The following is a 72,089-nucleotide window of genomic DNA, read 5'->3' on the forward strand; positions in this document are numbered from 1 at the left end:
TTATAAATTTTCATGGCTCTTTCATTATTCATATATTAATCACTCATAAAATCTACCTGTTTCATTTTTTCTGTATTTGTGTGTTTCTCTTATTTCCCAATTTAGGCTATAATCTGATGGAAGGCCCAGACTGAGTATTTTTATTTATCTTACAAATCATCTAGTCCAGTGTCCTGGACATAATGAACACTTTGATTATTTTGTATAATCATAAAATATTATAAATAGAAAATGTCAGAGGTAATCATATAATTCAAGAATTCTAATGATAACATTATGGAAGATAAGAAACAAAACTAGCTATATTTTAAAATATCCATAAATATAAAAACTCAATTCAAGTATAATTCTACCTCTTATATAACAGAATCAGTTTCACCCTCCGTTGGAAATTATGTTATTTTGGGTTGAAATGTCTGCACACTTTGTTCTCTTCACTTTTTAATGCTTTCTCCAAAAAGTCTTTCTTTTTCACTTTCACTGTTGACTACAATGATACAGTTAGTATTTCTTATAGAGGCAACTTTCCTTTCCAGGTAGTCTTATCAATAGTTGTGAAAAGAAATTTTAATACACAGGCTTAAGTTTCAGCTTTGAAAGATAATGTTTTTCTCCATATCATGTAGCTCCAACACAAACCAAAAGCATATAAGAAAAATCTGCTTCAAGTCATAATGGAATAACTGAAACCACACTTGCCCCCCTAACATAAACAAATAGAAAACTGACCAAAACGTATGAAACCATTTTTAGAAACTGATCAAACAGCAGCATAGGACTAGGATTCAAGAGACAAGGGAAAAAAAGAGATGATACCTATAATCACTTTGGTTCTACACCAGTGAGGTACTTTCCAGATCAGGATATAGAGAGGGAAAACCCAGGCAGAGCATAGCTGAGATTCACTGATTTGAGGAGACAGAAATCAGGGCGTGGGAGATTGCTGGAGCTAAAAATTACAGAGCTCCATACTGGAAAGGAAGGGTATTCACAGAAAAGAACTATAAATATCTGCATAGGGATCTATGTGTGTTTGTTGCTGAACATTATGCATAGAATGAAACAATATGAGGCGAGGCAAATAATGACTGAGGAGCCATAAGGTGGAGATTATACATTGGAGAGTTGCAATTAAGAGTCATGTCATTCAGTAGAGACCAAGGGAATGTCTTGCTCTAGTAGGGAGGCTAAATTAGCAGTAGAATAAAAGGGTATGCTAGAACCACTCTAGTAAGCTTAAAAGGAAAACTCAAAAGGATCAGGCTGTTGCACTAGTAACATAATTGCCTGCCATAAAATATAAAAGTGTTTTAAGACAACATAACAAAAGCTAGCACTCAACAAAGTAAAATTCCCATGTCCTTGAAAAAGAATAGACATGAAGAAGAAGAAAAATATGACCCATAAGCAGGAGAAAGACCAGTCAATAACGACAGAACCTGAAAACACAGACATGATGGGATACACAATAGAAATTTTAAAATGGCTATTATAAATATGCTAAATGATAAAAGAGAATAATAAACACCATTAAAAGATAAATGGAAGATAGAAAAAGAACCAAATGGGACTTTGTAGATGAAAAACACAATATCTAAAATAAAGGTATATTGAATAGGCTTAAATAAAGACAATATAGGAGAAAAGCTCAATGAATTTGAAGACAAAGCAATAGAAACTTTTCAAATTGAAGCACGGAGAGGAAAAAAAAAACCGAAAAATCTGAACTGAGCCTTAGGGACACATGGAAAAATATTCGGCAACCAAATATACATGTAATTGGAACTTGCTTTGATATTTTTTTAGAAAAGACCTGTCCAGAGGGACAAAGGTAAAAATAATGCCAGATTGTTGTTCAGAATATCTGCAATCCAGAAGACAATGAATAACATCATCACAGTGCTGAAAGATAGAACACTCTCCAACAAGAGTCTATAGTCAGTGAAAAACATGATGATGAAATACTCTGTCAAAGAAAAATACGCTAAAAGAATTTGCAGCTATCAAATCTTTACTACCAAAATGTTAAAAGAAGTTCTTCAAGCAGAAGGAAATGATACCTGGAGGAAATTTGTTTTCTATAGCAAGAAATGAAGAGCTACAGCAATAATAAATGCGTGGGTAAATGTAAAAGACTATTTTCTCATTTAAAATTTCTTTATAAGATAATTAATTATTCAAAGTAAAAATAATATCAAACTATTGTACCATTTATAATGTATGTTGAAGCGGGAAGCATAATCTTATAATAATCTTATGCATTGTTATATAATAGTATTTGAAGGTAGACTATGAAAATGTAAATGTACATATCATATACTCTAGAGTAAAATATATGGGATATATTGAAAAAAACACGGTGGTAGTTTTAAACCCAACTATATCAATAATTGTGTTAAAGGTAGTCTAAACACTCTAATTAAAAGGTAGTCAGAATTGATTTTTAAAAAGACCTAATGATATGACCTGAAACACGTACTTTAAAGATAAAAATATAGTTCCAATGTAAAAAAAAATGAAAAAGATAACATCATCCAAACATTATTCATAAAATGAATACAGTAGCTATATTAATATCAGGCAAAGTAGATTTCAGGAAAAAAAAATTGCCAGGTAAAAGAATAATATTTCCTAATAATTATAAGTTAATTCATTTAGAGTATATAATAATCCTAAATGTATAAGTACCTAGTTATAGAGCTTTAAATACATATAGAAAAACTGATATAACTGCATGGATAAATAGACAAATCCCAAATTGTCATTGGAAATTTCAAAATTCATTTCTTTGTAATCAATAGAACAAGTAAAAAGAAAATAAGGACGACTATAGAAGACTTAAACAATACAACAAATCAACTTGACTGAAGTGAAAATGTATAGAATACCTACCCAACAAGAGAACACACGTTTGTTTCAAGTTCACATGAAAAAGCCATAAATTGAGCCAGAAAACTTCAATTCATTACAAAGTAGTGAAATCATAGAGACAATCTTTTCTGACCATACTAGAATTAAATTATAGATCAACAGCAGAAATATATTCCCAGTCAACCCAACAGGAGACAGCTAAATTTTTATGGGCTTCACGTGTCAGAGGACAGAGCTGGAGACAAGCAGAGTGGCTGGAAATTAGGAGTTAATCTTAAAAACAAGGAAATTGCAGAGAGAAAGAGCTAAAACTCTGCCCAAATCAAGAAATGACTGCAAAATTATCCATGTACAAAAGACAAGTTGGAGGGGCCAAGCTGAAAAGAAGTACTCATGGAAGGCTTTAAGAATACAGCAACAGTGTTTTGTACATATTTTGTTTTGAGAGTGGATATTCTTACCTTCTTTCTCATCTTAGAGGGAAATAATCCGAATATTAGCTGTAGATTTGTCCATAGTTGTCCTTTACAGCTTGAGGAAGTTCCCTTCTTTTTCTATTTTTTCATCACGAGCGGATATTGAGTTGTTGTTGTTTTATTGTATTTGTTTTGCTTTGTTTTTGTTTTGCCTGTTCTCAAATTGCCAACTTTTTCTCACCCACAGTATACAGTGGCTGATATCTCTGCTCCATTATTAAACAAAAAGTTAACTGTAAAATGGCCTCAGGCAGGTCCTTTAGGAGGATTCCAAAAGGAAACATTGTTATCATAGGAGATGACAGACAGCTCCACGTGTGTTATTTTGCCTCTGAAGGTCCTCCAGTGGGACAAGATGTGGAGGTGTAAGTCAGAGATATTGGTGATCCTGACCTGATATAGACCTCAGCTAATATGTGTGTCTGTGTCTTAGTTTTTAACAAGAAAGTTTTAAAACTAAAAATAAAATTAAAACAAAAAAAGCTTATATAATAAAGATATTAAAAGTATTTTGTATAGTACGTTTTTATGTTTTAAGCAAAAGTATTATTACAAAAAAGTCAAACAGTTAAAAATGTATACATTCATAAAGCAAAAGGGTTATAGTAAGCTAATGTTAATTTATTATTGAAGAAAGGATTTTTATAAATTTAGCGTAGCTTAAGAGTACAGTGTTTATGAAGTCTACAGTACTATACAGTAATGTCCTAGGCCTTTACGTTTACTCACCATTCACTCTGACTCACCCAGAACAACTTCTTGTCCTGCAACTGCCATTTCTGGTAAATTTTCCTTATACACATATACTATTTTTAATCTTTTATATTGTATTTTTATTATACCTTTACTATGTTTGCCATACTGAATACTGTAGGCAATTGTAGCAATACAATTGTAGTAGGCTATGCCATCTAGGTTTGTGAGAGCACACTCTATGATGTTCATACAACAGGCAAATCACCTAAAGACACATTTCTCAGAGCATAGTCCCATCATTAAAGGACACATCTGTACATATAGAATAAAAAAATGAATGCTAAATCTTACCTCACACCATACACAAAAATTAACATGAAATGGCTCATAGGGCTAAAGATAAAAGCTAAAGCTATAAATCTTTGGGAACAGGGGTAGATAAAACAAACATGGCCCCTAGACCACATGTGGCCTACTGTTGGTGTTGGCAGGCACTTAAGCTAAGGAATTTTTAAATATTTTTAAAAGAGAAGAGGAGAGGAAAATATGCAACAGAGACCATATGTAAACCTCAAAGCCTAAAATATTTGTTATCTGGTCCTTCACAGAAAAATTTTTCTGACCAAATTACAGAAGGCAACAAAGGAGAACTTCTTTCCAACCTATAGATGGTCAAAGGGTTCATACATAATACACAAAAGGCACAAATCGTAAATGAAAACATCAATAAAGTGTACATCATACAAATTAAAAACTAACTTCAGCTCTTTGAAATACTGTTATTAATATGAAAAAGCAAGTAATTGATTGGAAGAAAAGATTCACAATTCACATACCTGTTGTGGGACTTGTATTCAGAGTATATAAATACTTCTTACAATTCAATAATTTACAAAGCACAACAAACACATTGGGAAGAGTTTTGAGAAGACACTTCATGGTAGAAGATATGAGTGTGGACAATAAGCCCATGAAAAGATGTAAACCATCATTAGTCACTCAGGAAATGAAAATTAAATGTACAATGGTGAAATTTATCATGGCTAAGATTTTTTAAAGATTTAAAATACCAAGTCATGGAGATGATGTGGTACAATCAAAACCCTTGTACCCTGCTGTTGGAGATGTAAAATGGTATATAATTTTGGAAAAATTTTGGTTGCCTGTGGCCAGGTTTAGAGAGAACAGACTAGAAAGGGAGCTTAAGGGAATATTTTGGGTTATGGAAATATTGTACATTTTTATTATTGTGATGGTTACACATGCATACATACATGTCAAAACTCGTTGAACTGTCATTTAAAATGGATATACCTTATTGTATATAAATTGTAACTCAAGAATTCTTTTAACTTAAATGCATATGAGAAAAGCAAGTAAAGTAATATAGGTGAAATAAAGACAAAATTTCAGGGCCTTGTTTTAGGCCTACTTTCGAAGCGAGATATTTCCCTGAAACCTTCGCAGGACTCACAACAAGGGTACCTCATTTACTCAGCCTGCCACTCTAAACTCCTCATAGGAGGGAGCACATGAGTAAAGGAGGTGGGAACTGGAGTGCACAAGCTCTGGAACTGGCAAGCCGCTTCTGCACTGGCAGGCGCGAACTCTGTGTGGGCCCCGCGGCAGCATCCAGATGGTAGTGCCTGCGACCCCCACATCCCCAGAGGGCGTGTTACAGTGCTTTTTTAGCTCTGCCATCCAGGGACAGCATAAGTGTTCACAGCTCAGTGGGCCCTTTGCCTTTTCACGTGAGGTGGCTGTCCGCCAGCAAGGGCAAAGAGCCAGTTTGACAGCCTTTTGTATCCACACTTGTGGCTCACAAGCTCTTGTCCAGCATCCAGGAAAAATGAGGTCACATGAACAAACTGAAGGATGGTAAATGCAGGGGATTTTATTGCCAATGAAAGTGGCTCTCAGTGGGAAGGGGAGCAGAAAAGGGGATAGGGAGGTAGGTAATCTGCCCCTAAAGTCCAACCATCTCCAGCCATCAAGCTGTCCCTCTGAAGTTAAGCCGCTTCTCTCCAACATCCAGCCACAGTCCCTGACGTTCAGCTGCTTTTCCTCTCTTCTGGCTGAGTCTGGAGCTTTTATAGGCACAGGACTAGGGGTGGGACAGGCCATGGGTAGTATAGGAAAAGGCAACATTCGAGTAGGAAAACAAGGATAGAAGTTCTCACTTTGGGCCATGGGCTTCAGGCTTTTTGGCTTGAAGGTGGGGTTTTGTCGGGGACCCACCCTTTTCTGCCTAAACTTTCTTGGCCCCCTGTCTCTATCACCTTCAAAAGTAATATAGGAAATTCTCAAAGGAAACTCCATTAGCAAAAATTAAGTGAAGAAGCTGCCAGGAATATCTTCATAGAAGTTTCTCAGGAAGAAGTCTAGAGGAAGCTGGTTCCTAAATAAAGGAGACACTGTTGACTGTCTAGTAGTTATTAATCCCTTATTACTTGGTGCTTAAACCACAATTTATTCATGAGTCTGATCTCTCTACCATGGACTCACGGGTAATTCCTGAGTATTTTAATGTAATCACGGTGATCTCTTAAATATGGCCAATGCTTGGTTTATAAGTGGGCATGTGATTCATTTCTGGCCAATGAGGCATAAACAGAGGTCTATTGGAGGTTTATGGTAAAGAAATTTTTCTTCTTATACAGACATAAAGAAGAAAAAAATATCCCTCTTTTTCCATTGGGCATTGTCCTTTCTGGGCAGCCATCTTGTGGCCAAGAGGGAAAATAGCCCAAGGCCAATACTGTCACACTGAAGGTATCAGAGCAGAAAAATGGCAAAGAATCTGGATCCTTCATGATATTATTGAGTCAATTAAATGACCTACACAGGATATGCCTATTCTCAATTTCTTATAATGGGGGAAATAAATTTCTTCACTGTTTATACCACTTTTGTCTAGGTTTTTTGGGGATTGAAGAAGATGAAGACATTGCAACTAATAATGACACTGCTACTACGGTTGTAGGAAGGAACGCACTAAGGAATAACCAGGTAGCTTGGCGGCCGGAACTATCCATACAGCAAACAACATTTCAAAAAAAACTTATTGACATCAAGTTAAGAATGGAAGATTAACTACTATAAAGATCTAGAGTAGACTAAACCTAAATAGGCTCCACTTGACAAAAACACAGCTTAAATGAAAAGAAAAACAATACTTTGTGTTAAGTATTTGTGCACCCAGGCTGAGATGGAAAATTGAGATAATTATAAAAACAATTTTCCTTTTCTTGAATTACTTGGGCCTTTCTTGAAAAAACTGTGAGTTGCATATAAGTACATTTTGAGAGCAAAAATAAGCGTACATGTGAAATGCATACATTAATGAAATTATTTTTATGTGAAATGGATTTCTCAATTATAAGTGCTACATTTAACTTCCTAAAGTATTTAAATGAACTTATTCGGTCACTTGATTTTGCATATGTAGACAGAGATATAAAGTTTCAGCTTTAATTATAAGTAATACAAACAACATGGACCTCCTCTAGCACTTGTAAAATTTAGCTGTGCTAAATAATGATAATCCTTACTATGTTTCAAATACTCCCTGAGGTACGTATACAGTAACATTATTCTATCTGCTTTGCAGGGAGAGTAAACAGAGAAGGTCACAAAAAAAGAACAATTAAGTGACTCACCCTAGATTATTTAACAGAAATGACCAGATGGAATTGGGAACAGAATTAGAATCAGAATTCAGTCATGGATTGATCTTCAGCCTTTTAACAAGAATACCAAACTTCATACTTTCCAGAAAAGAAAGAAATGACAACATGCAATACTTTGAAAAGCAGGGTTAGTTTATTTGCAACTGTGAAAAATACATCAGTTTGTTTTCCAACATACATCTCCAAAGCAAAGAAAATGAGGCCAGATAAGCAGGAGGGCATTGTACTTCTTCAGTTGCAGGAAATAAACTGGTTGAATATCAGCCTTTGAACATTGACGTATTCCCTGAACAATACATTAAAAAAGAAGAAAGTAAGGTATTCTAATCAATGGGCTAAGTAAGCAGCTGAGACAAGGAAGAATTACAATTCATAATTAAATAATTGCATTGACTTATTTATGTGGGACATACGGCAAACTAATTTTATTTGCAGAAACGGATGAAGAAGATGATACAGAGCCACGCTGCAGGGCTATTTTGATAAAGAAGGAAAAAAGCGGCCAGACGCGGTAGGTGATGCCTGTAATCCCAGCACTTTGGAGGCCGAGGCGGGCGGATCACGAAGTCAGGAGATCGAGACCATCCTGGCTAACACGGTGAAACGCCGTCTCTACTAAAAATACAAAAAGAAGTTAGCCCGGTGTGGTGGCACTTGCCTGTAGTCCCAGCTACTCGGGAGGCTGAGGCAGGAGAATGGCGTGAACCCGGGAGGCGGAGCTTGCAGTGAGCAGAGAACGCGCCACTGCACTCCAGCCTGGGTGATAGAGCGAGACTCCGCCTCAAAAAAAAAAAAAAAAAAAAAAAAAAGAAAGAAAAAGAAAAAGGAAAAAAGCAAACATAATGAAAAGCAATGTTTTATCAAAAGAAAATCAGAAGTAAAGAATTTAAAGTCCTAAACTCTTTGTTTCCATTGGGCATTGTTCTTGTGGTAAGGACAGGACAGACAAATTTAGAGTTCTACCCAGTAAGACAGCACATGTAAATAAATAGTCTATCCTCTCTGTTTGAAAGATAATTCCAAAAACAAACACACTATCCAAGATACACATGCACATTTACAGAATACATATTTCTGTCATGTCTATACATAACTGAAGTTTATTTAAATGACTGAAACAGACTAAAATAAATGTCTATTTCTAATTAAAAGTTATTTTCTATGCTAGAAAAATATCCTAGGATACTAACTATATTTAATCAACATTTATTCCTTAATGTCTATTTCATACTCTGAGTTAACATTTTTTCTATTATTTGAAACTGTTCCTCAAGCCCTGTTTCCTCACACATAAAAATTTTCATAACTCAGGCCCTTGCTCTGTCCTGTAGTAATTCATCCTATAGTTTTCTGCTACTAATGGGATACTTTGTTACTCTTCCCCTCCTCTCTATTCTCCACATAGGAGTCCAATTTGAATAGAAGTTTCTAGGTGCACTCAACATTTGACAAAGCTTAGAAACCATGGAAAGTGCACTTAATATTAGCCTGTCAAAGCCCCAGCTTGTTCATGACTAATAGGCCCTTAGATGAGTAAATAAACCTCACTGAGCATTCATTTTCTCTAGCTATGAAAGCTGTGTAACAGTACCTCCAGCCTAAGGTTGTTAGAATTCCATGAGAGGAAGTATATAAAAGTATTGTACTTTGAAAATGGTAATGTACTACCATTAGTATAGATGTAGGGCACTATTGTTCCTCTGCAAGTCAGGAAGACTAACTCCAATTAGGGATGAGAATTCAAAGGTCTGAATTGTAGCCAGTGGGACAAACAGGTGTGAGACACCTCTCACATTATACTACACATGGGGCCACCAGGCATTGCATCAGGCCTAATAAATCCTGTCCTACAATGCAGATTGTAGAAGAACATGTTTATGGGAATTTAAAAAAGTGGCTTTTTAGCTCTCTATCCTATTTGTATTGAAAATAACCTCAACTAAATATATCTTGCAGAGAAGTTATTCACATGAGTTTCAGATACCACCTGCATGCATGAAAAATGCATAGGTCTGTGTGGGCGTATGTATGTCGATGTATTAGGACTGGAATTTTGGTGCTGCCATAGTATTTCGGTGATGCCTGAAGTGGCTGTTTAATATCCTAGAAATATGTGATAGAGATGGCATAGAACTATTTTCTATTCTTAGTTAAGTATATTTTTCAGATTGTATTAGTTCTACTCTTTACATTTTAGTGAACAATTGTATTTTTTTGTTAATTATTAACTTTCAATTGAGACCTCAAATTCACGAATTTGACTTCTTTCCTGATAGTGATCCCCTGAAATTATTGCGTTCCATTTTTAAAAAGCTTTGTTGACATATAATTCACATACTTTTAAACTGTACATTTCAGTGGTTTATAATATATTCACAGTTGTGCAATCATCACCACAATCTAATTTTAGAAGATTTTCTTTTCTTTTTTTTTTTTTTGAGACGGAATATCACCCTGTCACTCAGGCCACAGTGCAGTGGCATGATCATGGCTTACCGTAGCCTCAACCTTCCAGGCTCAAGTGATCCTCCACCGCAGCCTCCCAAGTAGCTGGGACTACAGACACACCACCATGCCTAGCTAATTTTTATGTTTTTGGAAAGGACAGGGTCTCATCATGTTGGCCAGGCTGTTCTTAAACTCCTGATCTCAGGTGATCCACCCACCTCGGCCTCCCAAAGTGCTGGGATTACAGGCGTGAGCCACTGTGTCCGGAAGTAGAACATTTTCATCACCCACAAAAAAACTCTGTGCCCATTAGTAGACACTCTACATTCCCTTACGGCATCCCAGCACTCAGTCCTAGGCAACCAATACACAAATATCTGTCTCTATAGCTTTGCCTAATCTGAACATTTAGCGTAAATGGAACCACATAATATATATTCTTTTGTCACTGTCCTCTTTCACTTAGCATACAATTTTCACACATTTTCCATGTTGTTTCATATATCCTTACTTCATTTCATTGCCCAATAAGATTCCATTATAGGGATATACCTCACTTTGCTTATACATTTATCTACTTATCAGTTTACGGACATTTGGATTTTTTCCTATGTTGGGGCCATCATAAATTATGCTGCCATGAATACTCGTGTGCATGTTTTTGTGTAGTCATGTGTTTTCATTTCTCTTGGGTATATATCTGTTAAAAGTAATGGCAAAAACTGCAATTACTTTTGCACCAACCTAATTGAAAACGAATTGCTGAGTCATATGATAATTTTATGTTAACTTTTTGAGGAACCAGCAAACTGATTTCCACAGTGGCTGCACCATTTTACATTCCCAGCAGCAATGTGTGAGGGTTCCAATTCTTTTACATCCTCAGCAACATTTGCTGTTGTCTTTCTTTCTGATTACAGCCATCCTAGTGGGTGTGAAGTGGCATCTCATTGGGATTTGCAATTGGAAACTGGATTTGCAATTGATAGCATTTCCCTGATGGCTTATAGTGTTCAGCATCTTGTGTTTATTGGCCATCTGTTTATCTTCTTTAGAAAAAAATGTCTATTCAGATGCTTTGCCCATTTTTACAATTGGGTTATTTGTCTTGTTATCACTTCATTGTAAGATTTCCTTATATATTCTGGATACTAGACGATTTTAAGATGCATAACTTGTAAATACTTTCTCCCATTCTGTGGATTTTCTTTTCATTTTTTGATCATTTCCATTGCACAAAAGTTTTTAATTTTGATGAAGTCTAAATTATCTATTTTTTGTTCTGTTGCTGTGCTTAAATGTCATATTTAAGAAACCATTCCCTACCTATTGTAACAAACCTGCTCATCCTGCACATGTACACCTGAACTTAAAATAAAAGTTGAAGAAGGAAAAAAAAAAAGATTTTTGATGGAGAATCTCATAGTCACTGGTTCATACACTGCAAAGTTTAGGATTATTGAATGTTACCATCTGCTGTTTGTTTGACAATTTATAAAAAATAAAGTGTTCATTGCAGTTTAAAAAAAAAAGAAAAGAAACCGTTGCCTAACCCAATATCACAGCTCCCACTCATGTCTCTTAAACTTTGCTTTTTTAAAAAACATAACAGCTTTATTGATATAATTCACATACCACATATTTCACAATTTAAAATGTACAATTCAGTGGTTTTAAGTCTATTTAACTTTTTTCCCATTTTTAAAATTGGGTTTTCTTTTTGTTGATGGGTTTTAAGAGTTCACTGTATTGTCTGGATACTAGATCCTTATCAGCTTTGTGATTTATAAATATTTCTCTAATTTTATAGGTTGTCTTTTCACTTTCCTGATAATGAAAAGTTTTTAATTCTGATGAAGTCCAAATTCTCATCTAAATATTTAAATCAATAATAGGTGAGACTCATGGTATGGTCCATCCTGGGGCAAAATTCCTCTCTTCATCTGTGAAACTGTGAAGCCAGAAAACAAGTTATCTTGTTTCAAAATACAATGGTTGGATAGCCATGAGATAGATATTCCTGTTCCAAAAGAACAGGGAGAAAGAGCAAGAAAAGAAATATCCACAGGTCCAAAGCAAGCCCACAACCCAACAGGAATAATTTCATTAGATTTGAAGGCCTGAGAATATTCCTCTGTGGCTTGATGCTCTATTCTCTGCATCTATGGCTCTGCCTTTAGAGTAATTTTTTTCTTCACTTTGTCCTATTTCTTTCTCAATCAGTCCAGGCTGGCAACATTTTTTGTTAGTATAAAATTATTTTAAAATGTATTGGTCTCCTGTCCAACTTATGGTGATTCAAGCCATTAGAAAAGAGGGTTCCCCACAGATACTTCCTGAATAAATACGTCTCTGTTCATGATTTCTACTGAAATTGTTGATTAAATCCATAAGACACCTAATCTCTTAGTAAGTGGTTGTCCAACCACACACCATTTCTAGAGCCACTATCTGGATGGGCTGAGAATTTTCCAAATGATCAGGTGCTAGTGAAGTAGTCTCATTGCCTGGGGTAATACCCGAGGTTTGTTGTCTCACAGCCATGGAGATCAAGGATGTGGACACACAAAGAGTGAGGTTAAGAGTGGAAGTTTAATAGGTGAAAGAAACAGAATAGCTCTTTGCTATAGAGAGGGGTCCAGGAAAAATGGGTTGCCAGATCCCCAGTGAAATGCAGGGTGTTTTATAGATGAACTGGTGGGAAGAGAGTGTCTGATCCTCATAGGGTGCAAAAAACTGGTTAGGACCATGTGTGCCATTTGCATAGGGTGGGAATCTCTGGCATCCCCCACCCTAATCTTCTATTATGCAGGCAGTTTCCCACCTGAGCTGCGCTGTGTTGCCCATTTCTTTCTTACTGTACACATGCTGACAAAAAGGGTAGATGGAACCTCCATGTTGAACATGCCTGGCCCCCAGGTACCCCTTTTCTATTGGCACAGCTGCCAGCATTCCCCTGTGCAAGCTTCCAGCTTGCTTATATATGCTTGCAGCTCAATTTCAAGCTGCTCTTTGTTAGGAAAAGAATAATTTATTGTGCTGGTTTTTTGTTAGAAGGGAAGCTCTGCTGAGGGCTCTTTTGCCCTCACTAACTGCCTAAATAATTTCTTTCTGCCTCCTGTATTACTGGTTCCATCGTGCTTAACAGTTCATCCACCAATTTATATCTTTCCTCTTGCATTTTACTATAAGCAGTGAAAAGAAACTGAGTGGCACCTTCCACATTTTGTTTAGAAATCTTGTTGGCTAAACATCCAAGCTCATTGCTTACAAATTTCACTTTCCTCCCAGTGATAGAATATAAGTCAGTTAAGACTCTGTCACCTTATAATAAGAATCACCTTTCCTCCAGTGTCCAATAACATGGTCATTATTTGAAGTCCTCACCAGAAGTACATTTAATGCTTATATTTCTACCAGTTCTTCAAAGCATTTGATGAATTTTCTGTTAAACACTTCAAACTTCTTCCAGGCTCTACCCATACCCAATTAAAAAGTCAACTCCACATTTTTAGTGTATGTTACAGCAACATCCTACTCTCTAATACCAAAATTTGCATTAGATGCCTATGTCTGTCTTAACAAATTACCACTAACTGTGTGGCTTAGAACAATAGAGATTTATTCTGTCACAGTTCTGGAGTCTAGAAGTCCGAAACTAAGGTGTTGGCAGCGCTATGCTTTCTCCACAGGCCCTAGGGAACAGTTCTTCCTTTTCCCCTCCAGCTTCTGGTAGTTCCTGGCAAAATTTGGCATTCTTTTCCTTATATATACACCTTCAATCTGTGTGTCTGTTGTCATATGACATTCCATTGCATATCTGTATCACTTTACCTCCTTTTAAAGGACATAAGGCATATTGTATTAAAGGCCAACCCTACTCCAGTATGACCTCATATTAACCAATTACATTTGCAATGGTCCTGTTTCAAAAAAAAAAATGTTATGTTCTGAAGTACTGATGGGGGACATAATTCAATCCATAACATATATGGAGCTGTGTGTGTATGGGTGTGTATATATTCCTTGGGACCTTATATATATATATAGGATTATGTTATCTGCAAATGTATATAGTTTAACTTTTTTTCTTCCAATTTGGGTGCCTTTTATTTCTTTTATTGCCTAATTGCTCTAGCTAAAACCTCCACTACAGTGTTGAATAGCAGTGATAAAAGTGGGTATCCACATCTTATTCTTAATTTTCAAAGGAAAACTTTCAGGCTTTCACCATTAAATATTATTTTAGCTATGGGTTTTTCATAATTGCTGTTTATCATGTTGAAGAAGTCCCCTTCTATTCTTAGTGTGTTGAGTGTCCCTACCATGAAAGGGTATTGAATTTTGTAAGATGCTTTTATTGCATCAATTAATTAAGACATTTTTTCTTCCTTCTATTAATGTGGTATATTGCATTGATTGCTTTTCTCATGTTGAACTACCCTTACATTACTGAGATAAGTCTCACTTGGTCATGGTGTATAAGCCTTTCACTATGCTGGGGGATTCTGTTTGAAAGTAGTTTGTTAAGAATTTGGCACCTATATTCATAAGGCACGTTTGCTTATGGTTTTCTTATGGTGTCTGTCTGACCTTGGTATAAGGGTAATTTTGGCTTCAAAAAATAAGTTAGAAAATGTTTCTTACCCTTTTATTTTTTGGAAGTGATTGAAATGATTGGTATTAGTAATAATTTAATTTTTGGTATAAATAAATTAAATTCACCAGTGAAGTCATCTGGTCCCAGGTTTCTCTCTGATGAAAGGTTTTTGGTTGTTGATTCAATCTTTTTATTTTATATAGTTAGGTATGTTAAGTTTTCTATTTCATCTTGGTTCAATTTTGATAAATTATATGTTTCTAAAAAATTTTCTGCTTCATCTAGGCTTTATAATTTTTTCAGGTACAATTGTTCTAGTACTCTCTAATAATCATTTGTAATTCTTTAGGTCAGTGACAATATTTCCATTTCATTTCTAATTTTAGTTATTTGCATCTTTTCTTTTTTCCCTTGTAAGTCTAGCTAATGGCATGACATTTTTTTGGTCTTTTCAAAGAACCAACTTTTGGTCTCACTGAATTTCTCTACTTTTTTTTACTCTCCATTTCATTTATCTCAGCTCTAATTTTTATTGTTTTCTTCCTTCAGCTAGATTTGGGTTTGCATTGCTCTTCCTTTTCTAGTTCATTAAAGTGTAAAGTTAAATTATCGACTTGAGATTTTTTTCTTTTTTAATGTAGACAACTTTAAATTTCCCACTGGTCACTGCTGTTACTGCACTCTTTAAGTTTTGGTATATTTAGGTATATTTTGTTGTTTAGTTCTGTTCCTCAACAAAATACTAGCAAGCTGAATTCAACAGCATATTAAAAGGATCATTCACTGTCACAAAATGGAATTTATTTCTGCAGTGCAAGGATGGTTCAACACACAAAAATCAATAAATGTTATATACCACATTAACAGACTGAAGGATAAAAATCATATGATTGTCTCAATAGATGCAGAAAAGGCATTTGACATAATTAAATATCCTTTCATAATAAAAAAATCTTCAACAAATTAGGTAGGAAAGGAATATACCTCAAGACAGTAAACACCATATATGAGAAGTCCACTGCTCACATTACACTCAATGGTCAAAAGCTGAAAGCTTTTCCTCTAAGATCAAAGAAGACAATTATGCCTACTCTTGCCACTTCTATTCAACATACTACTGGAAGTCCTAGCCAAAGCAATTAGGCAAGAAAAAGAAATGAAAAGCATGTAAATTGGAAAGGAAGAAGTAACAGTCTCTATTTGTGGATGACATAGTCTTGTTTACACAAAACCCTGAAGACTCCACCAAAAACCTGTTAGAACTAATAAGCGAAATCAGTAAAGTTGTATGCAGGATACAAAGGCAACATACAAATATCAGTTGTGTTTCTAGCCAAGAAATAAATTAATAAATAAATCCCATTTACAATAGCATAAAAAATAAACTGCATAAAAATAAATTTAGCTAAGGAGGCAAAACATCTATACATTTTAAACTATAGAACATTGTTAAAAGAAATTGAAGAAAACACAAATAAATGGAATGATATCCTGTGTTCATGGATTGAAAGAATGTTGCTAAAGTGTCCATAACACCCTTAGTGATCTACAGATTCAACACATCTCTATCAAAGTTCCAATGGCATTTTTTTACAGAAATAGAAAAAATAATATTAAAATTTATATGGAGCCACATAAGACCTTAATAGCCAGTGTAATTTTGAGAAAGAAGAACACAGCTCAAGTTATCAATCTTCCTGATTTTAAATTCAATTACAAAGCTATAGTAATTAAAACAGGATGGTACTACCATAAAAACAGACACATGACCAATGGAACAGAATAGAAAGCCCAGAAATAAAACTAAGGAAAAAGCTATCCACTAATCTTTGACAAGGGTACTAAAAATACACAATGGGAAGAGGATAGTTACTTCAATAAATAGTGTTGAGAAAACTGGATATCCACATGCATAAGAATGAAATTGGACCCTTATTTTACACCATACACAAAATTCAACTTAAAATGGATTATAGGCCTAAACGTTAGACCTAAAATCATAAAATTCATAAAAGTAAACATAGGGAAAAAAACTTCTTGTTATTGGTCTTAGCAATGATTTCTTGGCTAAGACACCAAAAGCATGGCATTAAAAGCAAAAATAAGAAGTGAGACTACATCAAACTATAAAGCTTCTGAACAACAATCAACAACAAAAAGGGCAGCCTATGTAATTGGAGAAAGTCTTTACAAATCATTTCTCTGATAAGGGCTCAATATCAAAAATATATAAGGAACTTACACAACTCCATAGCAAAAAAAAAAAATCCAAGCCAATTAAAATGTAGACAAAAGACTTGTATAGACATTTCCACGAAGAAAACGTACAAATAGCCAAGAGGTATAAAAAAAGGTGCATGACCTCATTAGTCATCAGGGAAATGCAAATCAAAACCACAATGAAATATCACCTTACATCTGTTAGGATGGCTATTGTTTAAAAAAAAAATAGATAATAAGTGTTCATGAGGATGTTGAGAAAAGGGAACCCCTGTACACTGTTAGTAAGAATGTAAACTGGTACAACCATTATGGAGAATAGTATGGAGGTTCCTCAAAAAATTAAAAATAGAACTATCATGTGACCCAGAAATCCCTCAGCTGGGCATATACACAAAGAAATTGAAATCAGTATCCTGAGATATCTGCACTCCCTTGTTTATTGTAGCATTATTCACAGTAGCAAACCTATGAAAACAACCTAAATGTCTACTGATGCATTAATAAATAAATGAAATGTAAGATAGAGAGATAGAGACATAGATAGAGATACAGATAAAATGGAATATTACTTAGCCTTAAAAAATGAAATCCTAGGCCTGGTATGGTGGCTCATGCCTATAATCCTAGCACTTTGGGAAGCCAAGGCAGGAGGATTGCTTGAGCCCAGGAGTTTGAGACCAACCTGGGCAACACAGCGAGATTTTATCTCTGTGAAAAACAGAAATTAGCGAGGCCTGGTGGCGTCTGCTTGTGGTCCCAACTACTCCAGATGCTAAGGTGGGAGGGTTGCTTAAGCCTGGAGGTTGAGGTCGCAGTGAACTGTGATTACATCACTGGACTCTAGCCTGGGTGACAAAGTGAGACCCTGTGTCAAAACATAAAGATAAAAAATTGAAATCCTGCCGTTTGTGACAAAATGTATGAAGCTGGGGGGCATTATGCTTAGTAAAATATTCCAGACACAGAAAGATAGCTATGATCTCACTTATATGTTAAATCTAAAATTGTCAAACTCATCGTCGCAGAGAGTAAAATTGTGGTTGCCACAGGCGGGGGAAAGGGAGAAATAGGGAGATGATGATCAAAGGAGAGAAAGTTTCAATTATGCAAGATAAAAAAGTTCTAGAGATCCACTATACAGCGTAGTGCCTATAGCTAACAATACTGTGCTGTATATTTGAAATTTGCTAAGAGCATAGATCTTAATCTTACTACAAAAATAATAATAAAACCAATGGGAGGTGATGGACGTGTTTATGGTCTCAATGGTGGTGACGGTTTCACAGGCATATACTTACCCCAAACTCATCAAGCCGTATGCATTAAATATGTACTGCTATTTATATTTTAATCATACCTCAATAAAAAGATTTTTAAGAATAAAATAAAATATTGAAAAAGAGTAATGCCTGGCACAGAGTAGATATCAATAAATATTCATTGAATAAAAAAGTCATTTTAATGAGTTTTAATTAAATAATGACAAAGCTATCTTTAAAACTCAGTACATTAGCCTTATTTATGATTTATCACTGTCAACAGCAGGAAATACCATGGCCTACCTAGGAGTGTCCTATCTTGGAGGTCAGTAGGTAAACATTTATAATATACTGATTTGCACTTATTTTTATCTCATATCTTTTTGAGAATTAAATAAATGCTAAGATAAAATGTAACAACTTAAAAAGGGTAAAATGTTAAAAGTTATTCATTCAAGAAGAGATGTATTAACAAAGAACAGATAAGCCATAAACTAGATAATGAGATACACAATAAAAGGTAATAGAAAGGATACTATCAAACATTCAGAATAGAAATGGAGCTTATAAGAGGGAAACAGGACAAACTAAGGGGAAAAAGTGATATCTAAAGAAGTCTAGAACTCTCCAAGCATGGGATGGAGATATATGTATATATTATAAAATATAAATATTTTAATTTTGTGAGTACATAGTAGGTGTATATATTTATGGGGTACATAGATATTTTGATACAGACATGCAATAGATAATAATCACATCAGGGTAAACAAGGTATCAATCACCTCAAGCATTTATCCTTTTTGTTTCAAATAATACAATTATACTCATTGAGATTTTTTTCAATGAAAAAATATTAGTTTTTACTATAGTCACCCTGTTGTGCTAGCAAACACTAGGTCTTATTTATTATTCCTATTTTTTGCACTCATTAACCATTGCCCCTTTCCACTCACACTTACCCCCTGACTACCCTTCCCAGCCTCTGGTAACCATCTTTCTACTCTCTGTCTCCATGAATTCAACTGTTTTAATTTTTAGCTCCCACAAATAAGTGGGAACATGCAATGTTTGTCTTTCTGTGCCTAGCTTATTTCACTTAACATACTGACCTCCAGTTCTGTCACTGTTGTTGCAAATGACAAGATCTCATTCTTTTTTATGGCTGAATAGCACTCCATTGTGTATATGTACCACATTTTCTGTATCCATTCATCTGTTGATGGACACTTAGTTCACTTCGAAATCTTGGCTATTGTGAATAGTGCTGCAATAAACATAGGACTGAGAGTTATCCCTTTGATATACATATTTCCTTTCTTTTGGATATATACCTAGGAGTGAGATTGCTAGATCAAATAATATCTCTATTTTTCATTTCTTTTAGGAACCTCCAAACTATTCTCCATAGTGGTTGTACTATTAATAATTTACATTCCCACCAACAGTGTATGAGCATTCCCTTTTCTCCACATCCTCGCCAGCATTTGTTATTGCCTGTTTTTTGGATAAAAGCCATTTTTAACTGGGGTAAGATGGTATCACATTGTAGTTTTGATTTTCATTTCTCTGATGATCCATGATATTGAGCACCTTTTCAAATGTCTTTTTGCCACTTGTATGTCTTCTTTTGATAAATGTCTATTGAAATCTTTAGCCAATTTTTTAAATCAGATTATTAGATTTTTTTTCCAAAGAGTTGTTTTAACTCTTTATATATTCTGGTTATTAATGCCTTGTCAGATTGTTAGTTTTCAAATATTTTCTGCTATTCTGTGGGTTGTCTCTTCACTTTGTTGATTGTTTCCTTTCTTGTGCAGAAGCTTTTTAACTTGCTGTGATCCCATTTGTCCATTTTTGCTTTGGTTACCAGTGCTTGTGTAGTATTATTGCTCAAGAAATCTTTGCCTAGACCAATGTCCTGGAGAGTTTCCCCAATATTTTCTCGTAGTAGTTTCATATTTTGAAGTCTAAGATTTAATCTTTAATCCATTTTTATTTGATTTTTGTTTATGGTGAGAGATAGGGGTCTAGTTTCATTTTTCTGAATATGGATATCCAGTTTTGGGATAGATATCTTGATACTGTACAATAGAGGGAGATTTTGATACAAGTCTGTCTTGGATGAGTTGAGTGAGGGGAATGATCTAGGCATGTATGGGCAGATAATTTGTTTAGATAGCAAATCTGACCTCATTGCTCCAATTGTTTATTTAAGATTAAATCAAAGTGCTTCTTGGAATATATTCTTTCAAACACACCTTATTATGAAAAGGCCTAGTTTTCTAATCTTATATCAGTATAACATTCAGATGAATCATAAAGCAGAAATAGTGGGAGAAATGGTTTACAAAAGTAAAAGAAACTTTTCTGGGCTTCATGTCTATGGTTTATTCTAAGATCATTAAACATTACTTATGAAAACTATTTCATTTTAAAAATAAGTATAGGGATATGCATCCAAATAGAACCTCCTTGACACATAAATCTCACGAGGCCTATAAAACAATAACACAATGTAAAAAACAAAGTATCAAGGTAACAACTAACATGATGAATAGAACAGTACTTCACGTCTCAATAATAATATTGAATGTAAATGGCCTAAATGCTCCATTTAAAAGATACGGAATGACAGAATGGATAAAAAAAATGAACCAAATATCTGCTGCTTCAAGAGACTCACCTAACACATAAGGACTCATATAAACCTAAGGTAAAGGGATAGAAAAAGATACTTCATGCAAATGGAAACCAAAGCAAGCAGGAGTACCTACTGTTATATCAGACAAAACAGAACTTAAAGCAACAAGAGTAAAAAAAGACTAAGTAGGGCATTATATAATGATAAAAACATCATTCCAAAAAGAAGATATTACAATGCTAAATTTATATGCACCTAACACTGGAGCTCACAGATTTATGAAATAATTACTACTAGACCTAAGAAATGAGATAGACAGCAATACCATGATAGTGGGAGACATCGATATTCCACTGACAGCACTAGATGGATCATCAAGACAAAAAGTCAACAGTCAAAAAAAGAAAAATGGGCTTAAACTATACCCTAGAACAAATTGAATTAACAAATATTTACAGAATATTTTCCCCACAACTGCAGAATATACAGTCTTCTCATCAGTCCATGGAACATTCTCCGAGATAGGCCATATCATAAGCCACAAAACAAGTTTCAATAAATTTAAGAAAATCGAAATTATATCAACTATATTCTCAGATCACAGTGGAATAAAACTGCAAATCAACTCCAAAAGGAAACCTCAAACTATACAAACATATGAAAATTAAACAATGTTCTCTTGAATGATTTTGGGGTTAATGATAAAATCAAGATAGACATTTAAAAATTCTTCAAATGAATGATAATAGTGACATAATTTATCAAAACCTCTGGGATACAACAGAAGCAGTACTAAGAGGAAAGTTCATAGTCTTAAATGTCTACATCAAAAAGTCTGAAAGACAATAGGATGTCACACCTCAAGGAACTAGAGAAATAAGAAATGAAACCTAATTCCAGTAGAAGATAATAACAAAGATCAGAGCAGAACTAAATGAAATTGAAAGAAAAAATATAAAAGATAAATGAAACAGAAAGCTGGTTCTTTCAAAAGATAAACAAAATTGTTAAAACATTAGTGAGATTAACCAAGAAAAGAAGAGAGATCTAAATAAACTCAATTACAAATGAAACCAGATATATTATAACCGAGACCACAGAAATACAAAGATCATGAAAGGCCGCTATGAACACCTTTATATGCACAAACTAGAAAATCTAGAGAAAATGGATAAATTCCTGGAAATTTACACCCTCCTAGATTAAATCAGGATGCAATAGAAACCCTAAACTGACCAATAACAGTGTGATTGAAATGGTAATTAAAAAGTTACCAACAACAACAAAAAAAAAGTCCAGGAGCAGACAGATTCACAGGTGAATTATATCAGACATTCAAAGAATTGGTACCAATCCTATTGACACTATTCCAAAAGATAAAGAGGGAATCCTCCCTAAATTATTCTATGAAGCCAGTATCAACTAATACCAAAACCAAGAAAGGTTTTGTTATGACAAAAAAAGGTTGTGACAAACAAAGGTTTTGTTATGAAAAAAAAAGAAAACTACAGACCAATATCCTTGATGAACATAGATGCAAAAATCCTCAAAAAAATACTAGCTAATCGAATGAAATAGTACATGAAAAAGATAATACACCATGATCCAGTGGGTTTCATCCCTGGGATGCGGGGATGGTTTAACATACACAAGTCAATAAATGTGATACATCACAAAAACAGACTTACAAACAAAAATCATATGATCATCTCAATAGATGCAGAAAAAAGCATTTGACAAAATCCAGCATTGCTTTGTGATAAAAACCGTCAACAAAATAAGCATAGAAATGACTTACCTCAAAGTAATAAAAGCCATATATTAGTTTGCTGAGAATGATAGTTTCCAGCTACATCCATGTCCCTGCAAAGGACATGAACTCATCCTTTTTTATGGCTGCATGGTATTCCATGGTGTATATGTGCCACTTTTCTTTATCCAGTCTATCACTGATGGGCATTTGGGTTGGTTCCAAGTATTTGCTATTGTGAACAGTGCTGCAATAAACATACGTGTGCATGTGTCTTTATAGTAGAATGATTTATAATCCTTTGGCTATATACCCAGTAATGGGATTGCTGGGTCAAATGGTATTTCTAGTTCTAGATCCTTGAGGAATCGCCACACTGTCTTCCACAGTGGTTGAACTAAATTACACTCCCACCAACAGGATAAAAGCATTCCTATTTCTCCACAACCTCTCCAGCATCTGTTGTTTCCTGACTTTTTAATGATCACCATTCTAACTGGCGTGAGATGGTATCTCATTGTGGTTTTGATTTGCATTTCTCTAATGACCAGTGATGATGAGCTTTTTTCGTATGTTTGTTGGCCGCATAAATGTTTTCTTTTGAAAAGTGTCTGTTCATATACTTCGCCCACTTTTTGCTGGGGTTGTTTGGTTTTTTCCTGTAAATTTGTTTAAGTTCCTTGTAGATTCTGGATATTTGCCTTTTGTCAGATGGATAGATTGCAAAAATTTTCTCCCATTCTGTAGGTTGCCTGTTCACACTGATGATAGTTTCTTTTGCTGTGCAGAAGCTCTTTAGTTTAATTAGATCCCATTTGTCAATTTTGGCTTTTTCTGCCATTGCTTTTCGTGTTTTAGTCATGAAGTCTCTGCCCAGGCCTATGTCCTGAATGATATTTCCTAGGAAACCATCATTCTTAGCAAACTAACACAGGAACAGAAAACAAAACACCACATGTTCTCACTCTTAAGTGGGAGTTGAACAATGAGAACACATGGACACAGGGAGGGGAACATCACACACTGGGGCCTGTTGCAGGTTAGGGGCCTGGCGGGGGATAGCATTAGGAGAAAGACCTAATGTAGATGACAGGTTGATGGGTGCAGCAAACCACCATGGCACGTGTATACCTATGTAACAAACCTACACATTCTGCACATGTATCCCAGAACTTAAAGTATAATAATAATTTTTTAAAAGCCGTATATAACAAACCCATAGACAACAACATAGTGAATGGGGTAAAGTTGAAAGCATTCCCCCTAAGAAGTGGAACAAAACAAGGATGCCTATCTTCACCACTCCTATTCAACACAGTTCTGCATGTCCTAATCAGAGCAATCAGACAAGAGAAAGAAATAAAGAGCATCCAAATTGGAAAAGAGGAAAACTGTCTCTTTGCCGATATGATTGTATACCTAAAAAAACCCTAAAGTCTCATTCAAAAAAGCTCCTAGATTTAATGAACAAGTTCAGTAATGTCTCAGGATACAAAATCAATGTAAAAAATTAGTAGCACTGCTATACACCAACAATGACCAAACTAAGAATGAAATCAAGAACATAATCCCTTTTAAAACATCTGGAAAAAGTAAAATAAAATAATTAGGAACATGCTTAACCAAGGAGGTGAAAGATCTCTACAAGGAAAACTACAAAACACTGCTGAAAGAAATAATAGATGACAAAAACACATGGAAACATATCCCATAGTCATGGATGGAAAGAATCAATATTGTGAAAAAAAACATACTGCCCAAAGCAATCTACAAATTTAATGCAATTCCCTTCAAAATACCATTATCATTCTTCAAGAAATAGAAAAAACAATCCTAAAATTCATATGGAACAAAAGAAGTGCCCACATATTCAAAGCAATACTAAGCAAAAAGAACAAATCTGGATGTGTCACATTACCTGACTTCAAATTATACTACAAGGCTATACCTACCTAAAGAGCGTAGTACTGTTATAAAAAATAGGCATGTAGACCAATGTAACAGAATAGAGAACCCAGAAATAAAGTTAAATATTTATAGCCAACTACTCTTTGACAAAGCATACAAAAACATAAATTGGGGAAAGAACACCCTATTCGTTAAATAGTGCTGGGAAAACTGGCCAGCCAGATGTAGAAGAATGAAACTGGATCCCCATCTCCACCTTATACTAAAATCAACTCAAGATGGATCAAATAATTAAATCTGAAACCATAACCATTCTATAACAAAACCTAGGAAAACTCCTCTGGACGTTGGCTTAGGCAAAGAATTCATGACTAAGACCCCATAAGCAAATGCGATGAAAACAAAAATAAATAAATAAATGAGACCTAATTTAATTTAAAAGCTTCTGCATAGCAAAAGAAATAATGAGCCAACTAAACAGACAACTTACAGAATGGGAAAGAAAATTTGCATACTATGCGTTCAACAAAGAACTAGTATCGAGAATCTACAAGGAACTCAAATGAATCAGCAAGAAAAAACAAATAATCCCATCAAAAAGTGGGCAAAGAACATGAATAGACATTTCTCAATAGAATATATACAAACAGCCAATAAACATAAGAAAAAATTATTAACATCAGTAATCAATAATGCAAATTAAAACCACAATGAGATACCACCTTACTCCTGCAAGAATGCCTATTGTTAAAAAGTCAAAAAACAATAAATGTTGGCATGGATGTGGGGAAAAGAGAACACTTTTACACTGCTGGTGGGAATGTAAATTCATACAACCACTATGGAAAACAGTATGGAGATTCCTTAAAGAACTAAAAGTTGAACTACCATTCAATCCAGCAATCCCACTACTGGGTATCTACCCAAAGGAAAAGAAGTCATTATATGAAAAAGACACATGCATATGCATGTTTAGAGCAGCACAATTCACAATTGCAAAGATATGTAACCAACCTAAGTGCCCATCAACCAACGAGTGGATAAAGAAAATGTGGTATGTATACACCATGGAATACTACTCAGCCATAAAAAGGAATGAAATAATGGCATTCACAGCAACCTGGATGGAGTTGGAAACAATTATCCTAAGTGAAGTAACTCAGGAATGGAAAACCAAATATTGTATGCTCTCACTTATAAATGGGAGCTAGGCTATTAGTACACAAAGGCGTAAGAATGATGTAATGGACTTTGGGGACTTGGGGAAAAGTTGGGAGTGGGTGAGGAATAAAAGACTACATATTGGGTACAGTCTACACTGCTTGGGCAATGGATTTATTAAAATCTCAGAAATCACCACTAAAGAACATATCCATGTAAACAAAAACCACCTGTACCTCAAAAACTATTGAAATGTTTTTTAAAACATTCAAAAAAATAAAAATGAAAAAATAAGTATAGGCATATGTGTGTCACTCTGACCTTCCTATACTTTGCAATCCTAATTTATAGATAAAAGGGCTTTTAGTTCAGGAATATGTTGTGGAATTTTTAATATAGGCCCCAAAACTCAGGACAAATTTACATATTATCTGACAGGTTTTTTTTCTTTTGTTTTGTTTTGTTAACAAATGAGAATAGCAATGTCTAAAATGCATTAGAGCTTCCATAGAAAGTGTAGTTTGATAAGCCAAAGGGGACAAATTGATTTTTTTCTGAATTATGAATAAGCTATAAAAATCCCCTTTGTGCAGGTAGAGATAGTCTGCGTAGTATACTTAAGTTCTAAAACCCACTGCAAATCAGGATATTCTGGAAATTTCTGACACTAACTGGACATCAATGCTCATTGTTAATATAAATTCCTTTTCTTTCCTTCATCTATAGATGACTCAGTTTCACTGTGCTCTTCCTTTTACCTGTGTCTCTTTGTATCATTTTCATCCAAACTTACATTTAAAAGCAACTCTTCCCCTTTGATCAATTTTGACATTGCATTTATTTCTATGTCATTCTTATTCTGAGAATTCTTTTTCCCTTTCCTTTTTCATTTTGTAGAGCTCCTGGTTTATAGCAATCTGATGAAATAGAGCTCAATCTTTTTTGTTTCAACTATATAAATACTCATGGCTTATCTTATTAAAACACTGCTTTCCACTACAAGGTAAAGTATTTCATGAGAAAATGGTGATAAAAAGCAGCAAGAGCTCAGGCAAAGAAACTACTGTATTATGCTAAATATTCATCAAATTCTGAAGCTTTAACATCCTATTTTTGACATTCAAATGTTTTTAGCATTTCATTGTTAGTACAGTCTATTCATGCAAAAGACATTACACTCAAAATGTTTTTAATTTTGTTGTGCCTAGCCTTACAGTCCTTTAATTGTTTCTTTCATTTCTTATTCATTTCAATCTATATGTATTCAGTGAAAACTTAAAACTCAGCTCCCTTTTTTGTCTCTCCACTCTAGAATAACTCACTTTTATCATAAATTGATCAAAACCAAGATGATTACTTTTCTCACTACTTCCTTATGAAAGACTAGAGTGATTGTTTTTGACCGACATTCTACATTTTAATTCATTCATTATTGTTTGCTTCTTTATACTGATGTTAAGCATTCTTTCAAACTTTTAAGAGTTTTACCACCCCCTCCACTAACTAAATTATTTTTCTGATAATGGGCTTGGTATTCCATGACTTGAAGTGCATATTTCATTTCCTCATTTCATTCATTCATTCATTTATATCTTTGTTATTCTAAAACTGTATTCGATTCACTATTTTCATCACTATTTATCATCTATAGCAATATCTCTTTTTCTGTAGAGCACATGCTGCATTTCCAGGCCTCTGGTGCTTACACTGATTGACTTTAGCAATATTACATTTTAAGCGGAAAATAGAATGAAACCAGATGATATTCATATTAGCATAGATATTAGCACAAATACTAATAATCAGTGTATTAAGTTCAGCTATTAGCACAAATACTAATAACCAGTGTATTAAGTTCAGCTAAATTTGTTTAGGCAGCACCACCTATATTAAATTTTTCTCCAAAAGGACACAAAAGGACCCTGACCTAAATATGATCTAAACTTTTGTGTCCATGTATGCATGGTCTTTTATGCCATATCAATTGTTTAGTACCCACTGAACACAGAAAATGTTATTTGGAATGTCTGTTGCCAAAACTGGCATAGTCTCAAAATTTATTGCCTCTGGCAATATCCAAAGAAAAATAAGCTAATCAATATAAAAAATATGTCAAAAATTCAACTCTTTAGAGAAATCTGTATGCTCAGAACCATAGTAAAAACATCTTATTAATTGATTGCATCCTTCCCTTTCCATTAAATTGCATGATGTGCAGACATACATAGCAGGCTGATGTATAATCAGCTTGACACACTTTTGTGTACAAATGCAGTCTCATACTCATATTTGACTCCAGATCTTTCCTAATAACAAGACAACTCATATATTGACTACCACACACTTTGCCTGTCTGCTGCTGTTATTTATCAGACAACTGTACTCATACTTCACTGTTGCAAGTTGTGATTCAGTTAAATCCAAGCAAAAGTGAATTCCTCTAGTTTCCCTTGCTTTCTGTTGCCAGCTGCATGCTATGCTCTGGAATTCATTCACTGCCACGACTGACTACCCCTTGAGTTTCAAGAAACACATGGCACAGTTTCTGTGCCCATTTCAAAGCCTTTTGAAAATCCTCAGCTGCAAATAAAGTCAAAGTGTAAAATTGTTTTCTGTATTTTTCTACAGTGAAAACTTGCAGTGTGCTGAACTCTTTTGAAGAGACTGCTCTCCCATATTTTGTTTTGTTTTACTTTTACCTTCCTAAAAGATGTAGTATCCTCCCTGTTTGTGCAAATTCAGGTTACATCTAAGTCTTATCCTTTCCTGATTATTCACAAATAAATCATCCTCAAAATAAAGGAAAAAGTCACACAATCCTTCCTACAGCATTAAATTTGTAATCACACAAGACAAGTCATGAAATTCAGGATTATGGTTCCCACGGTAACCCTGCCCTTTTCTTACTGTGGATGCTCTACAACACTTTCTTTACATTTAAAATGCTTTTTTTACACTGTATTCTAACTCTCAGCATCAGAATCTTGCAAGAGGTATCTGATTAAGTATTCACCTTGCAATATGAACAATGATTTATTAATTTTTGAAATCCAACTAAAATTAAATAAATCAAAATAGCTAATAGGCATTCTGGCTAGAAGAGAAAATAAGATTTCACATTATAACCAGTTCTATAAATCTAACTTGTATTTCCTAATTTAGCCACTAGTTGTCATCTACTCTTTGAGGAATCATCTCCTGAGGGAGGTGGAAACTCATATCCCAATTGGAAATGAAATTAGATTATCCTTTATGCTTCAAATATTTTGTGGCATCATAAAATAGATATTAAGTGTTCATAACTTTTCTCTTTTTCCAGAACAGAGTATGTGTATAGCATTTTGCAATTTTTAGTTTTGATTGTAAATTATCATGCTTGATTGTACAATTATCTTAACTGAATTGTTAAATATAAGAAATATTCTTTATTTATATAGGAGTATGATGATACAATGTCAAAAGACTAACAGTTTCTCTTTAGTATGGTATCTCTGGTTGTTAGATATTCAATAGAAAACTAACTGGCCTTGTGATTTCTGTGTAATGACCTAAAATAACATTTAAGGTGTGTTTAATCCCCTAAGCCTTATTTGACATTCAAGACTCAAGTTATTCTCTAGTCTGATTATTTTATGTAACCTGCTTGCTCCAAAAAACGGAACCAAAGTTGCTGAGTTTCTGTCCTTAGTCTTTTATAGTGACTTTTGCTGTGTAACACATAACCTAGGACTTCTATTCAAGAGACACGGGATCTCTTTCAACAACATTGTTCAAAAGCCCCTTCAAAAGCAAGCAATCACCACATTTTGATTCTTCTTCCGTTGTACGCATGGATTTGTCCTTCAGAGCATTTCTCTATAGTGGCCACCTTTCCTTCATGTTTTCATCACCTCATAATTGGATTACTATAATATACTCATAATTAAAATTTTCTTCTGGTCTACAAACAATTAAAATCCACTTTGAGTTTAGATATCTAATAAAATACAAGATGTCCAGTTAAATCTGAATTTAAGAGAAATGAAAAATAAGTTTTATATAAGTATGTCCTAAATATTACATGGGATATATTTATACTAAAAAGTATTTATTCTATGAAATTCAAATTTGCATTGGAGTCATGCATTTATATTTGCTAAACTTGGCATCTCAGTGAGCCAGGAATTAATCTTTATTGTATCACAAATGGTAAGAATCCATCCTTTCCACAGAAATCCAGAGAGCAGTAATAAATTCAGTGTGAATAGAAGAGATAGGAGCCTCTGAAGTAATATGAAAACTATCCAATTTCTTATGACCTTTGCATCTGGTAAGGAAGTGCTGATAGCACCATAAAGCTAGGCTGTCCATAAAGGTAGGGGAAGTATGTAATTATGTACTTTTTGCTATTTGAGAAGCTCTTAGAAATCTTACCTACTCTGTAATATTCTCCCAATCTCCTCTCCATGCATCCCCTTTGAAAAATGCGAATATTTCTGGGAAGGTTAATATTTTATATACCTGAAAAAAAAGACTTCTGAGAGGAATAACATAATATACACCTTAGAGAGAATATATTTCATCAGGTGCTTTTTTATTAGACTAAAAGTACAGGGAAGCAGTAAAGCATGGGATACTGGGCTGGGCAAGTGGGGTGAGAACATCTAGGAAAGGTAAGAAATGGTAGAGCAAGATAAGATAAAACTGAGAAAGGCATAAACTTAGACAAGCCCAAGCTGTGGTCCTGTCATCAAACCAAGTCAAAAAAACACATAGCTTTGTTTTATGAGAGGCAGTACCTCAGTAATAAAGAGTGTAGACTCTGAAACCACACTACCTAGGATTGAATCTCAAATCTGCCTCTATTATAAAACAAGAATAATATTAGTACCCATCATATGGGGTTTTGTGACTGTGAGATAAGATGATAAATGCAAAGTACTTCTAAGAGTGCCTGGCACATAGGACTTACTCTATGAGTTAGTATTTTCATTGCTATTATCATTGCCAAGTAAATTTTAAAAACTCATTGTATCTATTCTTTTTACTTATTTTTTCTAATTATTGATTTCATGAGGGTACACATCTATTCTATTTATTTATTTATTTATTTATTTATTTATTTATTTATTTATTTTTTGATGTGGAGTTTCACTCTTGTTGCCCAGGCCAGAGTGCAATGGCACGATCTTGGCTCACTGCAACCTCCGCCTGCCAGGTTCCACGGATTCTCATGCCTCAGCCTCCAGAGTAGCTAGGATTACAGGCATGCGCCACCACGCCCAGCTAATTTTGTATTTTTAGTAAAGACAGGGTTTCACCATGTTGGTCAGGCTGGTCTCAAACTCCTGACCTTAGGTGATCCGCCTGCCTTTGTCTCCCAAAGTGCTGGGATTATAGGCATGAGCCACTGCCCCCGGCTATTCAGTTAATTTAATGGACTAAAACACCTTATAGTCACTTTGCTGAGAGAAAAGAAGAGTAACAAGGAAAATATTTGCCTCCAGTATCATCTTCAGAGCATTTCATCCCCCAACCTCCAGATCCTCAGAGTTTAGCAGAGATAGTTTGGTGAAGTGAACACTCATACTGGTCACAGTCTCCCAAATTGGTCTCTTTCAATATTCTTAAAAGATACAATGTTGGCATGGCCATTATTAAAACTACAGTGAAAAGCCCTTAGAGCAATCCATTGGGAATAACATCCTTTAGATATATAGCGGAGGTAATCAAAAGAGTTTCTTATCTATGTGCTAGTTTCCTCACCAAACAACAGTGCACACTGGTTTCCTTTGATGACAGAATCCTGCTTCCCGCTCATGCAAAATATTCTGGCCCTGTCCACATTGCCCAGTGTATTCTCTCCTAGTCATCAACATTTCCATCTATAGTTTTCAGTAGTTAAACCTGCATGAGCATCTGCCTCCAGGAGACAAATTCAAAGTCACTGCACAAATATGGATATATATGAAAATTAAATGCAAAGACAATAAAGGAAAGACAAACATATCATTATATGTTCTTTTGAGTTTAGCCTTTCTTGGTAAACTGGTCACGGTTTACATTCCTGGTTGTATGAGATTATGCTTAATGCATTAAAAGAAAAAATAGAGAAAGAGAAATAGGATATCATGGTTTTAAAGCTTAAAAACACTTGACTTATATCCATATCACTTTTTTTCCTTTTGGAGTCATCTTGAAATTTTTATCTTTAGGACAGAAGCTGGGATTCTAAAGCATAGTTAGAATATGTACCACTGCTTTTTTTTTTTTCTTAGAAAAGAAAGATTGTGTCAGAAAACAATAATCTTTTTGACAAATAACAAAGAATTCAGATAAGCACTGCTAACTGCTCTAGGGTGTAGCTGTACTAGACACAGGGTACGTCAAGCAGTCTGTTCTTTAAAATCACCTGCACTTCTGTCTGCATTGTCATTGATATGGCAATAGTCCATGAAGAGTTCCCAGAGAAATAAAAATTTAATATCTTAACCTGCCACTATCTCAGGACGAGGGCCCTGAGAATGACAGCTGTAATATTTCAGGAAAAATGCTCACCAGATTTTACTTCCTAATTCCCTCCTGCTTTCATATAGAACCTCATGTTTGAGATAGAACCGTCTCTGGTTAAATAAAGAGTTGAGAAGCCAGGCTTAAATTTATTTTCTGCTCAATGTGTGTCTTCTTGTACATCTTTGGTCTACTTACATAGCTTCACCGTATTTCATCAGTTTATTGATCTGTAAAAAAGCCATAACGGTGCCTATTCCTCAGTTGTATTTGGAGGTTAATTTCCTGGAGTGCTTACATGGGAAAAAAGTAGTATGATTTCCATCTTCCAAACTATACAGTGACACTTCCTGGTATGCTGTCAACTCTCTGATTCAGTCTTGATAATATGTCTCCCAAGTTGGCACTAGAGAGATATGAAAATTGAAAAGGATTCAAAATCACAACACATACCATGCTCATATAAAACATAATTTCATCCTATTTTATAACCCACCTACCTTTTATCTAAGCCTCATTATCTTTCCATTCCCCCAAAGACTGAATTTTCTACATCCAATCTCCATGCTGCACTAATCATTCTTTGCAACCTACCAAAATACAAAGCATGTTATAATTTGCTATGTAATTCTGCAGTTGATATTTCCTACACAGTTTGTCACCTCTCCCAGGTCTCTGCATCCTCACTCTTTATGTATGGTTTCCATCTGCTGCTCCTCCTTACACCTCATCAATAAAGATCCATGATTTTGGAAGTTATAGGTTCTAGAAATCCCTCATCCCATAAACTCTGCTTTGGTTAAAAAAAAAAGACAATTTGCACACATTGTTCATTGAAGGTCATTATTTTTTATTGAAAATCTACTTTTTGCACACTGTGTTGCCTGAAAGGCACAGAAAAAGCTTATAAGAGAACAGTGATAGATAATCATTTGATATGGCTATCAAATGATTATAAGTTTTGTGCACATTGTAATGAAATTATACGAATATATCTATGTGTCATTTGTTTTTATGGTATCAAAAAACTTTTGAAAAATATATATTATCTACTCCATGACTATGCCCTAAAAGAAGAGAAATGGGTTTTGTAAAGGGATTTGGGGTCTTACTACATATCCAGACTTTCAACCAATCTTCTTGTTTCTATTTACCCCAAACCAGTAAAATCTGCCTTCAGAGTTTCTTAGTCCCTTCAGTTTCTAAACATAAGCCTTCCTAAGCCTTTCTATTGTGTTATAGGAATTTACTTCTCCCTCTGCGGATATTTAAATTTTAACTATTCCTCCTCTGTTACATAAATAACTATACATCCATTTACTTTCTGTCTTCTAAAATGTGTAGATATGTCTAGTCTTCTGAGTTTCCTCTCCCATTCTCTTTGTCCTTGTGGTTTTATACCTTTTTAGTTGCTTGTATTGTCATACTCTTAAGAGCTTCAAGAAGTGGCTTGGATAAACACATGTGTTTACCTAAAAGTCCCATTGAAGTACTTTAGTTAGGGGAGATATATGATCAGATATACATTCCATAAAAGATAACTCAGGCAGTGTTATGGACAGAATGATTTTCAGGAAGGCAAGACTGGAGATAAGAAAAGCTGGAAGAGATGAGTAAAGACTGAACTAAAGTTGTAGCAGTGAGTATACGGAGGAGGCGCCATATATTAAAAATGCTAAGGAGGTAGAATCACTAGGAAGTGATTTTGAAATGAATGTAAAAGTTTATATCTCTATCACAATGGAACTAGCAAAGGGAAAACAAGCTTAGGTATGCAGTTAGAAACACCCAGTAGACAGTGGACTATACATAACAGAAATTCTGTGGAGAGGTATAGGCTGGAAATACAGATTTGGGAGCCATTCAAATAGATATGCTATAACTTGTCAGAAACACACTTCCACCAAATTAATACTAAAAATAGTTATTAACTAGAGATAAGATTTTGTTATAGTTCAGTGACTTTAGATCTTTCTGAAGTGTGACACACACAAACATACACACACACACACACACACACACACACACACATATATATAACGTGCATATCGTCATCATTTTAGGAAAGCATTCTCAAATGCATATAAAATTATTATGCCTATCACACATAATTTTGTATATAAACAACATCATCTAATACTACTCTCAACATATTTTATAATTAGGTGGGTTGGACAGTATCTGACTGTCATGACATTGATCACCAGGTTTGATTCTGGGCATCTAACTTGCTAGGTATAGTTCACGCCTTCCTCATTTCTCTAAATATGTCTCTCCCAAAGATAAGTCCTCACAAAAAATAAATAATCAAGTTGAAATTTAATTATGATTATATGTCAATCTTTTTATGGCAGTAAAATAACTGCATAGTCCTACTGGTCTTTGCTCTAATATTGTTTAAAAAGATTGGGAAAAAGACACATCTTTTATGCTGTATAAATTCCCATTTCTGCCATGCTTATGAAAACATTTTTTTTCCTTCAAGCAGAAACAATAAACAAATTCCATATTTTTCCGACAAGGGGTGGATTCTTCCATTTTACTTATTATTGTTATAAAGCATAAAGCACATTCATGTTCCAAAAAAAAGCTTTTATTTTGTTATAAATAATATGCCATCTTTGAGAGTGAAGAAATATAAATTATACCATTAGAAAATAGTGTAGGCTGGGAGTAGCGGCTCCTGCCTTAATCCCAGCACTTTGGGAGGCTAAGGTGGGAGGATGGCTTGAAACCAAGAGTTCGAGACCAGACTGGGCAAACTGCATTTCTACAAAAAAAATACAAAAATTAGCCAGGTGTGGTGGTGGTGCTCACCTCTAGTCCCAGCTACTCAGGAGGCTGAGGCAGAATGTTCCCTTGAACCCAGGAAGTTGAGGTTGCAGTGAGCCATGATTGCACTCCTGCACTCCAGCCTGGGTGACAGAGCAAAACCTAGTATAGAACCTCCATTAATCTGCAAATTATAAATTTTTATCTCTGAACAGAAATTACCTTCTGGCAAAATTCAGTAACATACATTCATCTCCTATTATTGTCTTTCTTCTCTCAAATAGCCTTTTAAGGAAAAGATCTTTTAATATAAACGGATTCAGTTAAATTATATTAGAATCTGCATAAAGAAAAGTATGCTTATTCACTTTTGATTATAGTCATCGTTAAGTTTTCATGTTGGTGCTTTTGTTTTGGCAAGTTCACTGTCAGGAGCCCCCAGGTTCAGCTGTGCAACAAGCAGCTTCACAACTCACTGTCTCCCATGGAGATTCTATGCAGTAGAGAAAACTAATGGTAATTTGTTATCTTTACAAGCTCAAGAGTAGATGCTTGTGTCAAAGTCTTGGATTCTTGTCTCTGTCAATATTTCATGATAAAAGTAAAGGTGATATTGAGTGTTTCTACAGGGTTAGGATCAAAGTTGTCTCCTGATGATCCTTACTTTCCTGTATATTTTGGCCTCAAAAACATCATTTCCCCAAATTCCAGCATCCTAGCACGTGATAGTAAGTGATTGTTTATACATAAAATACCCAATAAGCATTTTTATCAGGATTATATATTTTTATCCCTTTGGGGGTCTTTTGCTTTTTTCTCCAAGCATGTACTTCAAAGAGACAACTATTCCACCACACTAGGAAACTTTCCTTTTTCCTTCATTTCCTTCCTTCCTCTTTCTTTTCACCTCACGATTTGCCTGTTTGCAATGTTCTATTTGTCCAGCTAACGGAGATTTTAATTACACAAAAGTACCACTTCAACTATGAGTTCCAATTAAAATTATGAATTCCAAACTATCCATGATTCACCAAGTTCATTAACCTGATTGATTTGAAAATAAATGTTTAAAATCATTTCCAAATGGTGCTATGCACGACAAACATAGTCATACTTGGTCGAAACGAATTTGGCAGCATATACAATTCTTGGCACCAACATATTTACTCCCCCAGCCCCCTATTCACTGAAGAACAACAAAATGTTATTTTGCTGCTAAAGGCACAGAATTATTATCTTTCAAGTGTCAAACTGATGTCATAGTTAAGTACTGAGGTATAAATATGAGTATAGTTTACTTACAAGTATGCATAGCTAACAGGTCTTGTTAAGTGCACACTTTACTGTGTTTTCTCTATAAATTTTCTATAAACTCATATATGCAGATCCTAATTAATCCAGAGACTTGTGGATACGTGAATTCATAGTATACTAGCATCACAATTCATAGAAAAGGCACAGGTGAGAAAACATAGCCCAGAAGGCTGAAATTCTTTGGCTAAAGTCCCACTCTCTTGCATGTAAAACTAAATCATTCTCTTTATATATGTTTATTTACTGGGGTGTTATGCTCTAGAGAAAGAAGAAAATAAAATGAAAATCACTTGTTCTGAGTGCAGTGTTGATGATTAAAGTACTAAGATTAAAAGAAGCCTATACCCACAATAGGATCTGCCATTTGTTCATTTTACAAAACCAAATATTATTCCTTTCTTGTTTCTCTAACACCAAACACACAAACACAGGTTGAAAGAGCAGGATTAGTATTTCTGCTGTAAGCACTCATTACAAACCTGAATTTTCATTAAAATGTATGCCTAGGCTGCAATTTAACACCTATAATTATCTTCATCCTTTTGCAGATAAGGCAGGAGGATTTGAAGGGTTTGAAAAAGACCTTTTTTAAAATAGCCAGAAAAAAATTACAGTGAAACACTTCTCTTTCATCAGGGTATAACTGATCAAATATTTTCTAATCCATTTCCTAAAGGAAAGCTACTGCTGCTCATTAGAAAATGTGGTCTTATTTTTTACTCATAGTTGAAAAGTCAAAGACAAGAACTATGAATAGAATTTGAATTAAGACTTACAGATACAAGTAAACAAACTCTGAAAATAATAGCTAGAACTATATACATAGCTGGCCCAAGGCAAAATTGTGAAGTAAGTGAAGCCTAATTTCAGTACTAAAAAAAAATGCGAATGTGTCTGAACCAATGCTTGGCACATAGCAATCACTTGCTAAAATTTCCCCTAGGCTCTTTATTCCTATTCTTTCAGTGTTTTTTGTTTGTTTGTTTGTTTGTTTTTATTCACAGATATCTTTGTACCATCATCCAGGTACCTCCATAGTATCTTTATGCTGAATGCCCTTACCATTCTCCAGCTAATCAAACTCATTCTCACCAGATAATGTCCTGTATTCTTTCTCGGAAAATCTCTTTCCAATAGGTTTTTTGTTGGAAAAGATCTGATCAATTAATTCTCACTTAAGGATTAATAACACTTCATTACTTAATACATTATCCCTCCCAGAGCTATTAGCATCTTTAAGGGTACCATCAAATCTCCACATCAGAAGAGTGATTAATGATTATTGCAAGCACCAGCAGGGAGCTCTTGGGGAGTATAATTGTGTTATTGTAAAGTACATCATTTTAAGTTTCCTCTATCTATGCTCATGGACAGCAATACATTCCAGAGGGCCTTTAAAACATTAAATATGTATCTTAGGATGTACAGATATAGTATCTCTTATCCAAAATACTTGGGACCAGAAGTGTTTCAGATTTCAGATTCTTTTCAAGTTTGGGGATATTCGTATATACGTAATGAGATATCTTGGGGATGGGGCCCAAGTCTAAACACAAAATTTACTTATGTTTTATACTCACCCCATACACATAGACTGAAGGTAATTCTACACAATATTTTAATTAATTTTGTGCACCCATCACATGAGGTCAGGTGTGGAATTTTCCACTTGTGACATCATGTTGGTATTCAAAAACTGTTGGATATGGAACATTTTGGATTTTGGATTGTTGGATTAGAGATGCTCAACCTGTAATAAAAGACTAAACTAACACTGCACAGGTACATTCAAACAGTAAAATATGTCATATATTCCTTCTCCTCATCCTTTGGGGTAAGCAGAGGTAGACTTTAAGTGTTTCTATTCCCTGACTCCTCCCCCACTTCTGAAAGTGCTGTTAACAGTAATCCTGTTAATAGCTGCCTCTGTAGCCAATAAGCTTCCTTATTTAAGATATGTGCAAAAATTTGCTAACTTCATGGTTTGAGGAATGCTCTCAAAGTTGCAGTAACTAAAGTTTCCATTGACCTCACTGAAACATGAGACTCACTAGCTTCACACCACTCTAATTAACACCCACACTATTTCCTGAGAAAACTGATTGTACTTCCAACTTAATCAGGCTTCTGGCAATAGAAATGGTAAACATAAAAAGTAATGTCTAAAAACTGATTTTAAAAGAGCCTCTTTCTTTTTCTCGTGATTTGCCTGCATGAAACAGAAATTATTAGTAACTATTTTTTTTTCCTGGTTCAAGTGACTCCTTTTCATTATATCATTATACCTTTGCTTGGGCTGTTTCTTCCACTGTCAAGGCCTCCTCACTCCCATGACTTAGTCAATTCAGCCTGTCAAAGCACCCAATAACCATGAAGATAACTGCTTACCTGCACCAGCATCTTTCATGCCATACAGATTCTGTGTTCTAAGATAAGCTAAGGTGCCCTTTTAATGCTCACTATATACCATGTTTCTCATTTCTTTGTTACAGCATCCTGTGAGTTACATAATATTATCCTCATTTTACACAGATGGGACTCAAAGAGGTTAAGTCATTGATCAAGGTTATGCAACTAGTAACATGTAGATCCCAGATTAAAACCCTGGATGGTCTAACTCTGTCTGTCTACATGACCTACACAAATGGTCGTTCTCCTACCAGTTGAATCCCCCTAGTCTTTGCTCCATCCTTGTCCACATATTCATCTTTCTCAAATGTTCTCATTCATTTAAATTAGCCAAATCCTGACCCAGCTGGATCTAGAGATAACGTAATGAAGGTAATTTACTTTCCTCGCTGCCCCAAGTGACTTGTAGAGAGTTTTGAAGAGGCACAGACTAAACAGAGGGACCTCAAGAGTTATAACAAAGAGACTCGTTCACTTGCTTTTTTGCTAAGGTGGGCAGTTGAAGTGATATCAATATGGGCAACTGGTACTCCAATGTGCAAGCAGCCTAGAAGGTCAGGAGGAAAAGGGTGTGCAAGGCAGTGAAGCATTTCCCTGGTACTGTCAGACAGATAAATGTGGTTTTCATGGACCAAACACTAAGGCTAAATTGGCCAGAATTTTAACTTTTTATGCGCATAATTTACTATCACATAGATATGTCTCTACACTGGATAAGCCCATGTGCAAGGAAAAAAAAAACTAAGATCCACTTGTTAAAAGTAAAAAGATAACATCTCAAAAATTTTACACCTAAATGAATAAACTAAAGCAGGAATCATCTTTATCACAGGCAATAATATAAAAAGTGGTCTTCTCATTATTAATTTTTCCTTTTGTTCCTTCTTTTCCCTCATGTCTTCTATTTTTCTGAAGATTACACTGAATGCAACAATATCATTCTCAGAATATGCTGTTTTCTAGTTTTAGAGCACTTTTCCAGGAAACCTGTACAACATTGTTCCTGTGTGGCTAATGCATTCACTCTGATGAGGATCTCTCAGCAGCGTTGTCCTCATGACCAGTTGAAAGTAATTTTTCACAAAGTTGGGTTCTAGTCATGTCATTATGGAGAACCCCATATGCAGTCTGATATGGCTTGGATTTGTGTCCTCACCCAAATATCATGTCAAATTATAATCCCCAATGTTGGAAGAGGAGCCTGATGGTAGATGATTGGGTCATGAGGTGGTTTCTAATGGTTTAACACCATCCTACTTGGTGCTGTTCTCATGATAATGAGAGAGTTCTCAAGAGATCTACTTGGTTAAAAGTGTGTAGCACTCCTCCCCCTCTCTCTCTTCCTCCTGTTCCAGCTATGTAAGATGTGCCTGCTTCCCCTTCACCTTCTGCCATGGTTGAAAGTTTCCTGAGGCCTCTCCAGAAGCGGTCATGCTTCCTATACAGCCTGTGAAACCATGAGCAAATTAAACCTCTTTTCTTTATAAATTACCAAGTTTTACACAGATCAGCTGTCCGAATATAGAAAAACAACCTAAAGTTTCTCCACCATTGAAAAACTTCTATATGGCACACTCTTCCTATACAATTTGTTAGACTAAGTAAGAAGAGGTACAAGGCAGCTTAATAAGCAAAAATTAGATTACATAATTTTTGCACTCTATTGGTCTCTGTACTAGCCTCCAAGTCTCCAGAATTGTCATCTGATGCCAGACATCCAACATACCCTTGTAGACTCTTATAGAGTACCACTTCTGTTTTTTACTGAACTATCAACTCAGGTGTGGGGTCACTCATCCTCAATATTCATAAAAGGAGACAAAAGCCTAAGGGTATGGGGACATGGAGAAAGTGCTCATTAAATAAAGTTTCTCTCTGTTTTGACATACGTGGTTAACATTGCTTATTTTGTCCCTCGATTTGACTTGTTACCTTTTCTTTCGGATTATAACTCTACTTCTGCATTCCCTGGTTCTAGGTTTTTGAATAGTGTCTCTTCTTGGCATGCTCTTAACTCTGACCCATTCATTTTCATCAGAACATCAGAACCTGGCCTGCATGTCAGATTATTTATCCTTTTATAGTAAATCTTAAAAGTAGGTAGGGTATATTATTCTGAATTAAGGACAGAAAGAGAAAAAAAATGTTAATAGTTGGAGGGTATGGGTAGGCATGTGGGCAGGTTAAAGGAGACAAGGAAAATTGCAATTGCTTGTGCTGTCAATATGGCAACCATTTTGGAGATAAACAAATGAGAATCATGTTATCTTTCAAATCAATGCCATGGTCAAAATGTATAGGTGCCTTAGCAACAGAATTTTCCTTCAACTCTTTCAATAATTGCTTCATTGCTGAATTTACCTGTTCATGACTGTCTTCACAGATTATTTTTTCAGCTCAAGGTGGAAACATTGTAAGATCTTTTCTACCTAGAGATGTCTTTTCTTCATTAGACCACTTTATATGAATAACAAATAGTAGATATATGCTTTTTATTTGAGATAATTTTAGTATCAATTCTGAAAATATTATTGTCAATGCTCATATGTTAATCAGTCATATAATTGTCTGATCAGAGAATTATTTTTCTGTAAATGAAAATTCAACATAATAAGCATCTATTGAGTGCTTATTTATATGATAGATACTGTGATACAGACACCATTGTTTCACCACATACACCAGTCAGATGGAGGTAATGTGGAGAGGACATTTATATCCATTACACAGAGCAGCTATTTATATGGCTCAAGAGACAGAAGAGTGGCATATTGACTCTATCTTAATATATACTTTTATGATCATTGTACTATAAATATCTCAGGGGAATTATTATTAAAGTAGTGTAGCTACCTCCTTTTACCATGTATAGAGTAAGATAATCAGTTTGGAAAATGAAAACTTTAAAAAGCAGATGCTCATAGATATGTGAGTTAAACAAGGTCATATGACCTGCACAAGGTCATGAGAAAAGCTTGACTGAATGAAAATTAGGGAAGTTATATATGCTTCTCACACATCCTAAAGCACAAGACTAGAATGTCTCAAAGTTCTGTCATCACTTTAAAAATTTACTTACCCTTTTCTAACGCCATTTCTTTTGGGGAAACATATGTTCCTTAAACTTTGGGCAAATGATTAAAGAGGTTAGCTTTTTGGGGTATTATGTTGTTTTTATTTTATTTTATTTTGAGACAGAGTCTTGCTCTGTTGCCAGGCTGGAGTGCAGTGGCGCAATCTCGGCTCACTGCAACCTCCGCCTCCCGGGTTCAAGCGATTCTCCTGCCTCAGCCTCCCAAGTAGCTGGGACTGCAGGCGCACGCCACCACACCCAGCTAGTTTTTGTATTTTTAGTAGAGACAGTGTTTCACCATGTTGGCTAGAATGGTCTCAATCTCTTGACCTCATGATCCGCCCACCTCGGCCTCCCAAAGTGCTGGGATTATAGGCGTGAGCCAACATGCCGGGCCAAGAGGTTAGTTTTATTAAATGCAAACATAAATTAGTCAGGTTTTCTAAGTGAAAACCAATGTAATATATTATTCTTTTACTTAATTTCATCATAATTCAGTTTTAGTATATTATTTAATGGAAATAATTAAACACAATAGCAGACCCATCTATCATAGGCTGCCTCAGAAAACATTTAGTTGTAATGGAGACCTGTAGGGGCTATTAAAATGCTCCACAAACAGATGGAAAGAGTAAAAGGTGCAGCCAAAAGATAAAGTACCATTAATAAGATCTTCAGTGGGATAAATATTGACGGGAAGATGATTCCAGCAAATCCTGATAGTAAAATAAAAAAATACATTCCTACTCAAGAAAATTAATCAGTATTATGTTGGTGATATATTCACTAGGCCCTGATATTCTTCCCCCCTCCTTTTTTAAAAGCAAAATCAAAAGCCAGGCAATTTTGACTTCAAATTCTTAAGTTATGTATAATGAATCTACTTTGCAATTATTCAAAAGTGTTACACATAAGGTCACAAAATCCCCCCAGAAAAATCTGCAAACACTACTTAATTGGGTGAATCAGTGTTGTCCACCTACTTCAAACAGCTTCATATATATTCAAATACTACTTCCTTTTCTTGTAATAAAAATAAGAAAATTAAGGAAGATTTCAGAGTAAGCTGGAAAGAGTGTAAGCTAAAGTAAAATTGAAAAACAAAGACATATAAAAACTGATTATGTGGCTCCTATATTATGAATACTATCAGAACCCAAGGTATCATATGCTATTTGATATAAATTACAATAATCATTGCTACAATAGATAAGAGATTACAGAATAAAATAAAACCTATCTAAAAAAAAAGGCTACAGCTATATAACACCAGACATTGTAAATTTCCTTATAGGTAATGAAGTAAATGAGAATGGTGGGATTCTGACTGTGCTACCAGAATTTGTTTTGAAGTTGCTCAGTTTAATTAAACAGTGACTAGGTGTTGAGTATCACTGTGAGCAAAAAAGCCCTGAGCTACATATTGTGACAGACACTACTAAAGATGAATAAATTAGTGTCTGCTTTCAAAGATCTTTTATTGTTAGACTGGATCAAGGTGAAAAAGATAAGAAATATACACAAATAATTACATAATTAAGCAAATCAGAATTAATGGCCAAGAATAGCTACAAAATACTTTTGCAAATGTAAATATACAAAACGAGTTGACATCCTACCATACATTAAAATGTGTTATTGTACTGGGTAGTTATTCCTGAATAGTAAGCAACCATAAAAATCTTAGTGGCATTTATTTAGCTCACATTTCTGTGAGTCAGTTAGTGTTTATCTAATCTAGACTAGTCTAGGCTATTTTACTTTGTGAATATTGACTGGGATTTCTTAAATATTTGTGGGTTGACTAAGAGTCAGATAACCTAGGCTAAGCCTAGCTGGGGTGGCTTGGCTAAGATAGCTCTTCTCTATATGTCTTTCATCCTCCTCCTGGGTCTAGTAGGGTACCCTAAGCAAGTTTTTCTTATAGCAATTGCTGAACTGAAAGAGAGTAAGCCCAACTCTGGAAGCACTTTTCAAATCTCTGTTTGCACCACATTTTGTAAAATCATGTTGGCCAAAGCAAGTCACATGGCCAGCCTAGATATAAGTGGGAAGAGGGCACCGCAAAGTTCATGGCAAAAGATGTGAATAAAAAATCTTATTATTGGGGAGAGACTAAAGATTTGAAATACACCAGTCTACCACATGTATAGCTTTAAAACATAGTGAGATAGGTGAAAAAATTGGCAAGAATATCATTAAAACAGCATGATAGGCCAGAATAAGACACTAAAATATCAACCAAATTTATGATAAAAGTTGTTATTCAAAACCAATATGTAAAGTGAGAGTTATAAATAAAAAATGCTGGGAACTTTTTCTTACAGTGTGTAAAGATATCAAGTTGGATACTTACATCAAAATAATTCCACATGGTTTAAAAAATGAAATACAAAATTGAAACTATAACATTTAGAAGAAAATATAGGTACATAGGTAGTTATATAATTGATCTTGAAAAGGGGAAGGACTTTCTAATTTTCAAACCAAAAAAATAGATTTTAAAACATAAATAAAATGTACATAAATTTGGATGTGGTGGTTCAGGCCTATATTCTCAGCTACTCAGGAGACTAAGACAGGAGGTCACTTGCTGCCAGAAGTTCAAGACTAGCCTGGGAAACATAGTGAGACCCCATCTCTAAAAAAAATAAAATACAAATTCACCAGATGTGGTGGTGTATGCCTGTAGTCCCAGCTTCTTGGAAGACTGGCATATGAGGATCACTTGACCCCAGGAGTTTGACACTGCAGGAAGCTGTGATTAGGCCACTGCATTCCATCCTGGGCAACAAAGCAAGACCCCATCTTTAAAAAAAAAGAAAAAAGTACATTAATAGCAACAAAATTAAACAGCAAACAGAAAACAGGAAAATACTTTAAAATACAAAATTAAGAGAATGAAAGAAAAGAACTGCATAACTATCTCAACTGATGCAGAAAAAGCACTTGACAAAATCCAACACATATTCACGATAAAATACGCAAAAAACTAGGAATAGAAGGAAACTTCCTTAACACAATTAAAGACTATATGAAAAACCCACTGTTATCTTCATGCTAAATGGTGAAAGACTGAAAGATTTTCCTCTAATATCAGGAAGAAGAAAAAGTTGCCCACTTTTGCCACTTCTATTCAACATAGTACAAGAAGTTCTAGCTAGAATTTAGGCAAGAAAAAAAATTAAAAGACATCCATAATGAAAAAGAAAAAGTAAAATCATCTCTATTTGCAGATAACATGATCTTATATGTAGAAAACCCTAAAAATTCCACACCAAAATATCTTTCAGAGCCAAGAAACAAAATCAGCAAAATTACAAGATACAAAATAAAAATGCAAATATCAGCTGCATTTCTTACACTAACAGTGAACAATCTGGAAAAATAAATTTTAAATATAATTTAAGATAAAATCAAAAGGAATAAAATATTTAGAAATTAATTTAACCAAGGAGGTAGAATAGTTCACTAAAAACTACAAAATATTACTGGAAGTACTTAAAGAAGATCTAAATAAATAGAAAGACAACTCATGTTGATGGATTAGAAGATATAATATTGAGATGATGGTACTACCCAAAGTGATCCACAGAGTCAACATAATTCCTATTAAAATCCCAACAACACTTTTTTGAAGAAATAGAAAAACCAATACTAAAATTCATGTAGAATTTCAAGGGACCCTAAATAGCCAAAAGTATCCTGAAAAAGAACAAGTTGGAAAGACTCTCAGTTCCATATTTTAAAACTTACTCCAAAGCTGCCATAATCAAAATAGTGTGGTACTGTTATAAGACATATAGACCAATGGACTAGAATAGAGAACTCAAAAATAAACTCAAATATTCATCTTCAACAAAGGTGCCAAGATCACTCAATAGAGAAAGTACAGTCTTTTCACAAAATAGTACTGGGAAAATTGTATATTCACATGTGAAAGAATGAAGTTAAACCCTTATTTTACATTATATACAAATATTAACTCAAAATGGACCAGAAATTCAATTTTAAGAGCTATAACTATAAAATCTTTAGAAGAAAACTTAGGGAACATTTTCATGACATTGGATCTGGCAATGATTTCTTGGACATGACATCAAAAGCACGTGCAATAAAAGAAAAAAATTAATAAATTGGACTTTATCAAAATTAAAGCCTTTTATTAATCAAAAGACACTGTCAAGAAAATGAAAAGACAACACACAGAATGGGAGAAACAACTAAAACAATCACATATCCTAAAAATAATAATATCCAAAATACATGCTTTGTAAAAACTCCTACAACTCAACAACAACAACAAAAATGAACAACCCAATTCATAAATGGGCAAAACATTTGAATAGACATTTCTCCAAAGAAGATACACAAATGGCCAATAAGCACATAAAAAGATACTCAACATTGTTAGTTATTAGGGAAATGAGAAATCAAAACCACAATCAGATACAACTTCATAACCATTAGGATGGCTATTACCAAAAAACAGAAAAAAAACAAGTGTTGGTGAGGATGAGGAGAAATTTGAACACTCATTTATTGCTGGTGGGAATGTAAATGATGTAGCAGCTGTAAAAAAGATTTTGGTTCCTCAAAAAGCTAAGCATAGAATTACCATGTAATCCAGCAATTCTACTCTAAGGTATATACCCAAAAGTTCTGAAAGCAGGGATTTAGGATTACTCACAATACCCAAAAGGTGGAAACAAACAAATGTCCATCAACAGTTGAATGCATAAGGAAAATGTGGTATATACATATGATGGAATATTATTCAGCCTTAAAAATGAATGAAATTCTGATACATGCTATAACGTGAACGAACCTTGAAAATGTTATGCTAAGTGATATAAGCAATACAAAAAAAGAACAAATATTGTATGATTCCAAATATATGAGGTACTTAAGATAGGAAAATCCACAAAGACAGAAAATAGATTAGAGGTTACTAGTGGCTGTGGGGAAGTGAGGTGGGGGAGAATGGAATATTATTGCTTAATGTTCAGAGTTTCCATTTGGGTGATGAAAAATATTTGCAAACAGATGCTGGATAGTATAGTGGTGCTGGTGGTGTAACATATGAATGTAATTAATGTAATTTAATTTCGCACTTAAAATAGTTAAAATGGTAAATTTTATGTTACATGTACTTCAGCTTAATTTTTAAGATAATAATGTGATAGATATATCAACAAGCCATTGAATTATACTCTTTAAACATGTTAATTTTATGGCATGTAAATTATATTTCAATAATGCTATTTAAAAAATCAATTCACAGAATATATGTAAAGACCAATAAACATAGACTAACAGATTTATAATTTCTAGAAACCAATAAAAGGCAAATTAAAACAGAATATATATAAAGACCAATAAACATAGACTAACAGATTCATAATTTCTAGGAACCAATAACAGGCAAATTAAAACAAGAAATTATTTTACATTCATCAAACTCGTCAACAATTTTTTAACTTACTGCACTCAATATTGACAAGGGCTGAATGAATGCCCGCATAAACTACTACAAGGTGTATAAATTAGTGTAATGATCTATAAGGTAAGTCCAACAATAAGAAGGAACTTCTTTTTTTTAGGAGACTTAAAATGTCTCTCTTCACAGAAAGATAAATCATTTGACTTCCTCTTTTCCTCTCTTTGTATCCTTCAGGATACAAAATCGATGTACAAAAATCAGCAGCATTTCTATACAGCAATAACACCCAAGCTGAGAGCTAAATCAGGAATGCTACCATATTCACAACAGTCAGAAAAAGAATAAAATACTGAGAAATACAGCTCACAAGGAAGGTAAAAGATCGTTACAAAATTTACAAAACACTGCTGAAAGAAACCAGAGATGATACAAACAAAATAACATTCAGTGCTCATGAATAGGAAGAATCAATATTTTTAATATGGCCATACTGCCCAAAGCAATTTACAGATCCAATGCTATTCCTATTAAACTACCAACAACATTTTTCACAGAATTAGAAAAAAATTATTGTAAAATTAATATGGAATCAAAAAAGAGACTGCATAGCCAAAGCTACCCAAAGCTAAAAGAACAAAGCTTCAGGCATCACATACCCAACTTCAAGCTATGCTACAAGGCCACAGTAACCAAAACAGCATGGTACTGGCACAAAAACAGACATATAGACTAATGCAAAAGAATAGAGAACTCAGAAATAAAGCTGCACACCTACTAACATTCAATGCTCATGAATAGGAAGAATCAATATTGTTAAAATGGCCAATTTGACCAATTTGATGAAATAAAACTGCACACTTACTACCACGTGATCTTCAACAAAGTTGATGAAAACAAACGATGGTGAAAGGACTCCCTGTTCAATAAATGGTGCTGGGATAACCAGCTACCCATATGCAGAACATTGAAACTGGACCCCTTCCTTTCATCATATTCAAAAATCAACTCAAGATAGATTAAGACTTAAACTAAAACGTAAGACTATAAAAACTCTAGAAGATAACCTAGGAAATACCATTCTGGATATAGGCCCTGGCAATGATTTCATGACCAAGACTAAAAGCAATTACAACAAAAATAAAAATTGACAAGTAGGACCTAATTAAACTGAAGAGCTTCTGCACAGCAAAAAAAAAAAAAAAAAAAAAAAAACCATCAAGAGAGTGAACAGACAACCTACAAAATGGGAGAAAATATTTGCAAGCTATGCATCCCACAAAGGTCTACTATCTAGAATCTATAAGGAACTTAAATCAACAAGCAAAAAAAAAAAATAAAACAACTCCACATATATGGGGAACTTGAGGCTCAGGCAAGGGTAAAAAAAAATGAGCAAGTGACAGGAACAGACACTTATCAAAAGAAGAAATACCTGTGGATAACAAGCATTTGAAAAAATGTTCAACATCACTAATCATTAAAGAAGTGCAAATCAAAACTTCAGTGCAATACCATCTCCCACCAGTCAGAATGGCTATTACTAAAACATCAAAAAATCACAGATGCTGGCAAGGTTGCAAATAAAAGAGAACACTTGTACACTGCTGGTGGGAATGCAAATCAGTTCAGCTACCATGGAAAGCAGTTTGATGATTTCTTAAAGAACTTAGAACTATCATCCCACTCAGCAATCCCATTACAGGAATATAAATCATTCTACCATAAAGACACATGCAAACGTGTTCATCACAGCACTATTCATAACAGCAAAGACATGAATTCAACTCAGATGCCCATCAGCAGTGGACTGAATAAAGAAAATGTGGTACATATATGCCATAGAATACTACACAGCCATAGAAAATAATGAAATCATATCCTTTGCAGCAATATGGATGGAGCCAGAGGCCATTATCCTAAGCAAATTAATGCAGTAACAGAAAACCAAATACAACCTGCTCTCACTTATAAGTAGGAGGTAACCATTGAACACATGGACACAAAGAAGGGGACAATAGACACCCGGGCCTACCTGAGGATGGAGGGTGGGAGGAGGGTGAGGATCGAAAAACTACCTATCGGGTAGTATGCTCACTACCTGGGTGATGAAATAAGGTACATCAAACCACTGTGACAGGCAATTTACCCATATAGCAAACCTGCACATGTACCCCTGAACCTAAAATAAACGTTGGAAAGAAAAAAAAAGAAAGAAAAGTATTGTCTTGAAGGGAAATAAAGATATTTGATTAAGTATCCAAGTTACAGGTATTATATTAAAACACTTTGCATTCTGGTGAAAATAAGAGTAAGAATCCCTGATGTTTAGTTGATTTAGTGATAGTTGATTCTCTAAATTACTTGGATAATGTCAGAAAGACACTGCTCAAAAATTAGATGGAGGAATTGCTTCTTCCTAGAATATGTACTTTATTTTGATCCTTGAGAATTTTCCCTCAGCTTATATCCTAGAATAAACCTTTTCGAATGTCCTTTGTCCCTGGACTTTTCATTTATTTTACAACAGATTTCAAAAACTTTATTTCAAGTTTTTTAACATTAAATTATATTTTCAATAAACAACTCTGTTAGAGTTCTCCAGAGATACAGAACCAACAGGAGTGGTGTGTGAGTGTGTGTGTGTGTGTGTGTGTGTGTGTGTGTATGCATGGGAGTCAGCCTTTTTGTTCTATTCAGGCCCTCAAATGATTGGATGAAACCTGGTCACATTAGAGAGGACAATCTGTTTTAATCGGTCTACCTATTCAAATTTTAATCTTATCCAAAAATACCTTCGCAGACACACACAAAATAATGTTTGACAATATATCTAAGCACTCCATGGCCCAGTCCAACTGAGACATAAAATTAACTATCATAATCACAGAACATCATGTTGAGAATAAAAAAGAAGTATAGAATAAATAAAAAGGTTTTATCTTTATCAAATACTTTCTGTTTCAAAACTAGTTAAATATGGCTTGTTCTCTGTAATGCCAAACATTCCAACTTTTTTCTTTTTATTATTTTTGAAAGCATGACATATAATTTTTCATCAAGGCCAAAAGTTCCAATCTTCTGCCTGCCAAACATGCTGCTTTTTTAAAATGAGAAGCTCTTGCCAACAAAATTTTTGTTTATTTCTATCTCCTCTAACCCAACCACAGTCACTAAGCAACAAGGACAACAAATTAAAGGGTGAAGAAAGGGAGAAATGAGGAAGGAGAAAGATATGGGAATGAGGCCATAAACATAAAGAGGACCAATTTTTGATCACAGAATTCATTTCTTTTACTAGTGATTCAATTTCCTCCCAGAAAATTTACTGTGTATTTCCAAAACACTGTGCCAAGTTTGTTCCACAAATACTCAGCAGGTCATTCTAAGGGAAAGGGCATTTTAAAATAAGCAAGTCCCCTATTTTTTCAAAGGGAATAAAGCAAATAAACAAGGGAAAAATGGAAGCCTACGTTTCAGTCATACTTCATCTATATCTACTTTTGAACTGCAGTTGCACGAGTGTGTCCTTATTTGTAGATTAGAACAATCTCTCCACAGGCGATTGCTGTAATGTCTAAGAGACTGCACAGAGTTACCTCTTGTGAAGAGATGAAGTTTTACCTCAGTCTGAATTGATTTAAATTACATTCAGTTGGGAACTGGGGACATGGAACTCCTAACCACATTGACAAAGTAAAGGATTGTTTCTTTTTCATCCTCCACGTCCATTCTTACATTTGTCAATGTTTACAACAACTATCTACATAATTGCCTCAGTACTCCCCTCTCTTTTAATCAGCATGCTGTACAGTCTTAAGTATAGACACTGATTCCCTGTTTTTTAATTGCTCATCCTAATAAAGAATGAGATATGCAAGCAATCTGTAAAGCTAAAGTGAGTAAAAGGGTCTTCCAGTAATGATGGTGCAGTGGATTCATGAAAAGATGGTATCGACAGAAAAATTAGACAAAATCAGAAAAACATAGCTAGCATCAAACAGAAGATAAACATATTTATGCACCAGAAATAGAACTGGAAGGCAATGAAGTGAGCAAAGCTTTAGGCATAGGACTTCAAGATTTCAAGTCTGAAATCCAACATTGGTTTCCAGGAGTCAAGGCCATGAAGGAATAATGTGAATAAAATTGTTCTAGTCATTATAAAGTGAGAAATATAAAATATTTAGAACTTACTAATGGAAGTACTATTTGTCAAAACTTGTGGGATGCAGCTAAAAGGGTATTTGGGGCATATTTATAGCAGTAACTGCATGTATTAAAATCAATAATGATGTTTAAAAAATAAGCTATAAAAATAAGGGAATAACCCTATAGAAAATTACAGAAAGGGGGCCAGGTGCGGTAGCTCACACCTGTAATCCCAGCACTTTGGGAGGCTGAGGCAAGAAGGTAACTTGAGGCCAGGAGTTCAAGACCAGCCTGGCCAACATGGCTAAACCCTGTCTCTACTAAAAATACAAAAATTAGCTGGGCATGGTGGTGCACACCTGTATTCCCAGCTACTTAGCAGGCTGAGGAATGAGAATTGCTTGAACCTGTGAGGCAAAGGTTGCAATGAACTGAGATCATGCCACTGCCCTCCAGCCTGGGCAACAGAGCAAGATTCTGTCAAAAAAAAAAAAAAAAGAAAAGAAAAGAAGAAAAGAAAAGAAAAAAGAAAATTACAGAAGAAAGGTAAAAAAAAGTCACAGAAGCATTTAATTGAATAGAAAAAAATAATGTAGAGAAATAAAAAAGAAAACCAAAACTGATAAAAGTGTTTAGCAAGACTAATTAAGAAAAAGGTCATATATAAACAATATTAGAAACCAAAAATGAAATATAACTGCAGAGAAAATAGAGAGTTAAATAATAACATATTATGAATAGTACCATACCAACAAATTTTAAACCTTTAATGAAATGAATAATCACCTAGAAAATATAAATTACTAAAACTGACTGATGAAAATTAGAAAGCTTGAAGAAATCAATAACCATTAAATAAATTAAATCAGTAATAAAAAACCTACTTTAAAAAAAGACACTAGGCTCTGATGATTTTAACAGGTGACTTTTATCAAAAATTCAAGGGAATAAGAATCTTTATTTTATGTGAAATATTCAGAGAACAGACAAGTAAGACAAATAACTTTAAGTTACCACTTGTCGAAAAAGTTGTGGAGAAATTGGAACACTTATACTCTACTGATGGGAATATCAATAATTGCTTGTACAGAAAATTGGCAGTCTCTAGTTAATGTGAAGGTGGACATACCCTTTGATCCAACAATGCCAATCCTAGGTACAGAACAAGAGAAATTTTCACAAATTTATTTAATATCCCTATAATATTTTTTCTTTTCTCATAAAGCTGTTAGTAGTACCTAAAAAAAATAGACAGACTCTAAAAATACATCAGCAAGAGAATAGGTGTGCTAGCCCATTCTTGAATTGCTATAAAGAAATACCAGAGATTGGGTAATTTATAAAGAAAAGAGGCTTAGTTGGCTCATGATTCTACAGGCCGTATAGGAAGCATGATGCTGGCATCTTCTCTGCTTCTGAGGAGGCTTCAGGAAACGTACAGTCATGGCAGAAGGTGAATGAAAAGCAGGCATGTCTTACATGGCAGGAGCAGGAGCAAGAGAGAGAGTGATGGAGGAGGTGCTGCACACTTTTAAATAGCCAGAACTCTCAAGAACTCACTCACAATCATGAGGGATGGTGCTAAGCCATTCATGAAAAATCTGCCTCCATGATCCAGTCACCTCCCACTAGTCCCTACCTCCAACATTGGTGATTACAATTTGACATAAGATTTGGTGGGGACACAGATCCAAACCATATCAACAGGCAAACTGTGGAATATTCAAATAATGAAATAGTGTATAGAAATTAAAATTCAAGAAGTAGAGCTACTTGTATCAATATAGATTTAAGCTCAAAAACATTTTTGAGCAAAAAAAATCAGGTTGCAGAATGATACAGTTAGAATAATAATATTTATATGCAATTTATATAGAATTTTAAAACATGCAAATCAATCTTATAAATTGGTATAGATACATGCATATGTAGAAAATGGATGAAAATATATCAAGTGAAGGATGTCAATTGCCTCACGGGAATAAGTGAAGGCAATAGGAACAGGAAGGGTAACTCCAATATTTTATTTCTTTTTAAACATTTCTGAATCAAATATTTAAAAATGATAAACTTTAGTGGTTAGCACAAAGATGTCTGTTTAGTTATCTATTTCTAACAGTTTGATACATATCAGAAATTTTTAAAAGAAGGAGAACACGTTCATATGAGCTCTATATAGATCAAAGCATATTACCTGGTTCATGGGTGTACTCAATGTATTTGACGAACAGATGAATAAATAAATGAATGAACAAATTAACCTATAAAACTCTGCCATATAAATTGAACTTCTGCCACTTACTTGTCTTACCTTTTTCACCCAAAGGTTTAAACTTTAGGTTGTCCCAATGCCAGCTGGAATACACCCTGTCTTTCAGAGGCACTCTAATTGAAGGAATCTGGAAACAAAAGTGAGAATAAGAAATGATTTTTTGTTCTTGTGATAGTTTACTGAGAATGATGATTTCCAATTTCATCCATGTCCCTACAAAGGACATGAACTCATCATTTTTTATGGCTGCATAGTATTCCTATTGCAAGAACAAAAAACCAAACACTGCAAATTCTCACTCATAGGTGGGAATTGAACAATGAGATCACATGGACACAGGAAGGGGAATATCACACTCTGGGGACTGTTGTGGGGTTGGGGGAGGGGGGAGGGATAGCATTGGGAGATATACCTAATGCTAGATGACGAGTTAGTGGGTGCAGCACACTAGCATGGCACATGTATACATATGTACCTAACCTGCACAATGTGCACATGTACCCTAAAACTTAAAGTATAATAAAAAAAAAGAAATAAAAAGCCATAGAATAAGGAAAAAAAAAGAAATGAATGCTTTGCTTTTTGTGTTGAGATAAAGTATCTTCTCCACCATTTCTCCTTTCCTTTAGATTAGGAATTTCCTTTTTTTAAAAAATTTCCTTCTGTATTTTTATATAGATTCCTCTGATTTCGACTTACTCAACACAAGCATTAATGTCTGGAACACATTCTAAACTTCTCTCCAGAAGTGTGGCAAATAAAATGGATGGTCTTTATTGAAGGACATTAATGTTTTGCAGGAAAGAAGATGAATTCATATAAACAGTGAACTTAATTTTTATTAGTAAATTCTGTCAGCTTACTTATTACTGTGCTGCTAAAGAGTTTCCAGTTAAAGGAAGATATAGATATTATATTTCAATACTGAATGGTTTCCAGAACAGAGGACTTCAAAGTGGCTGCTATAATCTGCAAATTAATTGAAAATATTTTTTCTAAAGAGGTCGAAAAATAGTACCTTATAATAAATACTATTGCAGATAGAGGTAGTCTTAAAACAAGAGATCACAGACATTTAAAGAAAAATGGGAAAATAAAGATTCCAAATCTCTTGTTTTTTAAAGATAATATGGAGCCCAGTGAGGGGAAGTGGCTTGCGTTAAATCATCTATCTAGTCAGTGGCAAAGCCAAGGTCAGAGAATTAGTTTCTTGATCCCTGGTTTGATGTGCTTTTCACAAATGTCTTCTGTGTCATTATAACCATTTATTACTATTTTGAAAATTCAGGAGGAGGGGAGGATAGGAAGAGGTTGATCAACAAATTCAAAATTACAGCTATATAAGAGGAATAACTTCTAGTGCTCTATAGCACTATAGAGTGAACATAGTTAACAATTATGTACTGTATATGTTTGAAAGCTAGAAGAAGGGATTTTGAATGTTTCCAACACAAATAAATGATCAATGTTTGAGGTGATGGATATCCTAATTAACCTTATTTGATCAATATACCTTGTATACACGTATCAAAATATTACTCTGTATCCCATACATGTGTACAGTTATTATGTGTCAAAGAAAAAGAAAAAGAAAAAAAGATGAAAGCAGGAAAAAAGAAAAGAAAATTTAGTGAATGAAGAAGGAAGTCAGCAAGTATGTACTGCTGGAAGTAGAGCACTGTATTTCATGTTTAGTTTCAACATAATCCAGGACTCAAATCAGTTCACACTGAATGGAGTTTGAGTATCAATTTTAAAAAACATAACCAGTTAGCTTGCAGAATAGTAGAAACAAACCTGAGCAGTTTTGCAGGCATTTTATTGGAGAAAAAGTTTATTGAGACTATATGACGGAGTGGAATTTTGGCTTATTTCATATCTTTAGAAATACAGCCCATGGTTCATTTTGTTATCTGCTTACTGTTTTCTTATTGTAGCAAATCTACTTTAAGAATATAAAGAAGCTTTTAGTCTTCTCAAGCCTGGGGGAAAAAAACCACACACACATACATACACACACACACACACACAGAGAGAGAGAGAGAGAGAGAGAGAGAGAAAGAGGGAGAGAATTTTCCCATTAGTTGTCTGATATTATGCTGGTAATGATTAGAAAGACATAACTAAATAATCACACTACTAGAAAGCTGTTTCTTATTAGCTTTTGCTTAGTGGGGTAAGTGTATTATCATGCAAGAGGGCTATTATTATACCAAAAATAGGTGATAGACATGAATGAGAATCTTCATAGCAATGGTATTTGCCTCAGATAAAATTTGGAGAGGAAGAGTGTTGGAAATCCCATTACATCAGAGCATCAGAGCCTGAGCGTCTTTGACCGATGCTGAGATGAAAGGAGCCACCTAGTCATGCAGCTGTATTATTCAGGAGCTTCTGATTAGGAAAAACCAAGTAAGGCTCAGTGATCAAACAGCAGCCACCTGAAGCCTCTGGTGTCCAGTCACATCTAGTGTAGAAATCCAAGAATCCTTTTTAAAAAATCCTCTAGAAAATCAGAAAGCTTTACAGATTATTTTTAGCAAAATAGAAATATGAGAATTTAAGGCTGTTTTTAGAAAATCCTTCCTGTAACATGTTCATCCATCACGCACCCTTCACCAAAGCAATGCACTATTCAGTCTACCCTCAGAGTGACATCAACCTAGGAAGCAGAGATACTTCAATGACTCTAAATAGTGACTTATCGGAAAGACACTTGAGTGCGAGTTTTTCCATTAAGGATTCCTCCACACAATGATATCTTCTTCTAGTTCCAAAATACAAGTAAAATTAATTGAGCAATACAAAATTTAGAGTGTTCCATCAGTGAAAGTATTATGAGGGCATAAGTAAACATAATATAGAAGCTGTGACACTGAAAGTCTGGCTAAGTGGGTAAAAATTTCAAAATAGAATCCTGTGGTATACATAAATATCAGCTACCGTAAGTGCACTTTCGAATTCAACTTCCAAGTAAATGACCATGTCACTAGCAATCCCAGCCAAGACCCAGACAAATCACATGTAGTAAGAAGCCATATAAGATGCAGTTAATTGTTTTATTGCAAATACTTCACTGTGGGATTATTATCATTTCCTTGTATGCTTTAATATCATTGTGCAATCACAAGGTCAAAGGAAATTCATTGATATATAAGGGGATTGCTGAAGGAAAGGTTTGACTGAGTTTGTTGGCAAGATACACAGATGTAAAGAAAAAATGCAAAAAATGAAGGGATTATTTAATTGATGCCTATTCATTAAGTCTGTATTTTTATCAGTTCTCAATTAACCCAAATAGATTCATTACTACCTACACACTTTTTAAATTCCCATCATTTTCAATAACTCACATTTTTGTCACTTTGAGGAGCTTTTACCATTATTCACTCTCAGCAAGAGCAGCATACTGTTCTATAATTCCTTATATTATTAGCCACAAACAATGTATTAGAGTTCAGTGTAGAAGATATTTTGACGAATCAACCTTTCTCACATATGTTATGCATTTACTAGCTGTATGTTCTGTCTATAAGTAATAGAACCATCATAACTGATTCACTTATGAGGTGTTACTTTTCTTACTGAATGGCAAACGATCTTCAAAGTAGACACCCAGTAGATTTAACAAGATTATTATGCACAAAGCAAGGACGTTATTTCAGTGTTAGGCTTGTATAAGAACCCTTTAGAGAGTTTAAGACCTGAATTAAGGACTGGCAAGTAAATCCTTGGGTAAACTGTACATAAAGGAAGATAAAGTCATTCTCTTTAAGAAGATTTTTTGGAGTAGTACTATGTGTGTAGTGATACAGTTACAACAAAAGCGTTTTGTGTTCCTGACATTACTGTTCGTAACGGATGCCTTAAAATTTATGTATTGCTGTACATTGTTTCTAGGTAGATGAAGATCTAGCACAAAGCAATTTTTTATTTCTTTTCCAGCAACTCATTCTTCCCCTGATTTATTTTAATAATTAACCAAAACTTCCATTTTAATCGATATCCACATAAAAATAAAGAAGATATGAGATTTTAAAAATAGGTCACTAAAGTTCACCTAAAATTGTTACACTTTTGCACAAACAATAAAACCGATGTTTCCAGATGTCCTAGTCTCCATTGAGTAGAATAGAGGTCCACAACATGAGGCTCCAGGGTGGGCTTCAGAGGATCCACAATTTTCTGGAAATTATATGCAGAGGTGTGTGTGTGTGTGTGTGTGTGTGTGTGTGTGTGTGTGTGTTTGCAGTTTTCTCAACAGTATGTCTATAAATTTCATCAAATTCCCAAAGAGATATATAAGGGGAAGAAAAGGTAAAGATGTATTACTGTATTAACAGTACAGAGATCCAGACCTAGAAAATGCATTTGGTTGTTATTTACGACACATGCAGTTTAAAAGATGGGAACATGAGCTACAGAGTCAGAAGGACCTAGTACAAGGCCCCACTTCACCACTAAGCAATACTGGAAAAGTTACATAATCTCTCTGAGCCTCAATTTCCTATATTTAATATGCAGATACTAATTATACCTATCTTCTAAGTTGTGATGAGGATTAAACAAAATAATGCATGTATAGTCCTATGAGCTGCACATGTAATAAGTGTTCAATAAATAGTTTGTATAATTAGGGAGGCTTTAAAACATTATAATTGAGATGCAGTTAACTGTTTTATTGCAAATATTTTATTCTTGGATTATCACTATTTCGTTGTATGCTTTAATGTCATTGTGCAATCACAAAGTTAAAGGAAATTCATTGATATATAAGGTGATTGCAGAAGTTTGGGCTGAGTTTGAGTTTTTCATATGTCTAAATATTTCAAAGTGGAAATATTGCCATAAATTCAAAGATCAAAATTAAAACTGCCAGTCTTTTCAGTTAATCAGTGTCTTGTTCCCAGTTTCCTTTTACAATACTGGAAAATCAGACATAAATGAAGAATCAGATCTGTTATAAGCCATATTTTCTGAAATACATACATTTCTATCACAAATGATTTGATTAAAAAATCAACATTATACTGTGATTTTTATATAATGATAGCATAAGTAATGCACATACATGGCTTCAAAAATTCAAAAAATTACATCCCTTCCTGCTCTATGAATTGTTTTTTCTTATACAGTTGACCCTTGAACAACATGGGTTTGAACTATGTACATTCACATATGCGGACTTTTTTCAGTAAATATACTGGAAAATTTTTTGGATATTTGGAACAATTTGAGAAAAACTCACAAACTGCATAGCCTAGAAATATTTTTAAAAATTAAGAAAAAAAATTAGGTATGTCATTAATGCATAAAATATACATAGATACTAGTCTATCATTTACTATAATAAAACATACACAAATCTGTGGTAAAAAGTTAAAATATATTAAAACTTGTGCATACAAACACTTACAGATGGTATATGGCACCATTTGCGATTGAGAGAAATGTAAACAAACATAAAGATACACTATTAAATCATAACTACAAACATTAACTCTATATACTGTACTACTGTAGTAATTTCATAGCCATCTCCCGTTGCTTTTGCTGTGAGCCCAAGTGTTGTGAGTATCCACTTAAAATGCCCTGTGACACTAATCATCTCTACATGAGCAGTTGATCTCTCTAGTAAATTTAATATCACACTAAAAAGAGATCTCCCCTGGTTCTTATGTAGTTTTCATCGTGTTTAGTGCAATACCATAAACTGTATAACACCATGGCACCCATATAATGTGCCACCAGTGAAGCTGAAAGTGCTCCCAAGAAGCAGAGAGAAGTTATGACATTATAAGAAAAAGTTGAATGTTTGATACGTACTGTAAACTGCAGCCTGCAGCTGTGGTTGACCACTTTTTCAAGATAAATTAATGCTGGGTAAGAACCATTGTAAAAAAATAAAATAAAAGGGGGGCAATTCATGAAGCTGTCACTGGAGCTATGCAAGCAGGCATGAAGACCCTATACTTTTTGCAAAATACCTTTTTATCTAGTATTAAAAATGAAGCTTTTATGTGGATGAAGGATTGCTACAAGAAAGCCATACCTATAGACTCCAATATGATTCAAGAAAAAGTGAGGTCATTATATGACAATTTAAAGCAAAAGAAAGGTGAAAGATTTAAAGCTGGAGCATTTAATTTCAGCAAAGGATGGTTTGATAACTTCAGAAAGAGGTTTGGCTTAAAAATGTCAAGATAACAGGAGAAGAAGCTTCTGCGGACCAAGAGGCTGCAGATAAGTTCCCAAATGCCATTGAGAAAATCATTGAGAAGAAAGGATATATGCCTGAAAAAGCTTTTAATGCAGATGAAAGTACACCATTCTGGAAAAGAAAAATGCCACAAAGGACATTTATTAGTAAAGAACAGAAGCAAACACCAGGATTTAATGCAGGAAGGGATCATCTAACTCCACTGTTTTGTGAAAATGCCATAGAGTTATAGTCAGGACTGCCTTTGTAGACAACCTGCTAACCCCTGAGTCTTGAAGAGAAAAGATAAACAACATCTTCCACTCTCTTGCTTCTACAACAAGAAGGCCTAGACAATAAGAACTATTTTTTTCTGGATTATTTTCATTGATATTTTGTCCCTGAAGTCAGGAAGTAACTTGCCAGTGATGGGCTGCCTTTTAAAGTTTTCAAAAATGTTGGAAAATGACCCTGGCCACCCAAAACCTCATGTGTTCAATAATGAAGGCATCAACATAGTCTACTTGGCCCAAAATACAATATATTTAATTTAGCCTCTAGATCAGGAGTTTGTAAGGACCTTTAAGGCTCATTACACATGGCAATCTATGGAAGGGATTGTCAACACTATGGAAGAGAACCCCAATAGAGAGGTCATCACAAAAGGCTGGAAGGGTTACAACATTGAAGATGCCATCATTGTTATGGAAAAGCCATCAATCCCAAAACAATAAATTCCTACTACAGAAAACTGTGTCCAGATGTTGTTCTTGATTTCACAGGATGTACAACAGAGCCAATCAAGGAAATTGCAAATGAGATTGTGGATATAAAGAAAAAAGGTGGTAGTGAAGGATTGCAAAATGTAGACCTTGGACAAATCAAGAGCTAAAACATATCACATCAGAGTAATTAACAGAAGATGACTTGATGGAGATAAATGCTTTTGAATCAGTACTAGATGATGAGAAAGAAAATGTAGACGAAGCAGTGCCAGAAAGTAAGATGACATTAGACAACCTGGCAGAGGGTTCCAATTATTCAAGACCACTTTTGACTTCTTTTACAACATGAACCCTTCTATGATAGGAGCACTGAAACTAAAGCAAATGGTGGAAGAAGGATTGGTACCATATAGAAACATTTTTAAAGAAATAAAGAAGCAAAAAAATCAGACAGAAGTTATGATGTACTTCTGTAAAGTTACACCAAGTGTGCCTGCCTCTCTTGCCTCCTCTTCCACCTCCTCCACCTCTTTCGCCTCTGTCACCCTTGAGACAACAGAACCAACTGATTTGGTTTGGCTGTGTCCCCACCCAAATCTCATCTTTGAATTGTAGCTTTCATAATCCCCACGTGTCACGGGAGGGACCCAGTTGGAGGTAATTTAATCAAGGGGGCGCGTCTTTCCCATCCTGTTCTCATGATAGTGAATAAGTCTCACAAGATCTGATATTTTTATTAAAAAAGAGTTACCCTATACAAGCTCTCTCTTTCCTCCTGCCATATAAGATGTGACTTTTCTCCTCATTCGCCTTCAGCCATGATTGTGAGGTCTCCCCAGCCATGTGGAACTGGGAGTCAATTAAACCTCTTTCCTTCATAAATTACCCAGTCTCAGGTATGTCTGTATTAGCAGCATGAGAACAGACTAATACACCAACTTCTCCCCTTCTTCTTCTTCCTTGGCCTACTCAATGTGAAGACAATGAGGATGTAGACCTTTATGATGAACCACTTCCACTTAATGATTAGAAAACATATTTTCTCTTCCTTGTGATTTTCTCAATAATGTTTTCATTTCTCAAGCTTACTTTATTGGTAGAATACAGTATATAATAAATATAACATATAAAATATGTGTTAATCAACTGTTGATATTATCGGTAAGGCTTCTAGTCAACCACAGGCTATTAGTAGTTAAGTTTTTGGCAAGTCAAAAGTTATACATAGATTTTGGACTGTATAAGGGATCAGTGCCCTTAACCCCTCCATTCTTCAAGGGTCAACTGTGATTTGCCCATTTTTTTGGATTGTTTGCCTTTTATTTTTAATTTTTATTGGGGTCTCTGTTCATTAGGAATAGCAGTCTACTAAAGTATTGCAAATATTTTGTCAGTTTGTTGTCTTTCAACCATATTTATGGCTTTCATTTTATTTTTGCAGCACATGATTTTTCAATGTTTACCTAGAAAAATTTGTGAAAATTTTACTTATGACATCTATAGTTCCCCTCTTGCTTGAGATTTAAAAGTTAAACTTTCTTCTAATAATAATATATTTTATTTTTGATATTTATATCATTCCATTTTGAATTTATTTTTGTAGATAAAAATATTGGGAGGTAAATATATTTATTTATTTTCCTCCATATTGATAGCAAATTATGCCAGCACCATTAAATTTTTAAAATGTCATTTTCACACAGAATTAAAGGGCAATACTTGTGAAACATTAGGTTCCTATATATGTACATACTCAGTTCTATTACTGTACTTAATTATGTCCTTGTTATATGTATCTATCTATCGTCTACTGTATTTTCAGATTTCTTAAATATTCTCACGTATTAGTTCTTCTATTTGAACTCAAACAATTTCACCTTGTTCTAATAAAATATTGAGGATGTTTTTTGAGATTTTCCTTTCAGTTGTTTACATGTGTATAGGATATTGGGATGTATCAACATTTTTAGAATAGTGCTTTATACAGAGACATGGTGCAAGTGCCCAACAGTTTCTTCCTGCCTGTTGTACAGACAAAGTCTATTCACTGAGACTGTGGCATTGCAGCAAAGAAAGAGTTTGTTTGATGCAAGACTTGTCATGCAGGAGAACTGAAGCTATCACTCGAATCAGTCTCCCCAAAGGCTCAGAGGTTAGAGTTTTTATGGACAATTTGGTGGACAGGGGACTAGGGAATGGGTACTGCTGATTGGTTGGAGATGAAATCATAGGCTTGTGGAAAACAGTCCTTGTACACTGAGTCCACTCCTGGGTGGTGCCACAGGACCAAATGAGTCATGAGTCACAAGTGTGGATGGTGTCAGTCTGAAAAAGATCTCAAAAGAACCAATCGTATGTTCTACAATAGTGATGTTATCTATAGGAGCAATTAGGGAAGTCTCAAATCTTGTGACCTCTGGCCACATGACTCCTGAGCAGTAAGGGACTATAGAAATAATGCCTACATCTTAGCAGAGTTCAGGCCCCTCCCATAATCTTGTTCTTGTGGCCTATCATTAGTCTTATAAAGGCAGTTTTTGGTCCTTGAGCAAGGAGGGGGTTAGTTTTAGGGAGAGAATATTATCATCTTTGCTTTGAAGTTAAACTATAAATTTCTCCCAAAGTTAGCTTGACCTATACACCCAGGAATGACCAAGAACACCCTGGAGGTCAGAAGCAAGATGGAGTTAACTGAGTCAGATTTCTCTTACTGTTATAATTTTGCGAAGGTGGTTTCAATGGAATGGCTCCCCATTTTGAGAAACATATTTTACATTTTTAAAGAAAATGTTATAGCTATCTTCACATGGGTCTTATATTCCCTTTATTACATTTAATTTCAGGTATTTCATATTTTCGTATTTATTACAGATATATTTTCCATTTGGTTTTCTAATTGTTTACTCCTAGTATAAAGAAAGGCTATTTATTTTCTATATTTATAGTTTATCCATTTACCTTATGAAATTATCTTGTACAAGCTAATATTTATTATAGCCTTTTGGAGTCTCTAGGTATACAGTTGCATGTCTCTTTATTTCCAAAATGTATACCATTTGTCAATTGTCTTAGTGCATTACCCAGACCGCCAAAATATTTACTTGACTTGATCCTGCCTTTAATGTAAATTTAATGATTTCATTATGCCTCACTTTATAATGTTTCTATAGTTTTTGATAAGTAATTTTATCGTGGTAATTGGTTTCTAGTCCAAACTTATTCAGAGATTTTCCTAAAAATGCTTGCTAATAACATTTATGAATCTACTGATAAAGCTATATGGTCTTTCTCCTTCCATTTTTTAGGGTAATGAATTATATTAGTAAATTCCCTAATGATGAACCATCTTTATAATCCTAGAATAAACTCTATATAATTGTGGAGTGTTATTCCTTTAATGAACTACTTGATTCAATTTGCTAGTATTTCATTTAGAATCTGGTATTATATGAATAAGTAACATTGGTCTGTAGTATATTAGAAACACTAAGTTCCAGGCCATATCCCAAATCAAATAAATCAGAAACTCTTGGATGAGGTTTAGGCATGAGCATTTTTCAAAGGCTCTTCAAATAGTTATATTGTGCACCCAGGATTGAGAACCACTGGTCTATTTTTCTTTTAGGTATGTTTATCAGATTTTGATAATATGATTATGTTATCTGCATTACATGAATTGTAGAAATTTTACCTTTTTGAAATAATGTAGGAATTATTTGTAAAATAGGGAAACTCCTACCTTTATGAAATAACATAGGAATTGTTTCTAACAACCATCTGGACCTGTTGCCTTTGGGCTACAGTTACAGACACCCTGTGATGGACCTACAGATAGATACCCTGCCATGGGGCTAGATTTATGGGATGTCTCCCCAGGACTATTTCTCTATTGCAATTAAATACATACACATTGGGTCAGCAGCACCCCACTGGTAGAGACAGTGCCAGAGCCAGACCCTAATCCAAGAGAACTAGGCGGCCACTTGGGCTGGCATCTGGATCTGCCACCGAAGGGGGGCTGTGAAACCATGGACAGGTAGCCACAATAACAATCCCCAATGAGTCCCCAAATTTGTAACTGCCCAAAGGGTTCACCTTGCCCACTGCCTAGATAGCAGATTTATCAAGACAGGGGAATTGCAATGAAGAAAGAGTAATTCACACAGAGCCAGCTGTGTGGGAGACCAGAATTTTATTATTATGCAAATAAGTCTCCCCAAGCATTCTGGGACCAGAGTTTTTAAGGATAATTTGGAGGCTAAGGGCTCGGTAAGCGGAGAGTGCTGACTGGTCAGGTTGGAGATGGAATCATAGCAGAGGTCAAAGTTAGTTTTATTTAATTTTTTTATTTTTATTTTTATTTTTTTTTTTTGCTATCTTCTGTTCCTGCGTGAGATCACAGAACTGGGTGAGCCAGATTACCTGTCTGGGTGCTGTCAGGTGAGAGATCAATCCAGTGCAGGGTCTGCAAAATATCTCAAGCACTGATATTAGGTTTGACAATAGTGATGTCATGCCCAGGAGAAATCTGGAGAGGTTCAGACTCTTGAAGCCACAGGCTGCATGACCCCTAAACTGTAATTTCTAATCTTGTAGCTAATTTGTTAGTCCTGGAAAGGCAGACTGGCCCCCAGGCAAGAAGGGTTTTTTTGTTTGTTTGTTTGTTTGTTTGTTTTTGTTTGTTTTTTGTTTTTTGTTTTTTTCAGGAAAGGGCTATTATCAATTTTGTTTCAGACTTAAACTGTAAACTACATTCCTTCCCAAGGTTAGTTCAGCCTATGCCCAGGAAGGAACAAGGACAGTTTAAAGGTTAGAAGCAAGATGAAGTCAGTTAGGTCTGATCTCTTTCACTGTCATAATTCCCTCAGTTACAATTTTTGCAAAGGTGGTTTCAGTGACCCTTATGATGGATGAGAAAAGGTATTGTTCCCATACCGACCAGGTTTGGCTGAATGTTCTTGCGGCCCAATAACGAGAAGCAGATGAACTGGGAAAGAAGAGAGTTTGTTTCTGTAACTGGGTACAGGGAGAAGGCTGGAGATAATTCACCAGACAAACTCCAGATTCTAAAGTTTCTAAAAGCACTTGCCCCGGCTCCTGCACCTGCTCACCTGAATCCTCCCCCTCCTATAAAGGGTTTGAGTGCACAGTGGCAAAATAAAGAAGCCACACCCCTGCTGCACATCCTGCGAGGGGGTCAGGGAACTCTCATTTCATTATGATGTGTATGTTTACATATATATGATAATAAGTTTATATGGTAATCTAATTAAATACAAGAGATGTCATTTCCTTAAATACTTTTCATTCACTCGAGAATAGACCATGTTAAATCATTCATCAAAACTACCAATATTAGTTATTTTATTTCCATATATTGCAAAACGATTTTATTTTTACACAACAAACTTCATTTTATTTTTTAAAGTTATGTCATTGGCTCTTACCTGTTATGTTTGTTTAGACAAAGTGACTTTCATTTCTTAGTGCATTTAATTTCCCAGCCACTAACATCAAGGTAGTGTATAATCTTCTTTGTTTAATCTTTTTAAATTAAATAATTATCTATGTAACAAAACCAGGAACACTTCCATGGCAATCCTGGCTCTAATCAGCATAGTGCCTTGACAAAGGCACTACAAGCAAGAATAAATAAGGAACAATTTTGCAATTCACACTTTATTGTGCAAGTAATCTAGACTATAGCTATTCTTCAGCAAATCAGGCAATTAGAGTAGTTCCTAGTCAAAATGAAGATCACATCATCAAATGATTTTATATACCCTTAAAATTATTTTCCCATAAATTTCTTCTAGTGAATTCTGTATGTAATGAGAGGTAGTACCAGGCACAATGTTTCCTTTCTCCCTTTATTCTATCTTCATCAAACCTGCTCTAATTCACAGGTATTATTTGTTAATAAGACACATTAAAATGTTGTACCAGTCATCTGTCAATGCAAACGGAGGACTCAGAACAAGTCCTCTTGATTTGGGTGCTGTATCCAGATGGAACCAGAAACTGACCTAAGCTATAGATCTGTCTCATATTTATCATTTACAATCTCTTCTCTGGTTCTCAAATCAACTGTCCTCACAAGGCCACAGAGCCACAGAGTATAGTGCCATTTCCATTATACTCTGCTGCTATAAAATATCAATAATTAGAACTGGCAACCAATTTCTTCTATTATCATTTGGTTTCATTACTTAGCAATGTATGTAAGATTTGGGGCAAATGCCCTATTTTACTTCATTTGAGCACTAATAATTTAAGCTTCTTAAGAGCACACACACCTGAGAAAGTGCCTGTGGGCAGAAGAAACCTGAACTCTACTTGCAAGTATCATGGCAAGTTTTCATTACCCTCTTTTTATGGGGTTAAGAAAAAGAGAAAAATTTTGTGACTTCTCTGTGCTTTAGTTTCCTCTTCTAATCGCATAGCTGTCTATATGTAAACCAGAAATAAAATTCCAAGGTTGCCCAACCACCTGAATGGACCCCTTCTCTCATCCAAAGGCATTCCACAGTTAACCAGAAAAACTATTTCAGGCCATGATGGAAGAGGGAATTGGACTTGCTTCACTATACCCCTCCAGCATTAACATCAACACAGATCTTAAGTCTGATAAGAAACATTTACAATCTATTCTCCTCAACCCCTATGGTAACCCAGACATTCCTTTCTACTGATAATAACTCTTCAACCAGTTGCAAGTGAGAAAATTTTTAAATCTACCTACGACCTGGAAGTCAACCCCCTACCTCCCTCTTCGAATTGTCCTGCCCTTCAAGATTCAACCAATGTAAGACTTAAATGTATCGATTGATGTATTATGTCTCCCTAAAATATATGACAGCTGTACCCCAACCACCTTGGACACATGTTCTCAGGACCTCCTGAGGTTGTGTCATGGGTGCATACTTAACCTTGGCAAAATAAACATCCTAAATTGATTGAGACTTGTCTCAGATATTTTGGCTTTATACATACTTTGTTGAACCTAAGCATCAAAATGGACAATTCCTCCTGTATCTTTGGGTCTTCATTCTGAAGCCTCATATGTATGCGTGTTAAATAAATTTGTATGCCTTTTCTCTTAATAATCAATCTGCCTCATATCAGTGATTTTCAGGGAACCTCCAGGGGACCAAGGCCTTGCACCCCATAATCTCTCACAGTGCCTGGAGCATAGGAATCAATAATGCACTGGGAAGTATATATCCTACTTGCAAGGACATACTGGTAGTGATCACCACTGGCAGAATTATCTTATCTAAGAAATATAGGGGTGTGTGTAGGTGTTAATTCAAATATTTTTCCAGGAAAACCTCAAATTCTTCAGAGCAAAAAAAAAATGTGACAACAAAAATTATTGCTGTAAAATTTTAAACAAGTGGTTAAATACAAACAATGCATGGCAGTTTATCATGTTCATACAATTAGAGAGTGGTGGTGAACACTATGGAATGATACTTCCATAATAAAAGATATCTATGTATCCCCTACCTACATCAACTTACACATGTTGAACAATGATGAACAATTCTATACTCAATAAAATAATCTTTGGAAATTTCCATCAGTTACAGTACACCTAGTGGGCTGGGTACAGATCTATATGATAATATGGCTACTGTACTATCTTCTTCAAAGAAAATGAGTAATGAAATCAGAGCCTGATGAAAATCGAAATGTGCAGGATACAATGCCATTCATACAAAGGTTTAATTCTAAAACTGAAATCCTATTCAGATGACTAATGACTACAACAATTCTTTAAGATACAGAACTTATAATAACATTACTTGCTATAGTTCTCCCTCTCACCCTCTGTCCCCACCCCACCCAATCCCATCTTCCCCTGCAAAAAGACTACAGCTACTATAGAGCTACCTTGACGTTTCCCATTCAGGCTAAGATTGTTTTCGTCCCTGTGCTTCAGAATTCTATTTTCAATAACTCCCAATCAAAGTATCAGAATCACATTAATTATTTAAATCACAGCTCTAAAAGAGAATTTCTTAGCAGATATAAACCGGCAAGTCAGGATGAGGAGGTTTTTAATACTCCAGAAACACTCCACTTTATAATTGATTTGTCTCTCCTCTACCCTCCCAGCCTAAGCCTGAAGTATTCATGATGTTTCTCTTTCCCCTCCTGACTTTTTATTCTCTTATACTCTTATAAGGCTCATCAGCCTGACTCTGATCTATTGTGTTCCAGATCATGGTTTCAACATTTTGACAGTTCAAAATGCTGGTTAAGAGCAATGGCTTTGGTGCTGAGCAGATTTTGATTTGCATCTCACTGACACCAATTACTAGTTATGAGATTCGAGCAAATTATTTAACCTCTCTAATCCAATTTTGTTAGCTATAAAAAAATAAGACACTGAAAATAAATGATATGATATGTCAGGACTTAGGAAAATGCCCCTGTGAATAGTGGATATCGTTTCCTCAATGCTCATTCTTGTTCTATCTAGAGCTTATTGCCTGACACCTAGAAACTCCTGGTACTTGATGATTTCCTTTAATCTTTCTCATTCTGAGCTCCTCCCTGATTCTGGCCTCTTCTTCTGACAGTGACATGATAAGTAACAAGTAATCCTTTCAAGCACATTAGATGGTAATAAAGTATGATTACCTCAAAACACATATCCAACTCATGGTGAAGTTACCCAGCTAATCCAAGTTATACAGCTAATTTATCCAGCTAATCCAAAATAGCTAACAAATCACTCAGTTGAGAACTTCAGAACTACTGCTTCCTAGTACATTTGGTTTTGCTTAAAAATTTATCCAAAACTCTGTCCTACCAATAGCACATAATTTATTCCATAACATGAGTTTAGACTTTTATTAACTGTTTGGAACTGCGGTTCTTGCAAACCCTCTAGCAAGGCTGTGGCCTAAACTCAGGGATGTGTGTGTATTTTCATGGATCAATGACATTCGCAAAAGTTAACATTCAAGAATCAGAGTTTTCATGTCATTGATATAGTAAGTGCTCTGAAACTGCAGGGCTCTGAACACAGTACACAATTCTGTTATATGTTTGCATAATTCCCTTCTGCAAGTATCTTCTTGAGATAAAACAAGCTTTGAAAGCATTTCTACCACTAAACTGTGAGTTCCCTGAGAACAGGAAGTGTGTCTGCTTTTATTTTTACCCTCAGGATTTTGCATGCTCAGTAAATATTTAATTCATTTAATTTATTTATTGGATTCTGGCTGAACCTGGAGATTGAATTTTTAGACATCCTCATCAAAAAGTAACAATAATTCCAAGAGGAGATCTTCCTGGCAGGCTGCAGCAAAAGTCTCTGTCAGCAATTCCTAAGAGCTAACCTGAGATCGTTTGCTTGCTTTCCTGCTTTCTTTCATAAAATAAGATACAGAATAATACTACTATGAAGGTCTTCGTATTTTAAATTTTATTAGTTTTTTTGCCAGAAAGAAGCCCTAACAATCTGCAATTTTCTTGGTATTTCTGGTCCCCATCTTATGATTACATTGTCATGTTTTTTCAATAATTTTTTATAAATGAATTTATTCATATTAGTGGAGGGGGGCTTTTAACAAATCTTTTATATCTCACTATTGACAGAAAGGTTCAGAGGTTAGTTATTAAGTGTCTTGTGATAGGGTATGAGCAATTATTCCAAATGGTAAAGTCTCCTTTGACTTAGATCAACTCCTGAAACAGGGTGGTTATTCATATGAACCTCACATGGCAGCAGACAGCCTTACATGTTGAATTAAACCAGATCGTTCAATCCTAGTGATGCCTCATTTCCTGGTCCATATCTGCATCTTGCTTCATGTTTCTAATCTTCTGAACCTTGTGATTTCTAGTGTTTACTCTCAGCTTAAACTGATAAATTACATCCTGTGATGTCCACTGATAATCCAGTTAAAGGATCTTTCAATTGTCCAGGGAGTCTAATTGCATTCCAGGTCATTTTTATCCAACTCTCATTTGTTTATACCACCAGCATATTAAACTCAAGATGCCCAGAGCGGATTTCATCTTCCAGCCTAAACTTTCTCCTCTCTTCATTCCATTCCATATTTTCCTTACAGGTATCTACATCCTGTCATCATCTTGGCTTAAAATACCAGAGCCAGCTTTGATCTCTCTCTTTCCCTAACTTCCCTCATTCAATCAGTTACTAAGCCCTGTTTATTTTACCTCTTTCGTATTCTTCGAATTGAAATTTACTTTACATTCCTAATGGTACTATAATCCACTCAATTAACTAATATACATATTTATTAGGTACTCGCTTATGGCAGGTGCCTTAGTAGGGGCTGAGGATACAAAGGTGAATGTAATCTCTCTCCACTCTCAATTATCTTCAAGTGTTGTGGATACTAGTATAGAAATCTGAGAGTAAAGCAACGCATACTTGAGGGAATGGTCAGAACAGTCTTCATAAAGGTTGTTGAGAAAAGTCTTCATAAAGGACATAAAATACAATTGAGTGTGTATAGTATTATTCAAGTAAAAGTTTAAATATAGATCTGAAGGTGGAAAAAGGTATTTAAGGCAGAGGAAAAAAGGTAGAATAACTTGTGATAGAAAGGAAATGGTAAATTCAGTAGGCTATTCAGTAGAGATAAAGCTAGGGAGAGGTAGGCAGGATGCAGATCATGGAAGCCTTTGCATGCTAAGAAGATTCTACTTCATCTACTTGGTAATGTAAAATCATTGAAGAATTTTAAATGAGATAGCATTCCTTTCAGAAATAAACAGATTTCCATTTCAGAAATATAACCATGGTGACAGATTAATGGATGGATTAGAGATGTGGCAAGATCTGAGGCAGAAAGATTAGTTAGAAATAAATGAAGTAGTGCCAAAGAATGATTATTAGGGCCTAAAGTGAAGCTTTAATAGTGAAGATTCAGAAGAGGGGACAGATAAAATTGAGGGAATAGCCCCATAACTCCCGTCTCTGGATAATATTCACTGAGGTTAGAAACATAGGAAGGGAGTTAGAGAAAATTACTTCATCTTTAAGCATCTTTAAACACATTGAATTTGAGATGTGCATGGGCATATGTGTGGGTAAGTTAGGTAGGAAATACTGATTCTCATGAAGTTTAGAAGAAAGAGATATAGATGAGTCATTGTTTTATAAGAAATGTTATAAGCTGTAAAAGCAGTTAACATCACCCAATATATTAACTAAGAGTAGGTTTAGCTAAAAGTGACCAAAAATACAAAATAGGAGTAGCTTAAACAAAGAAAAAATTTACTTCTTTTTTCAAAGACAAAGTTCAGGGCAGCTAGGTTGGCTTCTCAAAGTCACGAGGAATGCAGGCTTCTTCCATGTGCTGCTGCATTATTCTCAAGCTATGGCATTCACTTCATGGTCAAAGATAACTGCTTCTGCTTCAGCCATCACTTGCATTTCAGAAAGTATGAAGAAACAAGGGGGAAAGAAATACTCCCTTTTCCTATATGAGTGCTTTCTGAAAATTTCCTATACTATTTCTTCCTGCATTCCA

At 34.8% G+C, this 72,089-nt stretch overlaps 1 long non-coding RNA gene across 1 annotated transcript; it reads right to left on the bottom strand.

Moving 5' to 3' along the window:
• Positions 1-30,277: 30,277 nt before the first annotated feature.
• LOC124905234 (uncharacterized) lies at positions 30,278-53,770 on the bottom strand. The gene is made up of 2 exons (XR_007068364.1): positions 53,686-53,770; positions 30,278-32,620 (listed from the first exon to the last, which is right to left on the bottom strand). It is a non-coding gene; the product is annotated as an uncharacterized LOC124905234 (long non-coding RNA).
• Positions 53,771-72,089: the final 18,319 nt, after the last annotated feature.

The sequence above is a fragment of the Homo sapiens genome, chromosome X, assembly GCF_000001405.40.
Source record: "Homo sapiens chromosome X, GRCh38.p14 Primary Assembly".
Taxonomy (NCBI): Eukaryota; Metazoa; Chordata; class Mammalia; order Primates; family Hominidae; genus Homo; species Homo sapiens.